This window comes from Dendrobates tinctorius, unplaced genomic scaffold, assembly GCF_039654945.1.
Source record: "Dendrobates tinctorius isolate UK_male_01 unplaced genomic scaffold, ASM3965494v1 ptg000449l, whole genome shotgun sequence".
In the NCBI taxonomy this organism is placed as follows: Eukaryota; Metazoa; Chordata; class Amphibia; order Anura; family Dendrobatidae; genus Dendrobates; species Dendrobates tinctorius.
Genome location: NW_027362111.1, coordinates 706,974 through 775,691, shown reverse-complemented (window position 1 = coordinate 775,691; position 68,718 = coordinate 706,974). Strand labels below are relative to the sequence as shown.

The 68,718-nt window shown below is 54.7% G+C and overlaps 1 protein-coding gene across 1 annotated transcript; it reads right to left on the bottom strand.

The window, feature by feature from the left end:
- Window positions 1–7,975: 7,975 nt before the first annotated feature.
- On the bottom strand, window positions 7,976–48,700 carry EMC3 (ER membrane protein complex subunit 3). The gene is made up of 9 exons (XM_073564321.1): window positions 48,545–48,700; window positions 38,446–38,614; window positions 38,285–38,342; window positions 36,810–36,903; window positions 25,410–25,514; window positions 24,517–24,598; window positions 8,873–8,952; window positions 8,531–8,613; window positions 7,976–8,428 (listed from the first exon to the last, which is right to left on the bottom strand). Exons 2-9 carry the CDS (start codon window positions 38,601–38,603, stop codon window positions 8,300–8,302), a joined length of 789 nt encoding a protein of 262 aa, XP_073420422.1. The 5' UTR covers window positions 38,604–38,614; window positions 48,545–48,700; the 3' UTR covers window positions 7,976–8,299.
- Between the last annotated feature and the right edge of the window lie 20,018 nt (window positions 48,701–68,718).

Below are 68,718 nucleotides of genomic sequence, written 5' to 3'. Positions count from 1 at the left end.
GAACGATTGTAAGGAGGTAGACCATATGTTAATCCCAAACTACGCCGTCAGACTCGCCCCACCACTCGAAGCCCACTTTATGACCCACAGGTGCATACCAAAAAAAAAACAAAACTGTCTGATCTTCAAGTTGGGGATCTCCCCGGAGGCTCCAGTGTCTCCCGACCTGTTTTGTCTCCCAGCTGCCCTCTAGGAAGTGTTTGACTTTCAGATCTTCAACATCTCCGAGTGGGAATTCTAACAAAGTCCTCTGTTGTGAATTCACTTTCTGGTCTGCCTCTGGTTGCTGGTGAGGGTGGTGGAGCTGATTGTATTGACAGTGGAGTCGTGAGCTCTCATTCCGGGCTCCCTCTGGTGGTTGCAGGAGGTAATGAAGCTGATCTAATTAACAGACCTGCCACCTGATGAGGACGACGATTGGATATCTGGAGTCTCTGACTGGATTTAAGACAGCCGTCTCCCTCTACACCTGCTGGTGATTTTTCCTGCCTCCTGAGGTCTTAGCTTGAGAATGCAGGGACTGAACTGGAAACTAAGTGTTCTTTGCTATTGTTCACATTTGATTTGTTTTTTTCTATTCAGTTTTGTGTGGTCAGCCAGCCCCGGTTGGGGCTGTGCTGAATTTCCATTCTCATGTTACTGTTTGTGCCAGTTTGCTTTTTGTCCCTCATTAGATTGGCATATTCTGAAAACAGAGGAAAAAGAAGACAAAGTGCTGATATAGTGGGTGAAGTCTAGTGACTTCAGGGTTTTTTTTGCCATCAGAAGTGTTGGACATTTTTGCAGGGTTATTGGCGTGATTGCAGACAGTATCTTTCCTTTCCTGTCCTTTCTAGTTAGTGTGGACCCCATCGTTTGCTCAGCCTATTTTTCTACCTGTGTTTGTGTTTTCATCTTGTCTGACCGACAATATATGTTTGGGGGCTGCCTATTCCTTTGGGGTCTGCTCTGGGGCAGTTTAGATTTCCCCTTTTCTTGCTTTAGGCTTATTTAGTTCTCCGGCTGTGTTGAGGCGTCTAGAATCATCGTAGGTACGCTCCACGGCTACTGCTAGTTGTGTGGATAGGATCAGGGGTCTGCAATCTGCTTAGTTACCAACCTCTCTGGTTTTCTGTGGCTTAGCTTGGTCTTGTTTTCCTCCTTGGTGACCCAATCACAACAGACCTCCATGGACAGCCAGTCGGGGATTGGAATAGGTGGAATGTTTAAGAAAGCAAACAGACCCTCCAGATCTTCCTTTCTCCATAAATAGTACAGGCGACCCTCCAGTCTTACAATCAGGTGAAAAGGGTGCCCCCATCTGTATGAGGCACCTGTTTCTTTAATCTTCAAAAGGAGGGTATGGAGCTGCCTCCTCATGAAAAGTGTGCGGCTGGACACATCAGGGAATAAGCGGATCTCAGTGTCCTCCACAGAGATTGAACCATGAGACCATGCAGCACGAATGATGGCTTCTTTATCCGTAAAATAGTGTAGCCTGCATAAGACATCAAGTGGGTTAGCGTTGTCGAATGGGCCTGGGTGAGATACTCTGTGTATCCTGTCAATCTTATAAACAGATCCTGGAGATTTCTGTGTGACCATATTGAAAATGTCCATTGACTTCTGTAGGAGGGCATCTGAGGAGATGGACTCAGGAATGCCCTTAAGACTGATATTTCGTCTCTCCCTATTCTCTTGATCATCAGCTTGCATAGTAAGCGACAGAATATGGGCCTGAGACCTCCCCACTTCCCTCTCCAAGGCTGCCACTCTGCTTTCATGAGGACACAGCCTCATCATTAGCCACAGCTCTCTCAGAGAATCTAAGCCCTCTTTTATAGAACTCAGGGCCTGCTCCTGGGAAGCCTCAAGCCTCTGTATCAGAGCATCTAGGTCTTGTTTAGATGGTAGGGTTTGCATTAAGTCTCTGATGCACTGTAACTCACTCTGAGTAGTAAGTGTAGAGGGGAGGGGAGGCGGCTGCATCATGTCCACATGACTCCTGTTTGCTGACTCACCTCTCTCCCCAGTATCTCCAGTATGCTGCATCTCTGTTCCTGTCTCACAAGGGGAACCTTGTATGTCCACTTCTCCAAGAGAGAGTGATGCACGCATGGAATCTTGTGCACTCAGTGTCTGTGGTGGGGAGTCACGAGGCGGCGTCCTCTGCTGCGGTCCCGGAGCCATTATGGAGGAATCCTTAGCATGCTTCCCTGAGCTCCCAAAGAGCCTGGTAAGATCAGATTCAGTGCTTCCTCACTCAGACCCCATTCCCAATGATGGACTGTGGTTCAGTCTTCAACACACTGGAGCAGACACCTGTGGTGAGGACAATAATTGCTTCCGCATATACACTCATGATCAAACACAGGTTAATAAGACGGTGTACCAAGATGGTATTGAAGGCTGTAAATCATCTACGGGTAAAATAATAAGGAAAGAAAGGGGTAAATGTACATCTGGTATAAGTGGAAAACCAATGAATAATACTTGGTGCGCCCATAAGCCTATGTCAGGACTTTCAGAAAATATGGGAAGCAAGGTGTGCCACAGTCCGCGCTGCTGAGTCCACAAAATCACCTGGGATGCAAGATGTTGTAACAAAGTACTTCTTTATTCCTTCCTACGCGTTTCGGCGCCCTTCCTGGCACCTTCCTCAGGGATATCCCTGGAAGGTGCCAGGAAGGGAGCCGAAACGCGTAGGAAGGAATAAAGAAGTACTTTGTTACAACATCTTGCATCCCAGGTGATTTTGTGGACTCAGCAGCGCGGACTGTGGCACACCTTGCTTCCCATATTTTCTGGCAGTTTTTCCACGTTGGAGTGGTCGGTGGAAGTCCTGCAGCAGCTGATACTGTGTTATGTCTTCAAGCCAGTTGTGGGTCACACAACTGAAATAGGTGAGTGGAACTGCATTACACCACTCACATTGTAGTGTCACTAGTGATAGGGCACTATTGCGCCTCTTGTTCCCCCACCCTTTTTGTATTGATATGTCAGGACTTTGGAGTTTATACCAATGTATACAGACCCCGGGTCACGTTTGTGTTCTCCCTGACGGAGTATTCTTGGTTTGCGGACATCGTGCCTACAGGTGGGTGAGCCCGGACATAAGAGGGGTCTGCACTCTTGCTAAACTGACACCAGCCACTTTCATAGTTCCTCATAGTAAAATAGACACTGCAGCAGTCCCAATTCACACCTCGTATAGAAGGGCTGCAGACAATAAGCCACATGGTAGGCCGCATCTAGTAGAAATGGGGATAACAAATAAAATATTCAGTAGTATGCTAATATACCCCTTCATAACACAACTGTGGGATAAATTAGTGGAAGCTACCGACTACCTGGACGATCAGATTTTCCAGATTCTTGAAGTTCTAAATGAGACTAATACAATACAGAGACAATTAATCGTAGTTACTAACCAGCATACTATAGTACTAGATTACCTGACCGCAAAAGAAGGAGGAATGTGTCAGATAATGGTCCCACCTGTTGTAATTATATCGACCCAGCTGGCAATCTCCAGATCAGGGCCGGTATAGACAAAGTAGGTGAACTCCGGTCACACCACTCCACCGAAACTGCCCTTACTAAGGTCACCAATGACCTCTTAACCGCCAAGAGCAAGCGACACTACTCTGTCCTCCTCCTCCTGGACCTGTCGGCTGCCTTTGACACAGTGGACCATTCCCTACTATTACAGACCCTCTCATGCCTTGGCATCACAGACTTGGCCTTGTCCTGGATCTCATCATACCTAACAGACCGGACATTCAGCGTCTCCCACTCACACACCACCTCCTCACCTCACCCCCTATCTGTTGGAGTCCCACAAGGTTCAGTCCTAAGACCCCTGCTCTTCTCCATTTACACCTTTGGCCTGGGACAGCTTATAGAATCTCATGGCTTTCAGTATCATCTCCACGCTGATGACACACAGATCTACATCTCTGGACCAGATATCACCTCCCTGCTAACCAGAATCCCTCAATGTATGTCCACTATTTCATCCTTCTTCTCTACCAGATTTCTGAAACTTAACATGGACAAAACAGAATTCATCATCTTTCCCCCATCTCACGTGACCCCCCCAACGAACCTATCCATTACAGTAAATGGCTGCCCACTCTCCCCAGTCCCACAAGCTCGCTGCCTCGGGGTAATCCTTGATGCTGATCTCTCCTTCAAACCACATATCCAAGCCCTTTCCACTTCAACTCAAAAATATTTCACGAATCCGTTCATTCCTCAACCAAGAATCTGCAAAAACCCTAGTCCATGCCCTCATTATCTCTCGCCTTGACTACTGCAACCTCCTGCTCAGTGGCCTCCCCTCGAACACTCTCGCACCCCTCCAATCTATTCTAAACTCCGCTGCCCGACAAATACACCTGTCCCCCCGCTATTCCCTAGCTTCTCCCCTCTGTCAATCCCTTCACTGGCTCCCCATTGCCCAGAGACTCCAGTACAAAACCCTAACCATGACATACAAAGCCATCCACAACCTGTCTCCTCCATACATCTGTGACCTCGTCTCCCGGTACTTTCCTGCACGCAACCTCCGATCCTCACAAGATCTCCTTCTCTACTCCCCTCTTATCTCCTCTTCCCACAATCGCATACAAGATTTCTCTCGCGCATCACCCCTACTCTGGAACTCTCTACCACAACATATCAGACTCTCACCTACCATCGAAACCTTCAAAAAGAGCCTGAAGACCCACCTCTTCCGACAAGCCTACAACCTGCAGTAACCACCGATCGACCAAACCACTGCACGACCAGCTCTACCCTCGCCTACTGTATCCTCACCCATCCCTTGTAGATTGTGAGCCCTCGCGGGCAGGGTCCTCCTGTACCAGTTATGACTTGTATTGTTCAACATTATTGTACTTGTTTTTATTATGTATACCCCTCCCTACATGTAAAGCGCCATGGAATAAATGGCGCTATAACAATAAGTAATAATAATAACTCAGAGACCAATGGTTAAAGCAGCACAGAGCAAAGAGAGACTCCTGGTGGGGTAACACATTCTCTTTCCTAAATCCAGCAAATTGGTTTAATAGCTTAGCAGGATGGATTTTTGGCATTATACAGACTTGTATGCAAAGTTTGTTGTTTTGCTTATTGTTTTATGTAGCCGTAAAAGCGCTAATATATGTATTACTTAAGCTACTGGATAATGTATGTGTGGAAAAAAAATCTAAGGCTGAACCTTCTGTAGTTTATCATAGACCCCAGGTGGCCATTGCTGATGGGGAAAGTGAGTGTCCACACTGAGGGTGGATGGGCGAAGCAGGGAGGAAGCCCCCTTATGGGTACTAGACCCATGAGACAGTAGCTCCTTTGTGGACATCAGCTGACCCTGTGGCAAAGGTTATACCATTTACAAAAGGGGGAAATTGATATAGAAGGGTTAATGGTTTGCTTTTATATCCCTTTAAATGCCTTTAAGACTTCAATTGCCTTTTGCCTTATTATTGCTAGAATTATTCTTATGTAGACTAGTAGTCTCTGTCTTCAAGGAAACTATACTTGTTATCATATTTGTTCTCAACAACATGTTCTGGGTTCATTGTAAACAAGGTACGACCCTGAGGTGATGGTGGGGGCCACATGAGCTCCATAGAGTCACATATTGTTGTAAATGGTATAAAAACATTCCTTGTATTTCATTACGTCAGATAAAGTGATTTGACCACGGCTTGTGTGTTGAAGTCTCTTTGTCTCCAAGCGCTTGCAACAGAAAGGGCGAAAAACCTCACAATTCGGACTCACTGGTGATCTGGACAGCTGACGCTTGGTCAGAACGAAAACAGCTACGACACAGACCAGGAGTGTGACAGGGCATTGGATCTGGCTTCTTTTTTCTGGACATCTTGGGTGTCTTTGTGAACGACAGGCAGAGCTTCTAAGTCCTGGGTCTACAGAGCTGCAGAGTCCTGCTTCTTCACACAGCCATGGTCAGGCCACATCCCCCTCTGGTTTTTTGATGAGGAGCAACAAGTAGGAATTATTTCACTCTTGCAGGGGGAACCTCAGTTCCGGGCTTTTTCTCTTCCACAGGATTCTATGCCTGCAGTCTGTGGAAGAGTTTTTCAGGGCCCTAGCTCTTATCTATGATGTTCCTGACCGAGTCTCTTTGGCTGAATCCAGGCTGCATCATATTCAGAAAGAAAATTGTTCAGTAGAGACTTAGAGCTCTGAGTTCCACAGATGGGCAACCGATACCAAATGAAAGGACCCGGCTCTCAGAAGCCAATTCCTTCAAGGCCTCACTGAAAGGTTATCAAAGGACGCATTAGCAGTGTATGAAACTCCTGTGTCTTAGGAGGCTGCCATGTCCTTGGCTATTCGGGTAGATAGACACCTGGGCGACAGATGGGTTTAACCACCTGATTCTGAGCCCTCATTCCGGGACAAGATCCCAGTGTTGGAAAACCGGTCCGGGGGTGAACCTATTCTTGCATAGTTAAAGGAATCCATGCAGTTGGGGGGTGCATTCACATTGCATGTTTCCCCCGGCATGTGCAAGGAAAAGGGTGTATGTTTTTTTGTGTGGGAAGAAGGGACATTTTATTGGGGCCTGGCCTGTAATTCCAAAGCAAAAAGAGACTCAACCATTGGGAGCCTTCAGCTTGATAATCTAGGGGTATGTTAGTCTTTAACCTGTGATTCTCATTTTGTCCTGACAGCAGAGATGGTGCTAGAGAGCAGGTCTGAAAAAAAAATCAGTGTTTGCAGACCATGGAGCTGGAGTCAGTATGGTGGATGCTGAGTTTGCTAGAACTCATGGGCTTGTCTAATCTACCTCGGCTGAACCTATTCCTATTTGACTCAGCACCACTTGCACCGACAACACTGATGACAGATTGTTCATAGCCTAGGACTGAGGGTGGGGTCTTTTCATTATGAAGTAATCCCTTGTAATGTCCTGAAGGGTCGCCACACGCCAATGGTTCTGGGGTTATCCTGGTTGCTGAAGCATAATCCGAATGTGGACTGGCAATCCTGAGAAATTGTAAAGTGGGTGGATTACTGTCATGGTACCGGACTAAACGTTCCCCCTTTCTGCTGTTTCTACAGGGACCTTACCGGCATTTTAGTCTGACTTGAAGGGCCCTGCCCCAATTTTGTAGAAGGGGGTAGACATCTTAGCCTTGTACACTGACCTGGATGGTGAGGTGGTCGAGGCTCAGGGGGACACCCCTGCCTCCTGCCCTTCAGGAAGGTTATTTCTGCCACCTATACTGCGTACCTGGTGACTACCTGCGAGTACCTTGTCCTTATGTCCATGTTCAGTATCCATTGCAGACATTTCAACTACATGAGAAAAGCTGAAAGTGCGGCCGCTGCAAATACGTAACCGCTTCACATTGGTGAGGAAGAAGTAAGCCACGAGTCCTCGAGATGTCACAAATCTCATTAACTTCTCTGGCACCAAGAAATTCTTCAGTTTTTGTGACAAAAAAAGCAACAAACGAGCAGCAAATGCTTAACTTGTGCATGGACCCTTAGGCCATGTTCACACCTGGTGTCTTCCTAAGCTGCTTTTTACAGGATTGGTGAAAGCTCAGAGATCCTAGAAGTCTCTGGAGCACTGGTTATTCCAGTCTAAATTTGAGAACTGTAGAGTTTCTGAAGTCGGCAGCACATCACATTGCAGTGTTTTTGCAACTTTTTTTTTTACGCATATAAAGTAATGAGAGTTATAAAAAAAAAAAACCTACAAAAAATGCCACGTAGTTTTTGGTGAATAAAACTAACTTTATCCAAAGCGTCATGTAATCTACAACCCAAAAAAGTTTTAAATGCTGAAAAATGGTTTTGAACGCAGCATTTGTACTGTCCAGAGAGCAGGTTTAGGAAGCCGTGGAAAAAAAAACTGCAACTGAAACACTGTGTGTGAACAAAGCCTTAGCGGCACTACGAGACATTATCCCACATTAGCGCTCCCCCCACATAACGAGAGCGGACGACTGCGAACTATAAAAGATTTATTAGAGATAAATAACACAACACAAACTGAGAATAAAAGGGATAGAGACCACCAGGGCAGAGTCCCCGAATCACCCTGACCAGGGACCGCCATCGGCAGGAATCAATGACCTAACAACTAGCAATGATGGGGTATTAGCAGAACGTGCCTGACATTACAGCCCCAGGGTCTCCATGCTGTAACAGGAGCAAGGGGGCCACAGCCTGGACCATGCACAAGTGGTCAGCTGAGGTATGTGGTGAGGGAAACTGAAGAGACTACAGCCACCATCCTTCTCTGCCACACGTTCTGCTGTCAGTGCTCACCAACTCAGAACATGGAGGTTTGCAGTTCTCTCTTAAACATCCCCTCAAAGTTCAGGTCTGTCCCCATCAGTTCTTCCTCCAGGTCGTCCAGTGCCCACTGGTGGTCCGTGAGCTCCAGCGCTTCCCACTCCGTCTGAGAACAGATAGAAAGAGACAGGTGTCTGCACACCGTAGTGGAGAATCAGGAGGCACCTAACCATCCCCCGGTCTCAGGCGCCAAGATGGCCGCACTCACCTTAAATGCCTTGTTAGTGTCAGCTGGCATAGCCATCGCCGCGCCGGTCATCTGCTCCTGCATGACACGCGACTGGTCCGCAGCTGGGACATGAAACACTGGTTACTATACCTCCCATCATCCCCATATTCCAGAGACAGCGCCTCTGCCTAAAGAGGGGGCCCATGAAACAAAGGGTAGAGTGGTCCCCACCTCCCATCATCCCCATTCACACTACTGAGCTGCTCAGCCATCGTTAAAAGACCCCTCACCGGGCAGAGGAACAACAGGGTCAGGCAGGCTGTGTAGTGATCTGCGTATCACAGACCCAGGCAGTGAGGGGCGCTGTTGATCACTTCTTACCATTGTCCTGGCCCAGGATCAGTGAGTAGATGCTCCTCAAGCCAAACACATTGAGAAAGTACCAGGAAGCAGAGCTGACCCTGCGGAGAGAGGAGCAGAGGGATCAGCAGCACGCACACACACCGTGGCAGATCTGCTGTGCAGAGGGATGTGGCACCCATGACTACGGGACGTGGAGTATCGATGACTGCTGGACATCCATGTCTACAGGTTGCCTATGACTGCTTGATGTGGGGTACTGATGTCTGCTGACCACCTATGACTACTGGAAGCGGAGTAACAATGACTGCTGGACACCCATGGCTACTGGATGTGGGGTACAGAAGACTGCTGGACACCCATGACTACTGGACACCTATGACTGCTGGACACTGAGTACCAATGAGTGCTGGACACTCATGGCTACTGGATGTGGGGTACAGAAGACTGCTGGACACCCATGGCTACTGGATGTGGGGTACAGAAGACTGCTGGACACCCATGACTACTGGACACCCATGACTACAGGACACTGAGTACCAATGAGTGCTGGACACTCATGACTACTGGATGTGGGGTACGGAAGACAGCTGGACACCCATGACTACTGGACGCCTGTGACGGCTGGACACCCATGACTACTGGACGTGGAGTATCGATGACTGCTGGACACCCATGACTACTGGACGCGGGTACCAATGACTGCTGGACACCCATGACTACTGGACGTGGAATATCGATGACTGCTGGACACCCATGACTACTGGACGCGGGTACCAATGACTGCTGGACACCCATGGCTACTGGACGCGGGTACCGATAACTGCTGGACACCCATGACTACAGGACACTGAGTACCAATGACTGCTGGACACCCATGACTACTGGACGCGGGTACCGATAACTGCTGGACACCCATGACTACAGGACACTGAGTACCAATGACTGCTGGACACCCATGGCTACAGGATGTGGGGTACAGAAGACTGCTGGACACCCATGACTACTGGACGCCTATGACGGCTGGACACCCATGACTACTGGACAACCATGATTACTGGATGTGGGGTACAGAAGACTGCTGGACACCTATGACTGCTGGACACCTATGACTACTGGAAGCGAAGTACCAATGACTGCTGGACACCCATGGCTACTGGATGTGGGGTACAGAAGACTGCTGGACACCCATGACTACTGGCCACCTATGACTGCTGGACACCTATGACTACTGAAAGCGGAGTAACAATGACTGCTGGACACCCATGGCTACTGGACGCGGGTACCGATAACTGCTGGACACGCATGGCTACTGGATGTGGGGTACAGAAGACTGCTGGACACCCATGACTACTGGCCACCTATGACGGCTGGACACCCATGACTACTGGACAACCATGATTACTGGATGTGGGGTACAGAAGACTGCTGGACACCTATGACTGCTGGACACCTATGACTACTGGAAGCGGAGTAACAATGACTGCTGGACACCCATGGCTACTGGACGCAGGTACCGATGACTGTTGGACATCCATGACTACTGGATGTGGGTTACTGATGCCTGCTGGATACCCATGACTGCTGGACTTGAGTACCGATGACTGCTGGACACACGATTACTGGCCACCTATGACTGCTGGACGTGCATGGCTGCTGGATGCAGGGCACAACTCCCCCCCACACACACATAACAGTGTATATCCCTCTTGACTGCATCCATTACAGGGCGATTCACAAAGGAGACAGACACAATCATATCCTCGGTATTCAGAAGACATCATAAAGAGTTCAAAATAATGAAGAGGAACAGCATCTCATCCGGGTGAAAAACATATAGACGTTTATTTCACCATGACAAAAAATGTGACGTTTCGACCATCACATGGTCTTTTTCAAGCACCCGGATGAGATGCTGTTCCTCTTCATTATTTTGGATTTTGTGATGTCCAACTGGGTCTTTGGACTTTGAACGTGCCTCTCCTGGATCCAGAAGTTGCTGTCGGCCATTCTTTCTTCTATGATCATAAAGAGTTCAGTGATGTTCCGATGCTGTCCAGGCACATACACATCATGCCAAGTAGCCTCACCAAACCTTGTCCAATGAGCAATGCACTAGCAGGACGCAGCAGGCTCCCACCGATAAAGGCTGGAGCAGCACAGGGCTTGCTTAGGACATAAGTCACATAAGCACCTGTGTGCTTTCTTCCTCTAGGCAGCCAACACCTTCATCATCACTATTTTAGTGATAGGGTGGCTGTTCTCATCAGTGGAGGGCACCTGCGCTGCTCCAGCCTTTATCGGTGGGAGCCTGCTGCATCCTGCTAGTGCAGTGCTCATTGGACAAGGTTTGGTGAGGCTACTTTTCATGGTGTGTTTTTGCTAAAAGAAAATTTCAGGATTTTTAAGTCCTTTTTTCCTGTCTAAGGAAAAACACCGTATGCACAACTCCAGAAGGTGCTCAAGTAGGGCACCACACCATACGTGAATAATAAAGAAAGCTTGGCACTCAACTTCTAGAATTATTTGGGCGTTTCTTAATGCAGCCAAAAAATAATATAGACGTTTCGGCCTCACTGTCCTTCATCAGTAACCATAAATGAAAAAATATATACAAAATAGGATTTGTATTGATATGATATTTTCATTGTCAACTACAACAAAAACATAAATGAAGTGTATAGAAGATTGGGCAATCTAGAATGACATAGAATAATATCTAGACACATAGGGTCATGTCAGAATTGAACAACCAGATCCGCTTAATATGGCGCGAAACTACCATGAAAGGACACAAAATATTATAAACAAATGGGGGTAAAAGACCTGGTAGAAAAAATGAGGAGACAGACCAGACATCACGTTCAGTGCGATAATAGGAGTGGCACCATAGTCTATAAAGGTGAAGAAGCGGAGGCAAGAACACCAGGCTACATATAAATGAATAGATGAAAAAAGGTGGCCGACCACTTTAATGTGCCTGGTCATGCACTGGCGCTGGGCATGGAGCCGGAATCACATAGCACCTGCTAAAGGAAATATCTGGCCATAACAATCGGTGGACCCTGAGGATTGGCACAGACAGGGTCCTGGAAAACGAGAAACACCTTACCGTGGCTTCCAGGTACACATAACGTGGCCATTTTATGCGCTAAACTTTCTTAATTTTTCATATTTCTAATGCAGTAATGCAATTCATTTTTGATATTTGCATGTTATGGCGCTAGTGTGCTTCCGTTTTGGCTTGAATAGATATTATTCTATGTCATTCTAGATTGCCCAATCCTGTATATACTTCATGTATGTTTTTGCTGTAATTTGTATTGATTGACAATGAAAATATCATATTTTGTATACATTTTTTCATTTACAGTTACTGATGAAGGCCAGTGAGGCCGAAACATCTATATTATTTTTTGGCTGCATTCAAAAATCCCCCCAAAAAAACTTCTAGAAGTTGAGTGCCAAGTTTTCTTTATGATCCTTTTTTCCTGTCTGTCCAGGCACATACCAGCATAGCATCGGATATGGACCCTACTGTGCCAGTGATGCCTGTGGTTGGGGGGCAGATCCAGAGAGTCACTGATGTCACCGCACAGGAGGAGGTCGTAGGGTGGAGATCTAGTGATTGTGGTGTCTGGTGACAACGCATTAGTGACACAGGAGTCCACATCTGGCACTCGGGACAGCACTGGACGATCACCAGGACTGATGCTGAGTCACCATGGAGATGGAACGTGGATACATCATGCGTCACATCTCTCGCTCATAAACGCCGGTGATGACCAATATTGGACAGCCTGTCTGACTGCATCCCAAATTTCCCTCTACGTGTGGTGATGTCACATCTCCCCTCTATGAACTGAAGTTGGGGGACAGCAAATGATGAATTGAGGGAGGCTTCTGCTATTGTGCAATGTTGCTTTCTTTCTTCATTTGATGTAGTGCAGAAGAAAAAAGCGATCAGCTATAGATAACTTATTTTCTGGAGAGATGTGTCCTGGCTGAAAGAAGTGATGGCTGTCTGTGCTGGATGAAGAAAAAAGCGAAGATGGAGGACTTCAGCGAACACAGACTTAGCAGTGACTACGTGTTTATCTGTACACTGACAATACACTGTGTACTACATACAGTTGTGCTCAAAGTTTACACACCCCGGCAGAATTTTTGCTTTCTTGGCCTTTTTTCAGAGAATATGAATGATAACACCAAAACTTTTTCTCCACTCATGGTTAGTGGTTGGGTGAAGCCATTTATTGTCAAACTACTGTGTTTTCTCTTTTTAACCCCTTAGTAACAGACCCAATTTGCTACTTAATGACCGGGCCAATTTTTACAATTCTGACCACTGTCACTTGATGAGGTTATAACTCTAAAATGCTTTAAAGGGTCCCGCTGATTCGGAGAGTGTTTTAATGTGACATATTGTACTTCATGTTAGTGATAAAATTTCTTCGATATGACTTGCGTTTATTTATGAAAAATGAAAAAAATGGAAATATGGCAAATTTTAAAAATTTTGCAATTTTCAAGCTTTTAGTTTTTATGCCCTTAACTCAGAGATATGGCACAAAAAATACTTAAATAGCATTTCCCACATGTCTACTTTACATCAGCACAATTTTGGGAACAAAATTTTTTTGTTAGGAAGTTATACTGTAAGGGTTAAAAGTTGACCAGCGATTTCTTATTTTTACAACAAAATGTACACAACCATTTTTAGGGACCACCTCACAGTTAAAGTCACTTTGAGGGGCCTATATGATGGAAAATACCCAAAAGTGACACCATTCTAAAAACTGCACCCCTCAAGGTGCTCAAAACCACATTCAAGAAGTTTATTAACCCTTTACAGGAACTGAAGTAATGTGGAAGGAGAAAACATGGATTTTTGTGATAACTCCCCGTAAAATCTTTTTCTCCGAGACGCTCATTGGGGGACACAGGTACTGTGGGTGTATGCTACTGCCGCCTGGAGGCTGATACTAAGTGAAAAAAAAGAGGTTAGCTCCTCCTCCGCCATATACACCCTCGCCCCGACTGCGGGCGGAAACCAGTTTGGTGCAAAAGCAGTAGGAGACCAAACAAAAATTAGACATCAACATTAATGCAGGTAACAACCTGTCTAGAAAATAATCACCCTAATCTCATACAGAGAGCATATTAAACAGAAGCCACTTGGCTATCACGGTGGGTGCTGTGTCCCCCAATGAGCGTCTCGGAGAAAAGGATTTTACGGTGAGTTATCACAAAAATCCATGTTTCTCCTTCGCCTCATTGGGGGACACAGGTACTGTGGGACGTCCTAAAGCAGTCCCTGGGTGGGAAGTTGACTCACCGATCCAAGCTACATGCACCTCCTGTCTAAAGGTGCGCCACCGCTGATTGGAGAATACTTCTACCCAGGCTCGCATACGCCGAAGCCCGAGTATGGATATTGTAATGTTTAGTAAACGCGTGCAGGCTGGACCAGGTTGCTGCCTTGCAAACCTTTTCCGCCGACGCCTGGTGCTGAAGCGCCCAAGAGGCGCCCCCTGCCCGAGTAGAGTGTGCTCTGATCCCTGCTGGAATCGACGCACTTCTTACGCAGTAGGACTCCTGAATAGTCAAACGAATCCATCTGGCTATGGTCCTCATCTTCATGCGAAAAAAGGACAAAAAACCCTCGTTGCGGGAGAGGATACGTGGAGGGATACTCGCACGTGCTCGCCCGATGTTGGTATGGGGAGATCGGACTCTTTCAATAGGGTCCGTCGCACCTGTCTTATCTTCATGAGAAAAAAAAAAAAAAAAAATCAGTCAGGAAACAGGGGCGAGGGTGTATACGGCGGAGGAGGAGCGAACCTCTTTTTTTCCACTTAGCGTCAGCCTCCAGGCGGCAGTAGCATACACCCACAGTACCTGTGTTCCCCAATGAGGCGATGGAGAAATGAACATTTAATTTTTTTTCACAAACATTTTACTTCAGAACCATTTTTTTTATTTTCACAAGTGTAAAAAGCGAAAATGAACCACTAAATTTGTTGTGCAATTTCTCCTGAATACGACGATACCTCATATGTGGGGGTTAACCACTGTTTGTGCGCACAGCAGGGCAAGGAAGGGAAGGAGCGCCATTTGACTTTTTCAATTTAGAACTGGCTGGAATCGAGAGCAGACGCCATGTCGCGTTTGGAGAGCCGCTGATGTTCCTAACAGTGGAAGCCCCCCCACAAGTGACCCCATTTTGGAAACTAGTCCCCCCCCAAGGAACTTATCTATATGTGCGGTGAGCACTTGAACCCCCAATTGCTTCACAGATGTTTATAACATAGAGCCGTGAAAATAAAAATCTTTTTCCACAAAAATGATCTTTTCGCCCCTAAATTTTTATATTCCCCAAGGGTAACAGAAGAAATTAGACCCCACAAGTTGTTGCGCAATTTGTCCTGAGTACGCTTATATCCCTTATCCCATATGTGGAGGTAAACCACTGTTTGGGTGAACAGCAGAGCTCGGAAGGGAAGGAGCGCTGCTTGACTTTTTCAATGCAGAATTGGCTGGATTTGAGAACGGACACCATGTGGCGTTTGGAGAGCTCCTGATGTGCCTAAACAGTGGAACCCCCCCAATTCTAACTTCAACCCTAATCCCAGCCATAACCCTAACCACACACCTAACCCTAATCCCAACCCTAAACCCAAACCTAACCCTAACTTTAGCCCCAACCCTAATGGGAAAATGGAAATAAATACATCTTTTTTTTAATTTTATTTTTCCCTAACTAAGGGGGTCATAAAGGGGGGGGTTAATTATACTTTTTTATTTTGATCACTGTGATAGGGTCCCCCAGATCCCCTCCTCCCTATCTCCTCTGAAGTGAGATCACATCAGAGGAGAGAGAGAAAATTTTTTTGCAATACCGAGGTCGGTAAAAACCGACCTGAATTATGTTCTCTTCCGATGCTGGGGACGCAATAACCTTAAACTTCAGTGCCGTTAAAAAGGGGCGTTGTGGTTTAAGTACAATTACCAGCCGCCGTTAATAGGCGTATCAGCAGTCGTTAATGGGTTAAATCATAACCCAAAACATCCAAATGACCCTGATCAAAAGTTCACATACCCTGGTGATTTTGGCCTGATAACATGCACAGAAGTTGACACAAATGGGTTTGACTGGCTACTAAAGGTAACATCCTCACCTGTGACCTGTTTGCTTGTAATCCGTGTGTGTGCATAAAAGCTGAGTGAGTTTCTGGGATCCAGACAGACTCCTGCTCCTTTCATCCAGCCACTGACGTTTCTGGATTGTGAGTCATAGGGAAATCAAAAGAACTGGCAACAGATCTACGGGAAAAGGTAGTTGAACTGTATAAAACAGGAAAGGGATACAAAAAGATATCCAAGGAATTGATAATCCCAGTCAGCAGCGTTCAAACTGTGACTAACAAATTGAAACTCGGGCTCTCTAAAAAAAAATAAAAACCACGCTCAGATAGACCAACAAAAATTTTGTTCACAACTGCCAAGAAACCTCTCGTGGGTTTGCGCTTTATTAGTTCTTTGTATGGTTTTGTGCTGGCCGTTTCAGCCGCCTCTCAGTAGAGGTAATGCATAGCCTCTTTTTGACCGTTCATTTGTTTTTCTAAACTACGGTCTCTTATTTTCCTCGATGTACGAGGGGCATCGTTCCGTGTGCTGCGGATGGCGCTCTGCTAATGCAGCAGATTTGCTGGTCGATTTTCTATATGTTTTGGTGATGATTCTGCCTTCATTTATGTGGATTGCTACATCCAGAAATGGTAGAGTCTCCTCCGAACACCGAGGTAAGTTTCGGGCTGATTGTATCAGCATTCAGGTAGGATACAAGCTGTTACATTGCGTTTCTGTGCCGCCGCTACAACGAACACATCATCCACGCGATACGCACAGGGAGATTTGGAACGTGGATTGAAAGTACTAGACGTATATTTTCAAATTCTGCAAGAGAAAGATCAGCTGTGGTGGCAGCAGTGACGGGCGCCCATCACTTCATTATGTGTCCAAATAAATAATAAAGCATCTAATGAAATGGATATTACCCTGATTGTGTCCTGACTCCACCATGGATGTGATGCCTGTGCTTTGCGGGATGCGTGTACTGTAGGCTTTCTACATATATTGGGGTTGGACTCCATTTTTCTTGCCGGTCTATATGATCCAAAATTATTAGAAAATCACCCATGTGTTTAATATCTGCTGGAATCTCGCACAATTTGTAATAGTGATAGAGCGGTTCAGTGAGAGACCCCATTCCGGACCCTGTGGGGCGGCTCGGAGGCGCCAGTAAGGGCTTCTGTACTTTGGGACGCGGTTTCACGGGACACTCAGACAGGGGTTTTCCATGTCCAGCTTGTGTTCTCAACAATGATCTTAGCGGACGTGCACACTTATGTGTGGTGTTAACGTGCCGTAGGTGTCAGTGTCAGATAATCGTCTGTGATTCTCAGCATAGCCGGCCTTGGTTCCGACACTATGTTGTTGCCTTTAGGGATACGCGTCCACGATCCATGGAATCATAGAATCGTAGAGTTGGAAGGGACCTCCTGGGCCATCTGGTCCAACCCCCTGCTCAAAGCAGGATTTGCTAAATCATCCCAGACAGATGTCTGTCCAGCCTGTGTGAAGACTTCCATTGAAGGAGAACTCACCACTTCTCGTGGCAGCCTGTTCCACTCATTGATCACTCTGTCAAAAAGTTTTTTCTAATATCTAATCTGTGTCTCCTCCCATTCAGTTTCATCCCATTGCTTCTAGTCTTTCCTTGTGAAAATGAGAATAAAGTTGATCCTTCTACAATGTGACAGCCCTTTAGATATTTGTAGACAGCTATTAAGTCTCCTCTCAGTCTTCTCTTTTGCAAACTAAACAATCCCAAATCCTGCAACCTTTCCTCATAAGACAGGGTTTGCAGACCGGTCACCATTCTGGTCGCTCTTTTCTGAACTTGCTCCAGTTTGTTGATGTCTTTTTTAAAATGTGGTGCCCAAAACTGGACACAATATTCCAGATGAGGTCTGACCAAAGAGGAGTAGAGGGAAATAATGACTTCACGTGATCTAGACTCTATGCTTCTGTTAATACATCCTAGAATTGCATTTGCCTTTTTTTCTGCTGCATCACACTGTTGACTCATATTCAGTCTGTGATCTATTAGTATACCCAAGTCTTTTTCACATATGCTGTTGCTTAGCCCTATTCCTCCCATTCTATATATGCTTTTTTCATTTTTATTGCCCAGATGTAGTACTTTGTATTTCTCCCTGTTAAAAACCATTCTGTTAGTTGCTGCCCACTTCTCCAGTTTATTTATATCTTTTTGAATCTTCTCTCTCTCTTCTCTAGTATTAGCTATCCCTCCTAGCTTTGTGTCATCAGCAAATTTAATCAGTTTACCCTCAATTCCTTCATCTAAATCGTTGATAAAGATGTTGAACAATACAGGGCCCAGGACAGAGCCCTGTGGTACCCCACTTGAGACATTCTTCCAACTGGATGTGCAGCCATTTACGACCACTCTTTGGGTCCGATCACTAAGCCAGTTATGAATCCACCTAACAGTTGCCTTGTCCATTCCATACTTAGTCATTTTTTCAATAAGGATTGTATGAGAGACTTTGTCAAATGCTTTGCTGAAGTCAAGATATACTATATCTACAGCATTTCCTTGATCCACCCAATCAGTGATTCCGTTATAGAAGGAAATTAAGTTAGTCTGACATGACATTAGTTACAAACCCATGCTGACTCTGTTTAATCACTTCATTCTTATCCAGGTCCTGACATACATGTTGTTTAATAATTTGTTCAAAGATCTTTCCTGGTATAGAAGTCAGACTCACCGGCCTATAGTTGCCTGGGTCCACCTTCTTCCCCTTTTTGAAGATAGGAACAACATTTGCTCTTCTCCAGTCTTCTGGGACTTCTGTTCTCCAAGAATTTTCAAAGATTATGGAGAGGGGTTCAAAAATTTCTTCTACTATCTCCTTCAGTACTCTGGGGTGTAATTCATCTGGACCTGGAGACTTGAATTCATTTAGGTTAGCTAAGTGTTTCCTCACTATCTTTCTGTTTATAGATATCCTGGATTCTTCTATTCCCTTAATAGGACAGTGAAGAACAGTTGATGTTACATTTCCTTTCTGAGATAAAACAGATGCAAAATAGGAATTTAAACGTTCGGCCTTCTCAACATCTTGTCTTACCATTTCATCATTTTCATCCTGTAAAAATCCTATAGCATCTTTGACTTTTCTTTTACTTTTGACATATCCCCAAAATCCTTTATTATTGCTTTTGACATCTCTTGCAAGCCTCAATTCATTGTCCACTTTAGATAATCTGATTTGTGCCCTGCAGGTTCTGCAGACAGCGTTATATTCTTCTTTAGATATGCCTCCCTCTTTCCATTTTATTAAACATTTTTTTCTTCCTTTTTAGCATGTGCTTAAGTTCTGTGTTCATCCATCCTGGTTTCCTTAAATGCTTCCTATTCTTCCCTCTTTTCGGAATTAACAACTGTGCTTTGAGAATTTCATTTTTCAAGATTTCCCATCCTTTCTGGACATTTTTGTCTTTAAGGATATCCAGCCATTGGATCCCTCCAATTCTCTTTCTGAATCCCTTAAAATCTGCCTTTCTGAAATCTAACCTTGACGTCTGAGTCTTCACAGGTCTTCCGCCTCTAGTTATCCAAAATTCTAAAATAGCATGGTCGCTACCTCCTAGGGTCCCAGCCACTTTTACCTCCTCAACCATTTCCTCCCTGTTTATAAGGATTAGATCCAAGGTAGCAGAAAGGCCACGGTTCTGACACCGCTCACCTGTGCTGCCTTCTACAAGCACCGTGGATATACAGAAATCCTGCGCTCACTGTGCTTCTATCTGCCGCTGTGTAATCGCCCCGCGGTGCGGGAGTACGAGCTGCAGCATGTCATCTCACCCGGAGCCATGCACTACATGCGGATTTACCTGCTGCATCATCAGAACGCAGCGACCATGCGCTGCACCCAAAGCGCTGCTAGTCCTGATGGTGGGCACCTGGCCTGTCCGCTCTGCCCAGGACCAATCCACACTTTCATTTTTTCTAAACTTAAATTAGGAGCAATGTTATGTAGTAAAGATTTAACGTGTGGACGATTCTGTGATCATATAGATCTAGAACGTTGCCCGGATTTACTGGAGGCATAAATGTGGATTGTATCCTGCCAGTAAACGGGGCTGATGGAATGATATCTAGGATGGTGGATCACTGCTGCACGATGGCGGCGGTGGTGGCCGGATTTCTGGGTATGGCCCTGGTTTATGATATTTCATGATGAGGATTGGATTGTATGATGAGGTGCGGCAAAGAAGACCCAAGACAACATACTCGGAAGGGAGGTAAGAAAATGTCGAAAACAATCCACAGGGAGGAGATTGGAACAAAACTAAATCCTCTACACTGCTTGCAACCGCCAGAATGGGCATCAGACCCAACTATGAGGGTGGTGCACACAGGAGTAACGGTTCTGTATCTCGTGGCAGGAAACCCGCACAGAGAATCGACGCCGCAGATTATTTGCTGCAGTCACAAACACTGAACGTGTGCAGGACACGTCACGCCTCTCCACTGGCATCAGGATTGTTTCAGGGTTATCTAGAAAATCGGTCAGGAAAAACCGCACCAGATCTGCACCGTGTGCACACAGTGTGGTTCTGGGGAGGAATCCAGGCTGTGTCCCGTTCCTGCCCACGTCATACACAGTTTGGATTGTGGTTCTGAGCCTCACAGACCAGGCCGATGAGTGCACAGGGCAGAGACCCCGGATTTGTGTCCTGGGATACATTGCTGAGCTGCGGGTGGAAGACGTGGGAAAATCACTATGGTACACGTGATGTTCACCGCCAGGAAACGGCTAAAAATTAGATCTCAGAGAGAGACCCCCATCCACGGGGAAGACCTGAAACGTGAAGTCTCTCATCTTGGCTGAAAAAGGGGCTCATTCCAAGAGGAACAGACATGAATACTTCGACAAACTTTATACTTGGGAGGCCTGAGCTATTAATTCTTGTAGTTTAATGACTACAGATAATCTACAGCCATGACCTGCACGCCGCTCATCCGGGCCCGATAAAAGGAGTGCGCGCTGCTCATCCGGGCCCGATAAAGGAGTGCGCGCTGCTCAGCCGGGCCCGATAAAGGAGGGCGCGCTGCTCAGCCGGGCCCAATAAAGGAGGGCGCGCCGCTCAGCCGGGCCCGATAAAGGAGGGCGCGCTGCTCAGCCGGGCCCAATAAAGGAGGGCGCGCTGCTCAGCCGGGCCCGATAAAAGAGCGCGCGCTGCTCAGCCGGGCCCGATAAAGGAGGGCGCGCTGCTCAGCCGGGCCCGATAAAGGAGTGCGCGCCACTCAGCCGGGCCCAATAAAGGAGCGCGCGCCGCTCAGCCGGGCCCAATAAAGGAGGGCGCGCTGCTCAGCCGGGCCCGTTAAAGGAGCGCGCGCCGCTTAACCAGGCCCAATAAAGGAGCGCGCGCCGCTCAGCCGGGCCTGATAAAGGAGCGCACGCTGCTCAGCCGGGCCCAATAAAGGAGCGCACGCCGCTCAGCCGAGCCAGACACAGAGAGGGTTAGGACTTAACCCCTTAATGACCGGAGCTTTTTTTGGTTTTACTTTATCATTTTTCACTCCCCTTCTTTACAGAGCCATAACTATTTTATTTTTCCGTCAATATGGCCGTGTGAGATCTCATCAAAGCGGGGGTTCTGACCTTGGACGTACAAGGGGTTAATATTCCTATCTGGACTATAACTTGGGTTCTGGTCGAGTACGACTGGTGCTAGAAAAGGAGGGATGGTTGTTGGGAAGGAGAATTGAAAAGAGTACTAAATAGAAAAAACAGACACAGCAGCACAAGCTTGAGCAGATTTTGGGTGCAATAGTCCTGAGTAATGCGGCTGTCCAACGCAAAAATACAAATAGGAAAAAAATCAGGCAGCCTCCAGTTACAGGAAAAAAGTGGACTTTACTCCAGCGCCAAGTGGTGCGCTGTTTCGCCCTCACAGCACGGTCATTGTCCAGCACAGTGTTACCATAGAATAGTGCACTTTTTATACAGATCTCTTCATTTTACCAATATACAAAAATTAGCATATATTAAAAATAAATCATAATCAAAGTGTATGAAAATTACATTGCAGTAAATATGAGAACCATCATAGTGTTTATATATATATATAAGGGGCATGTTAGAGAGCAAAACATTATATCCCACCGCAACTCATTGATCCAGCTCGATTAACAATGATTAAAAGGTGTGAGACACTTACACTGCATAAACATTAGAAATCACCAGGAGCCCTCAGACCCAGGTTGTGGTTCCACCATAACAGCGTTCTCAGAGCACAACTGAGCATGTCAGGAACCAGATGATCCCGATCGGCCACTCGACAGTGATGGCCGATCGGGATCATCTACGTCATGCATCTCCCCTCTACGTGCGGTGACGTCACGCATCTCCCCTCTCCGTGCGGCGACGTCACGCATCTCCCCTCTCCGTGCGACGACGTCACGCATCTCCCCTCTCCGTGCGGCGACGTCACGCATCTCCCCTCTACGTGCGGCGACGTCACGCATCTCCCCTCTCCGTGCGGCGACGTCACGCATCTCCCCTCTCCGTGCGGCGACGTCACGCATCTCCCCTCTCCGTGCGGCGACGTCACGCATCTCCCCTCTCCGTGCGGCGACGTCACGCATCTCCCCTCTACGTGCGGCGACGTCACGCATCTCCCCTCTACGTGCGGCGACGTCACGCATCTCCCCTCTACGTGCGGCGGCGTCACGCATCTCCCCTCTACGTGCGGCGGCGTCACGCATCTCCCCTCTACGTGCGGCGGCGTCACGCATCTCCCCTCTACGTGCGGCGGCGTCACGCATCTCCCCTCTACGTGCGGCGGCGTCACGCATCTCCCCTCTACGTGCGGCGGCGTCACGCATCTCCCCTCTACGTGCGGCGGCGTCACGCATCTCCCCTCTACGTGCGGCGACGTCACGCATCTCCCCTCTACGTGCGGCGACGTCACGCATCTCCCCTCTACGTGCGGCGACGTCACGCATCTCCCCTCTACGTGCGGCGACGTCACGCATCTCCCCTCTACGTGCGGCGACGTCACGCATCTCCCCTCTACGTGCGGCGACGTCACGCATCTCCCCTCTACGTGCGGCGACGTCACGCATCTCCCCTCTACGTGCGGCGACGTCACGCATCTCCCCTCTACGTGCGGCGACGTCACGCATCTCCCCTCTACGTGCGGCGACGTCACGCATCTCCCCTCTACGTGCGGCGACGTCACGCATCTCCCCTCTACGTGCGGCGACGTCACGCATCTCCCCTCTACGTGCGGCGACGTCACGCATCTCCCCTCTACGTGCGGCGACGTCACGCATCTCCCCTCTACGTGCGGCGACGTCACGCATCTCCCCTCTACGTGCGGCGGCGTCACGCATCTCCCCTCTACGTGCGGCGACGTCACGCATCTCCCCTCTACGTGCGGCGACGTCACGCATCTCCCCTCTACGTGCGGCGGCGTCACGCATCTCCCCTCTACGTGCGGCGGCGTCACGCATCTCCCCTCTACGTGCGGCGACGTCACGCATCTCCCCTCTACGTGCGGCGGCGTCACGCATCTCCCCTCTACGTGTGGCGGCGTCACGCATCTCCCCTCTCCGTGTGGTGACGTCACGCATCTCCCCTCTACGTGTGGTGACGTCACGCATCTCCCCTCTACGTGTGGTGACGTCACGCATCTCCCCTCTCCGTGTGGTGGCGTCACGCATCTCCCCTCTACGTGTGGTGGCGTCACGCATCTCCCCTCTCCGTGCGGCGACGTCACGCATCTCCCCTCTACGTGCGGCGACGTCACGCATCTCCCCTCTACGTGCGGCGGCGTCACGCATCTCCCCTCTACGTGTGGCGGCGTCACGCATCTCCCCTCTCCGTGTGGTGGCGTCACGCATCTCCCCTCTACGTGTGGTGACGTCACGCATCTCCCCTCTACGTGTGGTGACGTCACGCATCTCCCCTCTCCGTGTGGTGACGTCACGCATCTCCCCTCTCCGTGTGGCGGCGTCACGCATCTCCCCTCTCCGTGCGGCGACGTCACGCATCTCCCCTCTACGTGCGGCGACGTCACGCATCTCCCCTCTACGTGCGGCGACGTCACGCATCTCCCCTCTCCGTGTGGTGACGTCACGCATCTCCCCTCTACGTGTGGTGACGTCACGCATCTCCCCTCTACGTGTGGTGACGTCACGCATCTCCCCTCTACGTGTGGTGGCGTCACGCATCTCCCCCAACATGTGGTGATGTCACACACTGGTGTTCCTACGGTCTGTGCCGTCCATGACGCAGATACAATTCTGTGTAATTAACCCTTCCCCACGGCTTTCTACTTCTATCCACACGCTCGGATGTCTTCCCTCCGGCAACGTCGCTCCTGCCTACCATCTTAGATAATTTTATCATTCTCCATATTTAGGAAACACATTGACTTCTTTATGTACTAGGTGCTGAGAGATGTGGATAGGACTTTCACGTGGCGCTCAAGTGGGTACATTGTGACTGTAGAAGCATGTAATAACGGCGCTCCTCCAGTCATTCGGGGTTTCTTACCAGGATGCGTCCAGTGACAGTAGCTCGATCCCCTGCTGTAACATAGGCTTGAAGCGCAGGGTGAGGGGGAAGGGGACTTTAGCTAAAACAACAAAGAACAGGCCAATCAGAAGAGGATCACATGATGCCAACAGAAAGCCACAAACCAATCATGAATTGAGTTCATCATTCTCATCATCCTCCATTTCATCATCCTCCATCCCCTAATCACCATTCTAAATTTCCTAATCTTCCTCCTCATCATACGCCCCAACATCATTCTCCTCCTTCCCATCATAATCGTCCTCCTCCAACCCTTGATCATCTTCCTTCCTGTACTTATCCTTCCTAATTATCTCTATATCATTCTTTTCCTCCCCATCGTCCTTCTCTAGATCCTCCTCCAAATCACATCCCCCTCATCTTCCCCTCTTCCATCATGATTCTCTCACGCCTTGTAATCTTCCTCCGCCTTCTACTCACCATCTTCCCCACTTCATCTTCCTGCTCCTCCTTATCACAGTCATCCTCCTCTTCCCCAACATCCTTCTCCCCATTAATCTCTTCCTCATCACCCTATAGATCCTCATCTCCACTTCACCTTCCTCTTCCACGTCATCCTCCCCTCCAACCCCACACTCCTCCACTTCTTACTCGTTCCCATCCTCCTCCCCCTCCACTTTATGCTCCATCCTTCCTGGATCCATCCTTCTGGATCTCCTCATCCTGAACTTATCTGCCTCAAGGATCATTTTCTTCCCCATCTTCCTCCTCCTCCTCATCATCCTGCTTCCCCATTTTCTTGCTCCTCTACTTCATCCTCCCTTCCTCCTTAATCCCCATACTCCTGCTCATCCACCTCATCATGTTTATCCTCCTCCAATTGATCCTCCTCGTCCCCCTCTATCACTCACTTGTCACAAATCCAGAGAAGGTCATATTAATCCATCCTCCAATGAGGATCATGGGCAGCACATTAGTCACATTCCCCTTCATCATATCCGTCAGCATTGTGGGATCTGAGGGGGTAAAGTAAAAATCAATCATCCATCAATTTCTTGTGACTAGACGGAGTGCCCCATACCCTTGATAAGACACACAGCTTCAAATCACATACTAAATACAGTGACTTGGCAGAGTGCCCCCGTACCAGTGTTATACAGTCATGGCTGAAAGTTTTGGCACCCTTGAAATTGTTTCAGAGGATGAAAACAATACAATTATTACAATTCCACATGATTTTTCTCTTTTTTGTGTGTTGTTCCAATACACACAAAGGAAATTATGTCCGATTTGCCTTTATTTTACCTAAAACCCCCAAAATGGGCTGGACAAAATTGTTGACACCTTTCCAGAATTGTGGGTAAAGTTTGTTTCCAGCATGTGATGCTCATTCAAACTCACCTGTGGCAAGTAACAGGTGTGAGAAATATGAAAATCACACCCAAAACCAGATAAAAAGCGGAGAAGTTGCCTCAATCTTTGTATTGTGCGTGCCACACTAAGCATAGAGAACAGAAAGGGGAGAGCAGAACCAAAATTGTTGAACAATAACAATCTCAAGGTTACAAGTCCATCTCCAGAGATCTTGATGTTGCTTTGTTCACAGTGCTCAACATAATCAAGAGGTTTACAACCTATGGCACTGCAGCTAATCTCCCTGGACGTGGACAGCAGATAAAAATTGCTGAAAGGTAATGCAGGATAGTCGGGTTCCAAAGACGCGATCCTGCAGGTTTAGGGTTCATCAGTGTCAGTGCAAGCGTCTGTCCACATGTGAAAAACGTTATGGCAGGAGACCCCATAGGACCCCACTCCTGACACAGATATAAAAAAAGCTAGACTGCAGTTTGTCAAAATGTAGGTGAGTAACCAAAATCCTTCTGGGACAGATGAGACCAAGATAGAGCTTTTTGGTAAAGCACATCCTGGTAGCACAAGACCCACTAATTATATAGTATGAATGATACCTTGAAAGAACAAACACAGACTTATCCGTGGATTAAACAGGCCATGATGTTTATTGTGAGTTACATAAGATTTTACTCACATATGATAACTAACCTTAAAAAATGAGAAGTTGTGGCCTGGCTGCTCTGGGATACCCTCTCAAAGAGCTCCTGCTCTTACGAAGAAACATATCCTGTTTTACAAGACTCTAGAAATTTAACAGATTCTATCAGGACCCCACTAATTCAGTGGGGGACGACTCTGGGATCTTAATTCCAAGGATCAATGGCTCCACAGACACTTGAGGAGCTGAACAAGCTTGACCCACAGAGAAAGGGAAGACACCATCTTATACCCCCCTAAGCTGTCCTTTCCTTCAGTGCAGAGGAGGCGGCAGGATCCTCACCGTGGAGCTGGTGAGTCCCATAACCACAGAGGGAATTGAAATCACCAACATCCTGTTCAGCCTCTGACCTGCCCCCTCCCATCAGTCGGAACATTCCCTCTCCTCTGCACCGCCTGAAGCACAAACGCGCCAGCAGTTACCGACACGACACAGCGGCTCTTCCCTGCGCGCTGCCTGTTCTCCTCCACTCTGCCCCCTCCGGAGCGAACAGAGCAGCAAGCTGCGGCAGAACGCGATCTGGTCCCAGACTGCGGCGCAGACCACCCAGCCGCATCACTCCTTACGGCTGCCGCTGACACAGCGCTCACCTGTGCTGCCACTCCCAGCTCCGGCCGCTCTGGTCAACTCACGGCGCCATCTTGGGCGGACACAATCTGGCGTGGGAGAGGGGTGCGCAGCTCAGATGTAAGAGTGCCCTGCCTCAGCCGTGCGTGTGATTTCATGCTCCCTGATTTCCTCTCGGAGAGGGGACGCCCAGTGGGAAGAGGGGAGAAAGTGGACTGAGGGAAGGGTGAAAAACCAAAGGAGACATACAAGAGAGAGGGGAAGAGGGAGGAAAATAAGGAAGCAGAAAAAAGCTTACAAGATAAGGGGAAGGGGAGCAGTGAATAAAAAAAAGACAAATAAGGATCCAAGATGGCCGTAAACCCTGCCAGACATATCTGACCGAGATCCTGACCAGCCAGACAATCCAAGGCATCCAGGCTCAATAGTACCCTCCGGCCACACAGTAAAACATCTTTAGCTGACGCATTTTGGAGGGACCCGAGCACCAGCCTGTATCCCACAGCATTAGCTACCTTAGAAGGGGGCAACTACCAGAACTTTCCTGTCACCCACCCCCTGTATACCCCTCCCCAGGGGACAAGGAAAGGTTTTAATTACACCCATGAAACAGGAAACCTAAAACTTTGCTCCAGAGGCTGCTCGGTCCTAGAGTCTTATACTACAAGTGTTCATTTGGAGCTTTGGTGCCATCTCCTGCTCATAACTGAAATGGTGCACTGAGGACTTCCGGGAGCGGACATCCAGCATGACCGCCTTTTATACCGGCTCCTGCTTATACAGCCCACTCTGCACAATGTCACCCCTATCACCAAAGAATCTGACTGTGGGGGGATTTTGCCCCTGATACTGCTGACTTGCAGAAGCTGCTGCCTTTTCTCTTTCCGGAAGCCCTGTGTGTAAATCACACAACATAAGAGGGGAGCGACCGGTCGACCGCACTAAAGTATTGGTGTGGTTTTCTCGGGGGACACTTTTTGCAGGCTATAAGGACATTAAGATCAAAGACAAACGCACTACCTGCTGGCCACACGGATCTTCTCCAACCTATTATCTGGGGACATATGCAGCAAATAAGCATCCCATCTTACCGACCCGCGTCCCACCACCCAAGACCATGATATTATAACTGGACTTCGACAGTCTTCCTACTTCTCGTTTCACTGTGGCCTGTAACTTGTTAATCCGCTAACCTTCTCTGTCGACCATTCATCTACTATCTCCTATTAGTGGGAGTTGTAATGGATAAACACCTGATAAAAACGCAGGCAGAGAAATCCACCCGTTTGTAGGTGCCTTTACCACTCAACACACAATCGCCATCTACAATGCACAAAAGTAAACCCACCTCGAAACCACCTAAACAACCTGCTAAAGGGTTTGTGCCACCAACTCGCTTCCTCACCACGCGGGATCTCGCTTGTGTTAATTATGGATGCAACACTCTACACAGGCAACTTTGGTGGCCAAAGAAATTTCCTAGCAATACCACATTTAACAGTTTGACGTTCTCCATCACTACAGCCATTGCTGAAATTACCACCAATTCTCAAAAAATTGCAGAACAAGAAAACAGAGTCCAGTCCAATGAAACTGAGGCTACAGAACTGAGGACCTCTCTCCAACAAAGTCAAGTCACAGAGCGAGAAATGTGTGATAAGCTGGAGGACTTGGAAAACAAGAGATCACCGCCGCAATCGGCATTTTGTGGACATCTTGGAATCAGTGTGTGGTGACGCCTTATGGAATACCTTATCAAAGATCTCCATGCTGCCCTTCAGTTAGATCCTGGTAAAGACCCGATGATAGAATGGGCGCATAGACTTGGTCTCCCAAGGCCTACCCGAGACAGCAAAAGTACTAGACCTCGCCAGGTTATAACAAAATATCTCAACTGGGCCATGAAAGAAAAGGTCTTAAGAGCATATCGACGACAACGAGAACGGACTATCCATGATTCTAAGATTCTAATTTTCCAGGATTTCTCTGCGACCGTAGCTCAAGAACGCAAGGCATTTGTGCCCACCAGTGGTCTATTAATTGAGGAAAACATTAGGTTTCATCTACTGTACCCAGCTAAGCTCAATGAAACTGAGCCTACAGAACTGAGGACCGTTCTCCAACAAAGTCAAGCTACAGAGCGAGAAATGCTTACTAAGCTATAAGCTGGAGAACTTGGAAAACAGAGATCACCACAGAAATCTGCATTTTGTGGGCATCACGGAGCTAGTGAGCGGTGAACGCCTTATGGAATACCTTACCAAAGATCTTCCTGCTGCCCTTCACTTAGACCTTGGTAAAGACCTACCTGTTGTCTATTGATTGAGGAAAACATTAGATTTCATCTACTGTATCCAGCTAAACTGGAAGTTCAAGATGGAGATTGTGTAACTATTTACAAAGCCCTAGAGGTGGCGGAAGGAAGATTCCGTCGTGCTGGAGATGTCGCAGTGGGATGAGCTATAGAACTTGTTATACACGTTATCTTTTATTGTAGGGAGACTGCTTCCACAATGACAAGTTCTCTTTGGTGATGGAATGGCTCGCTGGTATGTTCTCGGCAGGCCGTTAGCACGGATTTGTAAAGTTGAAAATATTGTTCTCTGTTGTTTCCTACCGTTTTTACCCATTCTGCTTTTCACCTTTAATATTTGTTCATACCTACGGCTCGCTAGGACCAAAAGGATGAACACACCTTGCTGCTGTATACTGCTCGGACCTTGCCCTGGGACTCAGGAGGCGTATTCCTCAGACACCAGACTCCAACACTACCTACACCTCATCACACTTGCGTTTTTTGTCATGGAACGTGGCGGGCCTTAACACCCCTCTCAAACGTAAAAAAGCTATAATCCACCTGAGGCGATTGTGACCAGATGTGGTCTTTCTTCAGGTGACATACTGGAGGGCTGACAGGCCTGGTAATTTAATAGCACCTGGACAGACGATTGTTATACCGCCTCGCACACTTCATCATCACGCGGAGTAGCCATTCTCATTAAGAAGGGACTGCCATGTTCCATTCAGGAATCCACTAGTGCAGCCAGAGAAGATATCCAATACTGAAGGTGGAAATAACCAGCAAAATATATTTCTTGGTCAATCTATATGCTCCCAACCATGACCAATATTGCTTCTTCACATTGATTCTGCAGATTCTTTTGGGACTTGGGCCCAACCATCTAATAGTAGGAGAGGACTTTAATTTAGTACAGTGTCCTACCTTAGATCACTCCTCATCCTCCCCACAGACCTCAGAAGCCACCGCCTCTCTCCTACACTTCATGGGAAATGATGGACTCTGCAGCTAGAGAGTACACCCGCCACTCGCTTACACATCGGTCCTTCCCCCAATTCATTACTTTCTTACAATGGTTTATCCAACATCACAATTCCCGCATGTATCCAATACTGATCTCAGACCATGCTTCTATTTCACTAATCCTGACTTTAATGGTTCCAGACCCTCGGACACGACATTGGAGGCTTCCGTCCTACCTGGCAGAGTCAAATGATTTCAAAGAATTTCTTATATTACACCGGAATGACTTCCGAGATGACAGCATCACCCATACTGATAACATGGGCCTCTTCTAAGGCCATTATGAGAGGCCCTATCATGAGTTGTGTGTCATGGAGGAGGAAAGCATACAGAAAGATTCCACAACAAGCATATTCTACGGCCATCCATCACACCAGCAGGTCCAATTAACCCAAAATGTTATTGCTGAGGAAATACGACAGGCAAATTACTAGCTACCCTAGCGAAAGACAAGCATCCCTACAAGCCAATCAGTACATTGAAGGACAGAAGCCCCCTGAAGGAACGCTGCATTGAAAAGGTTAGGCCATAGTTATCTCTAAACCTAAGAGACGCGTTACTGCCACAATCATACCGCCAAATCTCACTCCTCAGCGAAGACCTTAGCAAACAGTCTACAAATGTTGGGTCCTGGCCTTCATGTTGGTCTGCAGTGCGCAGGCACCGGGAAAGGTCAGAGAGGCCCGGCGCCTGCGCACTGCAGTACTTTACTCTGCCCTCAACAGGACAGAGAAGTACGCCTGCCCAGGAGCGCGATGCCGGAAGCGAGGAAGCAAGCAGGAGGGCGGCGTCAGATGGGAGGTGCCAGACCAGAACCTGCGACACCCATTGGATCGGACCGCCCCCAGGGTGAGTATAATAAAAACTTATTTTTCTTTTCTTTCAGGTCGGACCGGGGGCTTACCTACAGCATTATACAGTGCTGTAGGTAAGCCCTGAAAGGCGGTGGCTGCATCTTATAGAGGCCAAAACAGCGGACAGGTTCACTTTAAAGTTATTCTGCAGGTATGGATTCACGACCAGGCTCCTGCCTTCATGATCTTTTTAGACAAGCTGTCGTTTCTGCCTTGGGTGGATTGGGCTGAGGCATGCTTACATAAAGAGGGAAGGGTGCAGTCATTTTTTGGAAACTTTGTTTCATCTCTATGCTTTCACATTCAGGATGACATTAGAACTTATGTAAAAAAAAAATTCTATTCAAACAAGGATTAAAAAGTATATATGTATTTTTATCAGAATCACTGGACCATGCACGAAAGCCACCTGGCACAAGCTGGGCGATTATCCTACACGTCAAGGCTCAGAGGCTCGGCCCCAGAAAAACACCACAGACACTTTTCTATGAAATTCTGCAACCCCAGTTAAAAAATGTCCAACCTGGTGTCTGACAAATTAGCACCATCACTCCTATGTAATCCTGTTGTGAAGCCATCAAGATCTAATTGCCTGAATGAAAACCCCCAGTAGAGTTATAAGCTTTCCACGGCCCTATCAATCAGTTAGTGGTTGGGGACAAACATTAGAGACCGGCAATCTCTTTCTTCACCCCCCATAGCAAATCTTATGTCTTAGATTTCACAATCCATTCTCTCGTACAATTACTAACTTTTGGAGTAGACCACGTCTAGAGTACCTTTTTTAGTTCTTCCCCCAGACGATTCCAACAGACTTCTTTATCATCCAGAAACGTTCACTGCCGAGGATCAAATAATAAATTGCTGGAGTATCTTCTTGCTGCTTTCTTCTGGGCCCAGAAAATATAGGAACGGTCTAAAATCCATAGAACTAGAGGACCTGAACCAACATTTACACAAAAGCTAACAATTCGGCCTCCTATATAGGCTACATCTTTGACTCCCAGCGGCCAATCCTCTTGGTGGTGCAGTCTTTTAGGCCTAACCTAGTAGTGGACCGATTCTGAACCATTAGGATCAGATTTTTGCATCACCCATATTCAATTTTACCAAGAATTTTTTTTTTTTTTTTTAGCAGGTGAAGCATCCCTGTGCAGTAAGAGGGGCCTTTACTGGAGGTCTTATTGACAGCCATTTTCTAATGGTTGGCATCCTCTTTAGTCTAATGCCACATCCGTCACCCATCTGATCTGTTTTACATCTTCTCACCTAAACAAGAAATGCTGACTCCTTTATTCCAAAAATCACTGAACAAACTGGATCCTGCCGGTGTATTGGCTGCCACCAATTCACTGACTCAGAAAGCTGTGAAAAAGACCAAAGTAAGAGCCGATCTAAAGCGCGTGGTCTCAAAATTACCCGTGCACACAAAGCCCAACACAAGCCGAAGCCTCCCCAAAAGCCCTATGGACACTGGACGTCTCACCTGGACACCAAGGAGTTGGCTTATAGCCTAGATCAGCTGTTAGCTGCAAACAAAATGCTCGGGAGGGCTCCACTATGTGATCTAAGACCAAGCTTACTCCAGCAAACGACTGACATCCGTGACAATGACAACTGTTTCAGTAACATATCATTAAAGGATAGGATTCCTACCTTGTTCTGTGTATCATCTACTCGTTCACCTACGTCCTCCGTATGGCAGAATAATCTGCCATGTTGTAGCTGATAATGAACGCTTAATGTAGAGGGACCGATCCCATATCAGACTCCATCATTGTTGTGGACACGAGATGCCTTCTTTCTCCACGACGCTCCGGCCAGTGGTGGCTAGATGAAGAAAACGCCATGGCATACGCTCTACCTGCTACATAAGATACTTGTAACCAGATCGTGAACTTCAAGCTACAAACTACCAGCCATCTCCGGAGCTTGGCTGTCCGCACACACTGATGACAATGTGCTGATAGCAAAGGCCATACCTCTATGATCCAGTGTCACGGTATCATCTGTTCTTCTACATGCGTTCCCCTATAGTAATTCCCTAAACTACGGCAAGGATGTGCAGTTTTCTCCTCTGCCCTTGAACCGTTCAGCCATCTTTATAGACTTAGCTAACCTCACAACCATCTGGTCTGACCCCATCCACCAGTAAGTGGTCCTGGTGACACAACGCTTCTCATCTGCAGGTCCCCTCTGAACATAAAAGCCCATGGAGGCATTAATTACAGTAATACTTAGCCCTACAGTGAAGGCCTATTCAAGCCCTCCGGGATACCCGGTGATGCCAGAGATCACATCGGATGACTGCTCCTTTTCCATAAGAGTTAGGAGACCAAATGAGGTGGATTTACCCGAAGCTTGGGATTCATCCACTGCATCCTTTACGGAGAATTCCTCGGGGTAAGAGGTGGTGAACGGCCTGGAAGAGCCTACGTCTTGAGGACTATTCCTTGGCGATATTCTCAGTCCCAAGTGGAGGAGTGTTGGGAGGGTTGGAGATTCTGCCCACTCTAAGCTGTTTTGCAATTTTGTCGACTAGGTCTTCAGAAGTTGCTACGGATTTTAAGATATCTGATCAGTAACAGCAACTCTCTTTACAGTTTGGAACCATAAAACCTTCTTTAAAACCCTTAAACTAGTCAGGCTTTTTCCTGCTCCAGAAAGCGTTTGAGCCACAGACGCACTCTCACAGCTTCACTGCTTTCAGAAAGGGTTCCCTGAAGTTACCTAGCTTATAAAACAGCCGTAGGATGCATGCCCCCGCAGAACAAGCACACACGTCTATACCTCCAGCCGCTCAACCACTGGCAGGACGACGCAGTAAAGGTGACAGATGCCCTTTCTGATATTCTGTCCAGGATTTTTTGTCTCTGTGCCGTTTTCTTTTGTGACATCGGATTCAGCCATAAGCCGACATGTTCAGCTCCACCTCATGGACAGTGGACCACCAGCTTCTGTCTGAAGGACTCCTAGTCACAGGCCATAGCGCCAAAGCTCACGTCTGCCTCTAATACTATGTCCGTACGCTGGAAGCTTCCACTGCGAATCTCTGGATACAACTGTGGGAATATGGAGGAGGACTGTAGCCGGGTCCTACAGATCAGGCGTTCCTGCTCCTCTTGTCTCATTCAGTCTTTTCCCTTATCACCTCTGACAACTTTCTTCTGTGGAGGGCACTAAAGTTAATATTTATACAAATTCATTTTTCCAAATCTTCTCTTATTGCTGTAGTCAGATGGAAACCCTTGGGGATAACTCACAGGTAATGGCCTCCTTATGGCCAGACTCCGCTATGACCGGGCCTGTATCCCACACTGGCTAACCATTAGTTAGACCACTAGTCACAGCGGTAATGCTACAATCAGCTCTCCATTGCAATAACACTTATCTATCTAAATCCCTCATTTCCATGAAGCTATTCCTATTGGGGGTAGACAGGTTAACATGAATGTTCTCACTCTCTACGGCAGCATTTGGCAGACACTGCAGCAGCCGGGTGTCTTCGGTCCTCTGAGCCCCCTGGGGAGTGAGCACAGGCGTCCACAATCTTCGGATGGCATAGCCACCACCTCATCTTCTTCAGCCGCTGGACTTCTGACCCTGATCGCTGATGCATCTCTTCTACCCGCTCTCTCTCCAGATAAACCGGTTGTGGAAGCTAGATGACCCTGCTCTCATAATGGCTTGCTGATGTTGGAGGTCTTGCGATGTTTCCTTTGATCTTCTGTTGGCTGGAGACTTCTTCCTGGAGCTGTTCTTTGCACAGAGATGGCGGTGAGTATACGCTCCTACTTTCCCTCTACCTCTTCAGGTTTACATGGCTGGATTGCCCCCAAACACATTTCAAGAAGCCCCCAGAAATGGATGGAAACAAAGTGCTGGAGAGTTCTGAAGTGGCAGCAATGAGTCTGGATCTAAATCCCACTGATCACCTGTGAAGAGATCTTACAATCGGTGTTGGGAGAAGGCAAAATATGAGATGGGGAGCAGATTGTAAGAAGAGTCCAAGATCCCGGCTGAGAGGAGTAAGAAGCTTGTGGATGGTTATAGGAAGCAACTGATTGCAGTTATTTATTCCAAAAGAATGTGACCAAATATTAAGAAGCGTGCCAACAATTTTGTCTGGCCCATTTTTGGGGTGTGTGAAATTATGTCCCATTTGCCTTTCTTCCCTTTTTTTTGTGTTGTTCCAATATACACAAAGGAAATAAACCTGTGTATAAGAAAACATGGGAATTATAATAATGCTCTTGGATAAATTCATTTTCTGGAACAATTTCAGGGGTGTTAACACTTTCAGTCACGACTCTATACCAACTCACCTCAAATACTATGTATAACCTAACAGGGAAAGGAATATCCCAAAGACAAAGGACCAAAGAAATAGAGGACCACAAAAAATTAACTAAACAATGCCTTTACTAATACAAGTGGTCATTAGTAGTACAACGTATTAAAAACAAGTGCCTGTGCTCGGATAACCAAGTTATAAAACATTGATGAAATAAATAAGTCATACTAATATATAAATATGATGGACCGGTAGAGGTATAAAAATGAATCAACCAATATATTATATGAATAATAAATTTAGAATGAATAAAATAAAAATAAATTCAATAATTCATCAATTAGGGGTGAGAAAAAGAGATTGGTTGTACACATAAGTGCAATATGTGAAAAAAAAGTCCCATTAGTATGGACAAAGTAATTCTGTAACGCGCGTCGAGGAGCCGGGAACCTGACGGTCCTCAAAAGGTATATACCGCGGACACTGATCCCATTTTTGCACCGTGTCACTGATTATAGTTATCAGCTCATTACATTCCACTATGACACTTTAAATTGTTTTTTCCATACTAATGGGACTTTTTTTTCACATATTGCACTTATGTGTACAGCCACTATTACTCTCACCCCTAATTCATGAATTATTGAATCTATTTTTATTTTATTAATTCTAAATTTATTTGGGATCTATATACCTGGATCCTATAATATATTGGTTGATTCATTTTTATACCTCTCCGGGTCCGTCATATTTATATATTAGTATGACTTATTTCATCAATGTTTTATAACTTGGTTATCCGAGCACAGGCACTTGTTTTTAATACTTTGCACTACTAATTGCCGCTTGTGTAAAGAAAGGCATTGCTTATTTGATTTTCTTTGGTCCCATGTCTTTGGCATATTCCTTTCTGACTTTCTAATTGAGTGGTTTCCGCTTCTTTCTTTCAGCGCACCTGATAATTAATATGTCTATATGATATTGATATTTTTATCCAATTCTGGGAATTACTGATCACTGTGGGATCCTCAGGTGTGTGCTGTATTTACTGATAAGTAACCTAACAGGGCGGAGCACCCTCATACCATGAATACAAGCCATGAAGCCATCGTTGGCGTTCTCTTTCCACAGCGAGGGGCAGTAATACAGAGATACAAGATGTGGCCATGTGGGGTCCACCAGGTAACACGTGAACATGCTCACCTGTCATGGGCGATGGGGGGACAACTTTCCTCTTCGTCTTTTTGAAGAATCCATCTTCTGCATTGTTGAAGAAAAACTTTCTCATAAGAAATGACTGAAAAGATAGAAGACCGTTATGTGTGTGAAGTCACCGAGTTGGGGTCTAAAGGGGAAGCTGTGGGGGGCAGCAGAGGAAGCTAAGGGGAGAAGCCAAGGAAAAGTCGAGCGTGCGAAAGCCAAGGAGAAGCCGAGGAGGATAAGCCGAGGGGGGAAGGAGCCGAAGAGAAGCTAAGGGGAAGAAGCGGAGCGGGGAAGCCGAGGAGGGGGAAGTCAAGGAGAAAAGGAAGGGGAGGAAGCCGAGGAGGGGGAAGTCAAGGAGAAAAGGAAGGGGGGGAAGCCGAGAAGGGGGAAGTCAAGGAGAAAAGAAAGGGGGGGTGCCGAGGAAAAGCCGAAGGGGGGCCGAGAAAGATCCGAGGGGGGGGGGGGGACAGGAAGCCGAGGGGAGAAGCGAGGGGAGCTAAGGAGAGGCCAAGTGGTGGGGGGATGGGAAGCCGAGGGGGGGAACCGAGAAGCCAAGGAGAGGCCGAGTGATGGGTGGACAGCCGAGAAAAAGCCGAGGGTCAGGGGATGGCCGAGGAGAAGCAGAGAGGGGGAAAGCCAAGGAGAAGTCGAGGAGGCTAAGCCGAGGGGGGAGGAGCCGTAGAGAAGCTAAGGGGAAGAAGCGGAGCGGGGGAAGCCGAGGAGGGGGAATTCAAGGAGAAAAGGATGGGGGGGTGCCGAGGAAAAGCTGATGGGGGCAAGGAAAAGCTGAGCTGGGGAGAGGGAGGCCGAGGAAAAGCAGAAGGGGGGCCGAGAAAAAGCCGTGAAGGGGAGGGGGGGGACAGGAGGCCGAGGGGAGAAGCGAGGGGAGCTAAGGAGAGGCCAAGTGGTGGGGGGATGGGAAGCCGAGGGGGGAACCGAGAAGCCAAGGAGAGGCCGAGGGATGGGGGGATAGCCGAGAAAAAGCCGTGGGTCAGAGGATGGCCGAGGAGAAGCAGAGAGGGGGGAAAGCCAAGGAGAAGCCGAGGAGGATAAGCCGAGGGGAGAGGAGCCGAAGAGAAGCTAAGGGGAAGAAGCGGAGTGGGGGAAGCCGAGGAGGGGGAAGTCAAGGAGAAAATGGGGGGTGGGTGCCGAGGAAAAACCGAGGGGGAGAGGGAGGCCGAGGAAAAGCCGAGGGGGGGGGGCTGAGGAAAAGCCGAGGGGGGTGACAGAAAGCCGAGGGGAGAAGCGAGGGGAGCTAAGAAGAGGCCAAGTAGTGGTGGTGGGGGGGGCCGAGAAGCCAAGGAGAGGCCGAGGGAAGGGAGGGAGCCGAGGAAAAGCAGAGGGTCGGGGGATGGCCGAGGAGAAGCAGAGAGGGGAGCCGAGAAGCTGAGAGGTGGGAAACCGAGGGAGGTTGTTTCGGGGTGGAGGGGGAGAGAAGCGGAGGCGACGCTAAGGAGGCACACAGCGTCATTTACCTGCTTAGTGAGGTATTTCCCATTTTCTCTGAGAATTCTGCTGCGAATCAGCACCTGACTATAAAAAGCAAAAAGTCACCTGCTGCCAAAATACCTGCTGTCATAGCATTTGTGTATCAGTGATGTCACCATCAGGGGGCGGGGCTAACAACCTCTCCTACCTATCTGACACCTGCTCCTGTGTCAACTTCTTGTCGCTCTGCAGCAGGATGGACACATAGTGACGAATCATCCCAACGAAGAAAGTGATGAAGACGATGGGGAGCACGACCCACAGGCGGATATGGGAGTCCAGCAACAGCTCCGGCTCCACCATCATCACACGGAGGCCTGACATTGAGGAAGAGAGGGGACACGTCACATACAGACCGGAGGGGGGTAATGATATTATATACAGACCGAAGGGAGGTGGGAGTAATGATATTATATACTGACAGTGCGACGGGGGGGTAGAATCCTAGAATGTTAGCGTTGGAAGGGACCTCCTGGGTCATCTGGTACAACCTCCTACTCAAAGCAGGATTCACGAAATCCCAGTCAGATGTCTGTCCAGCCTCTATGTGAAGACATCCATTGAAAAAGAACTCCCCACCACTCATGGCAGCCTGTTCCACTCATCGATCACCCTCACTGTCAAATAGTTTTTTCTAATATCTAATCTGTGTCTCCTCCCATTCAGTTTCATCCCATTGCTTCTAGTCTTTCCTTGTGTAAATGAGAATAAAGTTGATCCTTCTACAATGTGACAGCCCTTGAGATATTTGTAGACAGCTATTAAGTCTCCTCTCAGTCTTCTCTTCTGCAAGCTAAACATTCCCAAGTCCTGCAACCTTTCCTCATAAGACAGGGTTTGCAGACCGGTCACCATTCTGGTTGCTCTTTTCTGAACTTGCTCCAGTTTTTGATGTCTTTTGTATAATGTGGTGCCCAAAACTGGACACAATATTCCAGATGAGATCTGACCAAAGAGGAGTAGAGGACAATAATGACTTCACATGATCTAGACTGTATGCTTCTGTTAATACATCCCAGAATTGTATTTGCTTTTTTTGCTGCTGCATCACACTGTTGACTCATATTCAGTCTGTGATCTATTAGTATACCCAAGTCTTTTTCACATGTGCTGTTGCTTAGCGCTATTCCTCCCATTCTGTATATGTGTGATGCTAGTCACTTCTCACTGCCAAGCCGTGAGTCAGAGTGGTCAAGGAATCCAAGGTCAGACACCAGGAGGAGGAGACAAAAGTGTAGTCAGGAAACATTTCAAGGTCAGAGTACCAGGAGGATAACGGAGCTGAAGGGGTTAAACAGATGGGTGGTCAGAATGAAGTCCAAGGTCAGGCAACAGATCAAGCTTACAGAACACAAGGCACAGGAAGGCACAAACCTCACAACATGAATGTACGTACGTCTGGCAGTGGTCTGGGGGAAGCTGCTCAGTTAAGTAGGAATGGCAATTACCCAGGATAGTGAACACTTGGAGACAGCCAACGCCTCCCAGTCAAATATTGGCTAGTCGAGCTTTCAATCAACACACTGACAGCTCAGCACGCCCCTATACCAGATTGGATGGCCATGCTGTCAAAGTACTGACAACTTCTGCACGACCCTGTACCGGATTGGACGGCCGAGCTGTCAGTAACTGCATCCCAGACACCCTGAGGGGTGGAACCATGACAGTACCCGTTCTTCTAGGGGGGTCCCTGAACCCCCAGGCTTCCCAAGAAATTTTAGATGGAAGGCCCTGACTAACCGATTGACCGTCACATCTCGAGCAGGGACCTAGGATCTCTCCTCGGGTCCGTATCCCCTCCAGTGGATAAAGGTACTGGAGGGAATTACAGACCCTCCAAGAATCCACAACCCTCTGAACCTCATACTCCAGGCCACCGTCTACTGAAATCGGTGGCGGGGATGAGGGAGACAATGCAGGAGGGACATATTCCTTTAATAGGGATTTATGGAATACGTTAGGGATGCAAAGGGATGGAGGAAGTTTTAACCTAAATGCCATAGGATTGACCACCTCTGGGATCTCATATGGACCAATAAACTTTGGACCCAACTTCGCCGATGGCACTTTAAGTTTAATACTCCTAGATGACAACCAAACCTTATCCTCAATCTTAAAAGCAGGAACCTTCTATCGGCCTTATCGTTTTTGGCGAATCTAGGCAGTCCCAATATTGTTTTGAACCTCCCTCCAGACATCCCCAAGTCTCTGCACGGCGACATTCACCACTGGGCATTCAGAACTGATCCTAGAACATTTGCCAAAATGGGGATGAAAACCATAATTACAGAAGAATGGTGAGGTTCCGGTAGATTGATTTACTACTCGACTGTTAAAAGCAAACTCAGCGAGAGGTAAAAACGAAGACCAGTCCTCCTGTCGCGCTGACACAAAGCATTTAAATTTGGTCCAAAGACTGATTTGTCCTCTCAGTCTGACCTTTGGTTTCAGGGTGATAAGCAGATGAAAATGAGAAGTCAATCCCTATTTTATTGCAAAAAGCTCTCCAAAACCTAGAGACAAACTGCACCCTCCTATCAGACACAATATTCAGAGGGATCCCATGTAGGCTTACAATATGAGAAATAACCTGGAGAGGGTCTCTGCGTTAGGTAATCCTGACAAAGGAACAAAGTGAGCTTGTTTGCTGAATCGATCAACTACCACCCAGATAGCAATCTTCCCATCAGACAGAGGCAAATCTGCAATTAAATCCATGGACAATTGAGTCCACGGTCTGTCTGGAATAGGCAATGGAGCCAATTCCCCAGCCGGCCGGCTATGACGGATTTTGGCGTGTGCGCAGACTTCACAAGCAGATACAAAATCTTTAATATCATTAAGCATGGACGGCCACCAAAAAAGTCTAGCGATGGCTTTCCTTGTAGCAGTAACCCCAGGATGGTCACTTAAAACGGAATCATGAATTTCCTGTAACACCCGCAATCTTAGGTACACAGGGTGAAATAATAAGGACCCTAGAGAAGTAGAAGGAGCCAATGACTGGGCTTTACGAATCTCCTCTTCCAACTCCAAGGTTACCAAAGACAGGACAATACCCTGAGGAATAATGGAGGATGGGGGTTCTGGACGAGAGATGGAATCTAGACTACGAGAGAAAGCATCAGCTTTCACATTCTTAGCCCCCGGCCTGAATGTAATAGAAAAATTAAATTGAGAGAAAAACAAGGACCATCCGGCCTGTCTAGGAGTTAACCTTTCAGCCGATTCATTGTAAGCTAAATTCTTGTGATCCATGACCATCGTAACTGGATGAACCGCCCCCTCCAAAAAATGAAACACAGAAAAACAGACGTAGAAACACTCTGTTGTATAAAAGTAACAGGAAACAACAAGGGCTAGTAAACACATAACAAAACAGGGTATTTGGCAGATACGTTCTTTGCAAAAAATGTATACTAAGCCGCTCTACAACACGTCAAGGTATACCCACATCAGAGTAGTCCCTAACCGATGTATTTACAAACCTGACCATGTGTATGGTACCTATATGAGCTGGATTCAGAAAGGTACCGTATTTTTCGCTCTATAAGACACACCTGATTATAAGAAACACCCCCAAATGTGGTGAAGAGAAAGACAAAAAAAAATTTTTTAATGTTAAATGGAGGTGTGTCTGATAATACCAGTGTCCGTCTTTCAAATCATATACCATATATGTCCCACATCCTGGTATCTATATAACCCCCATCCTGGCACATTGCACCCTTGTGCTGGCACATAGCTCCCCCCATCCCATCCTAGATATGGCCCCCCCCGGTCACTATATGCCCCCCTGCTGGCACACATTGTCCCCCCGTCCCTATATCCCCCCTGCTGGCACACATTGTCCCCCCATCCCTATATCCCCCCTGCTGGCACACACTGTCCCCCTCGTCCCTATATCCCCCCCTGCTGGCACACATGGCCCCCCCGTCCCTATATCCCCCCTGCTGGCGCACACACTGTCCCCCTCGTCCCTATATCCCCCCCTGCTGGCACAGACTGTCCCCCTCGTCCCTATATCCCCCCCTGCTGGCACACATGGCCCCCCGTCCCTATATCCCCCTGCTGGCACACACTGTCCCCCTCGTCCCTATATCCCCCTCCTGGCACACATTGCCCCCCCGTCCCTATATCCCCCTGCTGGCACACATGGCCCCCCGTCCCTATATCCCCCTGCTGGCACACACTGTCCCCCTCGTCCCTATATCCCCCTGCTGGCACTTTTCCCCCCCCCGTCCCTATATCCCCCTGCTGGCACACACTGTCCCCCTCGTCCCTATATCCCCCTGCTGGCACACATGGCCCCCCGTCCCTATATCCCCCTGCTGGCACACACTGTCCCCCTCGTCCCTATATCTCCCTGCTGGAACACATGGCCCCCCCCGTCCCTATATCCCCCTGCTGGCACACACTGTCCCCCTCGTCCCTATATCCCCCCTGCTGGCGCACACTGTCCCCCTCGTCCCTATATCCCCCCTGCTGGCACACATGCCCCCCCCCGTCCCTATATCCCCCTGCTGGCACACACTGTCCCCCCATCCCTATATTCCCCCCTGCTGGCACACATGCCCCCCCGTCTCTATATTCCCCCCTGCTGGCACATTGTCCCCCCTGTCCCTATATCCCCCCTGCTGGCGCACACACTGTCCCCCTCGTCCCTATATCCCCCCCTGCTGGCACACATGGGCCCCCCGTCTCTATATTCCCCCCTGCTGGCACACATTGTCCCCCCGTCCCTATATTCCCCCCTGCCGGCACACATGGCCCCTCCATCCCTATATTCCCCCCTGCTGGCACACATTGTCCCCCCCCCCGTCCCTATATTCCCCCCTGCTGGCACACATTGTCCCCCCCCCGTCCCTATATTCCCCCCTGCTGGCACGCATTGTCCCCCCCCCGTCCCTATATTCCCCCCTGCTGGCACGCATTGTCCCCCCCGTCCCTATATTCCCCCCTGCTGGCACACATTGTCCCCCCATTCCTATACTCCACCCTGCTGGCACGCATTGTCCCCCCCGTCCCTATATTCCCCCCTGCTGGCACGCATTGTCCCCCCCATCCCTATATTCCCCCTGCTGGCACGTATTGTCCCCCCCGTCCCTATATTCCCCCCTGCTGGCACGCATTGTCCCCCCCCCGTCCCTATATTCCCCCCTGCTGGCACGCATTGTCCCCCCCCCGTCCCTATATTCCCCCCTGCTGGCACGCATTGTCCCCCCCCCGTCCCTATATTCCCCCCTGCTGGCACGCATTGTCCCCCCCGTCCCTATATTCCCCCCTGCTGGCACGCATTGTCCCCCCCCCGTCCCTATATTCCCCCCTGCTGGCACGCATTGTCCCCCCCGTCCCTATATTCCCCCCTGCTGGCACGCATTGTCCCCCCCGTCCCTATATTCCCCCCTGCTGGCACGCATTGTCCCCCCCATCCCTATATTCCCCCTGCTGGCAAGCATTGTCCCCCCTGGCCCTATATTCCCCCCTGCTGGCACACATTGTCCCCCTGTTCCTATATTCCCCCCTGCTGGCACACATTGTCCCCCTGCTGGCACACATTGTCCCCCTGTTCCTATATTCCCCCCTGCTGGCACACACTGTCCCCCCCGGCCCTATACTCCCCCCTGCTGGCACATATTGTCCCCCTGTTCCTATATTCCCCCCTGCTGGCACACACTGTCCCCCCCCCCCCCCGTCTCTATATTCCCCCCTGCTGGAATGCACATGATAAAATAACAAACAGTTAACACGCCTTCCGATGATTGCTTCTGCTCCCAGCTCCCCTGTGGCTCTTCCTTAGTCTGTGCTGACATCCCCCTCCTGCGAGGGCGCGCGGCAGCACCTGCTCATTCTGGCAGTTCATTGTAGCTTCAGGACCTTCTGTCACGTGACCAATAGGACCTGCGGTCACGTGACTCGCAGTGCACTCTGAGTCACGTAACCGCAGGTCCTATTGGTCACATGATGGAAGGTCCTAAAGTTACCATGAATATAGTATATACACAACGCCCCCCTCAGTATACACAGCTTCCCCCCTCAGTATACACAGCGCCTCCCCTCAGTATACACAGCGCCGCCCCTCAGTATACACAGAGCCCCCCCCAGTATACACAGCTTCCCCTCAGTATACACAGCGCCTCCCCTCAGTATACACAGAGCCCCCCCTCAGTATACACAGCGCTCCCCCTCAGTATACACAGCGCTCCCCCTCAGTATACACAGCGCTCCCCCTCAGTATACACAGCGCTCCCCCTCAGTATACACAGCGCTCCCCCTCACTATACACAGCGCTCCCCCTCACTATACACAGCGCTCCCCCTCACTATACACAGCGCTCCCCCTCACTATACACAGCGCTCCCCCCCTCAGGAGACACAGCGCTCCCCCTCACTAAACACAGCGCCCCCCCTCACTATACACAGCTCCCCCCCTCACTATACACAGCGCCCCCCCTCACTATACACAGCGCCCCCCCCTCAGTATACACAGCGCCCCCCCTCAGTATACACAGCGCCCCCCTCAGTATACACAGCGCCCCCCCTCAGTATACAGCCTCCCCTCTCAGTATATACAGACCCCCCTCAGTATAGAGCGCCCCCCCCTCAGTATACACAGCTCCCCCCCCTCAGTATACACAGCGCCCCCCCTCCCTATACACAGCTCCCCCCCCTCAGTATACACAGCTCCCCCCCTCAGTATACACAGCTCCCCCCCCTCAGTATACACAGCTCCCCCCCCTCAGTATACACAGCTCCCCCCCCTCAGTATACACAGCTCCCCCCCCTCAGTATACACAGCTCCCGCCCCCTCAGTATACACAGCGCCCTCCCCCTCAGTATACACAGCGCCCTCCCCCTCAGTATACACAGCGCCCTCCCCCTCAGTATACACAGCGCCCTCCCCCTCAGTATACACAGCGCCCCCCCTCAGTATACACAGCGCCCCCCCTCAGTATACACAGTGCCCCCCTTCAGTATACACAGCGCTCCCCCTCCTCAGTTTACACAGCGCCCCCCCTCCTCAGTTTACACAGCGCCCCCCCTCAGTATACAGCCTCCCCTCTCAGTATATACAGGCCCCCCCAGTATACAGAGCGCCCCCTCCCTCAGTATACAGAGCGCCCCCCCTCAGTATACAGAGCGCCCCCCCTCAGTATACACAGCTCCCCCCCCTCCCTCAGTATACACAGCTCCCCCCCCTCCCTCAGTATACACAGCTCCCCCCCTCAGTATACACAGCTCCCGCCCCCTCAGTATACACAGCGCCCTCCCCCTCAGCATACACAGCGCCCCCCAGTATACACAGCGCCCCCCCCAGTATACACAGCGCCCCCCCCAGTATACACAGCGCCCCCCCAGTATACACAGCGCCCCCCCAGTATACACAGCGCCCCCCCTCAGTATACACAGCGCCCCCCCCTCAGTATACACAGCGCCCCCCCCTCAGTATACACAGCGCCCCCCCCTCAGTATACACAGCGCCCCCCCCTCAGTATACACAGCGCCCCCCCCTCAGTATACAGCCTACCCCCTCAGTATACATAGCGCCCCCTAAGGTATACACAGCGCTCTCCCTCAGTATACACAGCTCCCCCCCTCAATATACACAGCCCCCCTCAGTATACACAGCGCCCCCCCTCAGTATACACAGCGCCCCCCCTCAGTATACACAGCGCCCCCCCTCAGTATACACAGCGCCCCCCCCTCGGTATACACAGCTCCCCCTCCCTCGGTATACACAAAGCCCCACTCGGTATACATAGCGCCCCCCCCTCGGTATACACAGCGCCCCCCCCCCTCGGTATACACAGCGCCCCCCCTCGGAATACACAGCGCCCCCCCTAGTATACACAGCGCCCCCCCCCCCTCGGTACACACAGTGCCCGCTCAGTATACACAGCTCCCCCCCCTCGGTATACACAAAGCCCCCCTCGGTATACACAGCGCCCCCCCAGTATACACAGCGCCCCCACTCAGTATACACAGCGCCCCCCCCTCAGTATACAGCGCCCCCCCCTCAGTATACAGCCCCCCTCAGTATACACAGAGCCCCCCCTCAGTATACACAGCGCCCCCCCTCAGTATACACAGCTCTCCCCCTCAGTATACACAGCGCCCCCCTCAGTATACACAGCGCCCCCCCTCAGTATACAGCCTCCACCCCTCAGTATACAGCCTCCCCCCCCTCAGTATACAGCCTCCCCCCCCTCAGTATACACAGCGCCCCCACTCCTCAGTATACACAGCGCTCCCCCCTCAGTATACACAGCGCCCCCCCTCAGTATACACAGCCCCCCTCAGTATACACAGCGCCCCTCCCTCAGTATACAGCCCCCCCCAGTATACACAGCCCCCACAGTATAAACAGCCCCCCCTCAGTATACACAGCACCCCTCCCTCAGTATACAGCCCCCCTCAGTATACACAGCTCCCCCATCAGTATACACAGCCCCCCCAGTATACACAGCGCCCCCCCCTCAGTATACACAGCGCCCCCCCTCAGTATACACAGCGCCCCCCCCTCAGTATACACAGCGCCCCCCCCTCAGTATACACAGCGCCCCCCAGTATACACAGCGCCCCCCCTCAGTATACACAGCGCCCCCCCCTCAGTATACACAGCGCCCCCCCTCAGTATACACAGCGCCCCCCCCTCAGTATACACAGCGCCCCCCCCTCAGTATACACAGCGCCCCCCAGTATACACAGCGCCCCCCCTCAGTATACACAGCGCCCCCCCCTCAGTATACACAGCCCCCCCCTCAGTATACACAGCGCCCCCCCCTCAGTATACACAGCGCCCCCCCCTCAGTATACACAGCGCCCCTCCCTCAGTATACAGCCCCCCCTCAGTATACACAGCGCCCCCCTCAGTATACACAGCCCCCCCAGTATACACAGCGCCCCCCCCTCAGTATACACAGCGCCCCCCCCTCAGTATACACAGCGCCCCCCCCTCAGTATACACAGCGCCCCCCCCTCAGTATACACAGCCCCCCCAGTATACACAGCCCCCCCCTCACTATACACAGCCCCCCCTCAGTATACACAGCCCCCCCCTCAGTATACACAGCGCCCCCCTCAGTATACACAGCGCCCCCCCCTCAGTATACACAGCGCCCCCTCAGTATACACAGCCCCCCTCAGTATACACAGCCCCCCCCTCAGTATACAGCGCCCCCCCTCAGTATACACAGCGCCCCCCCCTCAGTATACACAGCGCCCCCTCAGTATACACAGCCCCCCTCAGTATACACAGCCCCCCCCTCAGTATACAGCGCCCCCCCTCAGTATACACAGCGCCCCCCCCTCAGTATACACAGCCCCCCCCTCAGTATACACAGCCCCCCTCAGTATACACAGCCCCCCCCTCAGTATACACAGCCCCCCCTCAGTATACAGCGCCCCCCCCTCAGTATACACAGCCCCCCCCTCAGTATACACAGCCCCCCTCAGTATACACAGCCCCCCCCTCAGTATACACAGCCCCCCCTCAGTATACAGCGCCCCCCCTCAGTATACACAGCGCCCCCCTCAGTATACAGCCCCCCCCTCAGTATACACAGCGCCCCCCTCAGTATACACAGCGCCCCCCCTCAGTATACACAGCGCCCCCCTCAGTATACACAGCCCCCCCCTCAGTATACACAGCCCCCCCCTCAGTATACACAGCCCCCCCTCAGTATACACAGCCCCCCCCTCAGTATACACAGCGCCCCCCCTCAGTATACACAGCGCCCCCCTCAGTATACAGCGCCCCCCCTCAGTATACACAGCGCCCCCCTCAGTATACACAGCGCCCCCCTCAGTATACACAGCCCCCCCCTCAGTATACACAGCGCCCCCCTCAGTATACAGCGCCCCCCCTCAGTATACACAGCGCCCCCCCTCAGTATACACAGCGCCCCCCTCAGTATACACAGAGCTCCCCCTCAGTATACACAGCCCCCCCTCAGTATACACAGCGCCCCCCTCAGTATACACAGCGCCCCCCTCAGTATACAGCGCCCCCCTCAGTATACACAGCCCCCCTCAGTATACAGCGCCCCCCCCTCAGTATACACAGCCCCCCCTCAGTATACACAGCGCCCCCCCCTCAGTATACAGCGCCCCCCCCCTCAGTATACACAGCGCTCCCCTCAGTATACACAGAGCCCCCCCTCAGTATACAGCGCCCCCCCTCAGTATACAGCGCCCCCCCTCAGTATACAGCGCCCCCCCTCAGTATACAGCTCCCTGTGACGTCACCTCTCTCTCGCTCCGGCTCAGCCCGTTCCCCGCTCGGTTCTCGCTTCCGCCGTCACCAGCGCAGTTCAGAGTCCGAGGCTCCTTTGTGATTGGCTGCTCGGATCACGTCCTGGTTGGTGATTGGTTCCTAGATTTGTCTATTATTTCCAAGCTTAGAATGTTTCTTATTCTGCCCGTTATGTCTGACCAATCACACTGCGAAACAGGCGGAAAAGGGCGGGGCTCAGCCTGCAGGTTTCTTCCGTCTGTTGCCATAGTGACAGCATCCGGAGCAGCCGCCTTAGATGCCTCAGGTGGCGTTTGCACCTCACTGTGGGGCGAAGGGTCTCCGTCCACCTGTGTCAGAGAAAGGCGGCTCCTGCCACAGCCTGAATGGCAATAATAAGTACACCCAGAGCAGGACACGACGATGCCGGGCCCCCAGACAGCAGCGAATAGAGGGGCCGGACCCCCAGAGCAGGACACGATGAGGCCGGACCCCCAGACAGCAGCGAATAGAGGGGCCGGACCCCCAGAGCAGGACACGACGAGGCCGGGCCCCCAGACAGCAGCGAATAGAGGGGCCGGACCCCCAGAGCAGGACACGACGAGGCCGGGCCCCCAGACAGCAGCGAATAGAGGGGCCGGACCCCCAGAGCAGGACACGACGAGGCCGGGCCCCCAGACAGCAGCGAATAGAGGGGCCGGACCCCCAGAGTAGGACACGACGAGGCCGGGCCCCCAGACAGCAGCGAATAGAGGGGCCGGACCCCCAGAGCAGGACACGACGAGGCCGGGCCCCCAGACAGCAGCGAATAGAGGGGCCGGACCCCCAGAGTAGGACACGACGAGGCCGGGCCCCCAGACAGCAGCGAATAGAGGGGCCGGACCCCCAGAGCAGGACACGACGAGGCCGGGCCCCCAGACAGCAGCGAATAGAGGGGTCGGACCCCCAGAGTAGGACACGACGAGGCCGGGCCCCCAGACAGCAGCGAATAGAGGGGCCGGACCCCCAGAGCAGGACACGACGAGGCCGGGCCCCCAGACAGCAGCGAATAGAGGGGCCGGACCCCCAGAGCAGGACACGACGAGGCCGGGCCCCCAGACAGCAGCAAATAGAGGGGCCGGACCCCCAGAGTAGGACACGACGAGGCCGGACCCCCAGACAGCAGCGAATAGAGGGGCCGGACCCCCAGAGCAGGACACGACGAGGCCGGGCCCCCAGACAGCAGCGAATAGAGGGGCCGGACCCCCAGAGCAGGACACGACGAGGCCGGGCCCCCAGACAGCAGCGAATAGAGGGGTCGGACCCCCAGAGTAGGACACGACGAGGCCGGACCCCCAGACAGCAGCGAATAGAGGGGCCGGACCCCCAGAGTAGGACACGACGAGGCCGGGCCCCCAGACAGCAGCGAATAGAGGGGCCGGACCCCCAGAGCAGGACACGACGAGGCCGGGCCCCCAGACAGCAGCGAATAGAGGGGCCGGACCCCCAGAGCAGGACACGACGAGGCCGGGCCCCCAGACAGCAGCGAATAGAGGGGTCGGACCCCCAGAGTAGGACACGACGAGGCCGGACCCCCAGACAGCAGCGAATAGAGGGGCCGGACCCCCAGAGCAGGACACGACGAGGCCGGGCCCCCAGACAGCAGCGAATAGAGGGGCCGGACCCCCAGAGTAGGACACGACGATGCCGGGCCCCCAGACAGCAGCGAATAGAGGGGCCGGACCCCCAGAGTAGGACACGACGAGGCCGGGCCCCCAGACAGCAGCGAATAGAGGGGCCGGACCCCCAGAGCAGGACACGATGAGGCCGGACCCCCAGACAGCAGCGAATAGAGGGGCCGGACCCCCAGAGTAGGACACGACGAGGCCGGACCCCCAGACAGCAGCGAATAGAGGGGCCGGACCCCCAGAGCAGGACACGACGAGGCCGGGCCCCCAGACAGCAGCGAATAGAGGGGCCGGACCCCCAGAGCAGGACACGACGAGGCCGGGCCCCCAGACAGCAGCGAATAGAGGGGCCGGACCCCCAGAGCAGGACACGACGATGCCGGGCCCCCAGACAGCAGCGAATAGAGGGGTCGGACCCCCAGAGTAGGACACGACGAGGCCGGACCCCCAGACAGCAGCGAATAGAGGGGCCGGACCCCCAGAGCAGGACACGACGAGGCCGGGCCCCCAGACAGCAGCGAATAGAGGGGCCGGACCCCCAGAGTAGGACACGACGAGGCCGGGCCCCCAGACAGCAGCGAATAGAGGGGCCGGACCCCCAGAGCAGGACACGATGAGGCCGGACCCCCAGACAGCAGCGAATAGAGGGGCCGGACCCCCAGAGCAGGACACGATGAGGCCGGACCCCCAGACAGCAGCGAATAGAGGGGCCGGACCCCCAGAGTAGGACACGACGAGGCCAGGCCCCCAGACAGCAGCGAATAGAGGGGCCGGACCCCCAGAGCAGGACACGATGAGGCCGGACCCCCAGACAGCAGCGAATAGAGGGGCCGGACCCCCAGAGTAGGACACGACGAGGCCGGACCCCCAGACAGCAGCGAATAGAGGGGCCGGACCCCCAGAGTAGGACACGACGAGGCCGGGCCCCCAGACAGCAGCGAATAGAGGGGCCGGACCCCCAGAGTAGGACACGACGAGGCCGGACCCCCAGACAGCAGCGAATAGAGGGGCCGGACCCCCAGAGCAGGACACGACGAGGCCGGGCCCCCAGACAGCAGCGAATAGAGGGGCCGGACCCCCAGAGCAGGACACGACGAGGCCGGGCCCCCAGACAGCAGCAAATACAGGGGCCGGACCCCCAGAGTAGGACACGACGAGGCCGGACCCCCAGACAGCAGCGAATAGAGGGGCCGGACCCCCAGAGCAGGACACGACGAGGCCGGGCCCCCAGACAGCAGCGAATAGAGGGGCCGGACCCCCAGAGCAGGACACGACGAGGCCGGGCCCCCAGACAGCAGCGAATAGAGGGGCCGGACCCCCAGAGCAGGACACGACGAGGCCGGGCCCCCAGACAGCAGCGAATAGAGGGGCCGGACCCCCAGAGCAGGACACGACGAGGCCGGGCCCCCAGACAGCAGCAAATAGAGGGGCCGGACCCCCAGAGTAGGACACGACGAGGCCGGACCCCCAGACAGCAGCGAATAGAGGGGCCGGACCCCCAGAGCAGGACACGACGAGGCCGGGCCCCCAGACAGCAGCGAATAGAGGGGCCGGACCCCCAGAGCAGGACACGACGAGGCCGGGCCCCCAGACAGCAGCGAATAGAGGGGCCGGACCCCCAGAGCAGGACACGACGAGGCCGGGCCCCCAGACAGCAGCGAATAGAGGGGTCGGACCCCCAGAGTAGGACACGACGAGGCCGGACCCCCAGACAGCAGCGAATAGAGGGGCCGGACCCCCAGAGTAGGACACGACGAGGCCGGGCCCCCAGACAGCAGCGAATAGAGGGGCCGGACCCCCAGAGCAGGACACGACGAGGCCGGGCCCCCAGACAGCAGCGAATAGAGGGGCCGGACCCCCAGAGCAGGACACGACGAGGCCGGGCCCCCAGACAGCAGCGAATAGAGGGGTCGGACCCCCAGAGTAGGACACGACGAGGCCGGACCCCCAGACAGCAGCGAATAGAGGGGCCGGACCCCCAGAGCAGGACACGACGAGGCCGGGCCCCCAGACAGCAGCGAATAGAGGGGCCGGACCCCCAGAGTAGGACACGACGATGCCGGGCCCCCAGACAGCAGCGAATAGAGGGGCCGGACCCCCAGAGTAGGACACGACGAGGCCGGGCCCCCAGACAGCAGCGAATAGAGGGGCCGGACCCCCAGAGCAGGACACGATGAGGCCGGACCCCCAGACAGCAGCGAATAGAGGGGCCGGACCCCCAGAGTAGGACACGATGAGGCCGGACCCCCAGACAGCAGCGAATAGAGGGGCCGGACCCCCAGAGCAGGACACGACGAGGCCGGGCCCCCAGACAGCAGCGAATAGAGGGGCCGGACCCCCAGAGCAGGACACGACGAGGCCGGGCCCCCAGACAGCAGCGAATAGAGGGGCCGGACCCCCAGAGCAGGACACGACGATGCCGGGCCCCCAGACAGCAGCGAATAGAGGGGTCGGACCCCCAGAGTAGGACACGACGAGGCCGGACCCCCAGACAGCAGCGAATAGAGGGGCCGGACCCCCAGAGCAGGACACGACGAGGCCGGGCCCCCAGACAGCAGCGAATAGAGGGGCCGGACCCCCAGAGTAGGACACGACGAGGCCGGGCCCCCAGACAGCAGCGAATAGAGGGGCCGGACCCCCAGAGCAGGACACGATGAGGCCGGACCCCCAGACAGCAGCGAATAGAGGGGCCGGACCCCCAGAGCAGGACACGATGAGGCCGGACCCCCAGACAGCAGCGAATAGAGGGGCCGGACCCCCAGAGTAGGACACGACGAGGCCAGGCCCCCAGACAGCAGCGAATAGAGGGGCCGGACCCCCAGAGCAGGACACGATGAGGCCGGACCCCCAGACAGCAGCGAATAGAGGGGCCGGACCCCCAGAGTAGGACACGACGAGGCCGGACCCCCAGACAGCAGCGAATAGAGGGGCCGGACCCCCAGAGTAGGACACGACGAGGCCGGGCCCCCAGACAGCAGCGAATAGAGGGGCCGGACCCCCAGAGTAGGACACGACGAGGCCGGACCCCCAGACAGCAGCGAATAGAGGGGCCGGACCCCCAGAGCAGGACACGACGAGGCCGGGCCCCCAGACAGCAGCGAATAGAGGGGCCGGACCCCCAGAGCAGGACACGACGAGGCCGGGCCCCCAGACAGCAGCAAATACAGGGGCCGGACCCCCAGAGTAGGACACGACGAGGCCGGACCCCCAGACAGCAGCGAATAGAGGGGCCGGACCCCCAGAGCAGGACACGACGAGGCCGGGCCCCCAGACAGCAGCGAATAGAGGGGCCGGACCCCCAGAGCAGGACACGACGAGGCCGGGCCCCCAGACAGCAGCGAATAGAGGGGCCGGACCCCCAGAGCAGGACACGACGAGGCCGGGCCCCCAGACAGCAGCGAATAGAGGGGCCGGACCCCCAGAGCAGGACACGACGATGCCGGGCCCCCAGACAGCAGCAAATAGAGGGGCCGGACCCCCAGAGTAGGACACGACGAGGCCGGACCCCCAGACAGCAGCGAATAGAGGGGCCGGACCCCCAGAGCAGGACACGACGAGGCCGGGCCCCCAGACAGCAGCGAATAGAGGGGCCGGACCCCCAGAGCAGGACACGACGAGGCCGGGCCCCCAGACAGCAGCGAATAGAGGGGCCGGACCCCCAGAGCAGGACACGACGAGGCCGGGCCCCCAGACAGCAGCGAATAGAGGGGTCGGACCCCCAGAGTAGGACACGACGAGGCCGGACCCCCAGACAGCAGCGAATAGAGGGGCCGGACCCCCAGAGTAGGACACGACGAGGCCGGGCCCCCAGACAGCAGCGAATAGAGGGGCCGGACCCCCAGAGCAGGACACGACGAGGCCGGGCCCCCAGACAGCAGCGAATAGAGGGGCCGGACCCCCAGAGCAGGACACGACGAGGCCGGGCCCCCAGACAGCAGCGAATAGAGGGGTCGGACCCCCAGAGTAGGACACGACGAGGCCGGACCCCCAGACAGCAGCGAATAGAGGGGCCGGACCCCCAGAGCAGGACACGACGAGGCCGGGCCCCCAGACAGCAGCGAATAGAGGGGCCGGACCCCCAGAGTAGGACACGACGATGCCGGGCCCCCAGACAGCAGCGAATAGAGGGGCCGGACCCCCAGAGTAGGACACGACGAGGCCGGGCCCCCAGACAGCAGCGAATAGAGGGGCCGGACCCCCAGAGCAGGACACGATGAGGCCGGACCCCCAGACAGCAGCGAATAGAGGGGCCGGACCCCCAGAGTAGGACACGATGAGGCCGAACCCCCAGACAGCAGCGAATAGAGGGGCCGGACCCCCAGAGCAGGACACGACGAGGCCGGGCCCCCAGACAGCAGCGAATAGAGGGGCCGGACCCCCAGAGCAGGACACGACGAGGCCGGGCCCCCAGACAGCAGCGAATAGAGGGGCCGGACCCCCAGAGCAGGACACGACGATGCCGGGCCCCCAGACAGCAGCGAATAGAGGGGTCGGACCCCCAGAGTAGGACACGACGAGGCCGGACCCCCAGACAGCAGCGAATAGAGGGGCCGGACCCCCAGAGCAGGACACGACGAGGCCGGGCCCCCAGACAGCAGCGAATAGAGGGGCCGGACCCCCAGAGTAGGACACGACGAGGCCGGGCCCCCAGACAGCAGCGAATAGAGGGGCCGGACCCCCAGAGCAGGACACGATGAGGCCGGACCCCCAGACAGCAGCGAATAGAGGGGCCGGACCCCCAGAGCAGGACACGATGAGGCCGGACCCCCAGACAGCAGCGAATAGAGGGGCCGGACCCCCAGAGTAGGACACGACGAGGCCAGGCCCCCAGACAGCAGCGAATAGAGGGGCCGGACCCCCAGAGCAGGACACGATGAGGCCGGACCCCCAGACAGCAGCGAATAGAGGGGCCGGACCCCCAGAGTAGGACACGACGAGGCCGGACCCCCAGACAGCAGCGAATAGAGGGGCCGGACCCCCAGAGTAGGACACGACGAGGCCGGGCCCCCAGACAGCAGCGAATAGAGGGGCCGGACCCCCAGAGTAGGACACGACGAACCCGGACCCCCAGACAGCAGCGAATAGAGGGGCCGGACCCCCAGAGCAGGACACGACGAGGCCGGGCCCCCAGACAGCAGCGAATAGAGGGGCCGGACCCCCAGAGCAGGACACGACGAGGCCGGGCCCCCAGACAGCAGCAAATACAGGGGCCGGACCCCCAGAGTAGGACACGACGAGGCCGGACCCCCAGACAGCAGCGAATAGAGGGGCCGGACCCCCAGAGCAGGACACGACGAGGCCGGGCCCCCAGACAGCAGCGAATAGAGGGGCCGGACCCCCAGAGCAGGACACGACGAGGCCGGGCCCCCAGACAGCAGCGAATAGAGGGGTCGGACCCCCAGAGTAGGACACGACGAGGCCGGACCCCCAGACAGCAGCGAATAGAGGGGCCGGACCCCCAGAGCAGGACACGACGAGGCCGGACCCCCAGACAGCAGCGAATAGAGGGGCCGGACCCCCAGAGCAGGACACGACGAGGCCGGACCCCCAGACAGCAGCGAATAGAGGGGCCGGACCCCCAGAGCAGGACACGACGAGGCCGGGCCCCCAGACAGCAGCGAATAGAGGGGCCGGACCCCCAGAGTAGGACACGACGAGGCCGGACCCCAGACAGCAGCGAATAGAGGGGCCGGACCCCCAGAGCAGGACACGACGAGGCCGGGCCCCCAGACAGCAGCGAATAGAGGGGCCGGACCCCCAGAGCAGGACACGACGAGGCCGGGCCCCCAGACAGCAGCGAATAGAGGGGCCGGACCCCCAGAGCAGGACACGACGAGGCTGGGCCCCCAGACAGCAGCGAATAGAGGGGCCGGACCCCCAGAGCAGGACACGACGAGGCCGGGCGCCCAGACAGCAGCGAATAGAGGGGCCGGACCCCCAGAGCAGGACTCGACGAGGCCGGACCCCCAGACAGCAGCGAATAGAGGGGCCGGACCCCCAGAGCAGGACACGACGAGGCCGGGCCCCCAGACAGCAGCAAATACAGGGGCCGGATCCCCAGAGCAGGACACGACGAGGCCGGGCCCCCAGACAGCAGCGAATAGAGGGGCCGGACCCCCAGAGCAGGACACGACGAGGCCGGGCCCCCAGACAGCAGCAAATACAGGGGCCGGACCCCCAGAGCAGGACACGACGAGGCCGGGCACCCAGACAGCAGCGAATAGAGGGGCCGGACCCCCAGAGCAGGACACGACGAGGCCGGGCCCCCAGACAGCAGCAAATACAGGGGCCGGATCCCCAGAGCAGGACACGACGAGGCCAGGCCCCCAGACAGCAGCGAATAGAGGGGCCGGACCCCCAGAGTAGGACACGACGAGGCCGGGCCCCCAGACAGCAGCGAATAAAGGGGCCGGACCCCCATAGCAGGACACGACGAGGCCGGGCCCCCAGACAGCAGCGAATAGAGGGGCCGGACCCCCAGAGTACGACACGACGAGGCCGGGCCCCCAGACAGCAGCGAATAGAGGGGCCGGACCCCCAGAGTAGGACACGACGAGGCCGGGCCCCCAGACAGCAGCGAAAAGAGGGGCCGGACCCCCAGAGTAGGAGATGACGAGGCCGGGCCCCCAGACAGCAGCAAATAGAGGGGCCGGACCCCCAGAGTAGGACACGACGAGGCCGGGCTCGCAGACAGCAGCGAATAGAGGGGCCGGACCCCCAGAGCAGGGCACAATGAGGCCAGGCTCCCAGACAGCAGCGAATAGAGGGGCCGGACCCCCAGAGTAGGAGATGACGAGGCCGGTCCCCCAGACAGCAGCGAATAGAGGGGCCGGATCCCCAGAGTAGGACACGACGAGGCCGGTCCCCCAGACAGCAGCGAATAGAGGGGCCGGACCCCCAGAGTAGGACACGACGAGGCCGGACCCCCAGACAGCAGCGAATAGAGGGGCCGGACCCCCAGAGCAGGACACGACGAGGCCGGGCCCCCAGACAGCAGCGAATAGAGGGGCCGGACCCCCAGAGCAGGACACGACGAGGCCGGGCCCCCAGACAGCAGCAAATACAGGGGCCGGACCCCCAGAGTAGGACACGACGAGGCCGGGCCCCCAGACAGCAGCGAATAGAGGGGCCGGACCCCCAGAGCAGGACACGATGAGGCCGGACCCCCAGACAGCAGCGAATAGAGGGGCCGGACCCCCAGAGCAGGGCACAATGAGGCCAGGCTCCCAGACAGCAGCGAATAGAGGGGCCGGACCCCCAGAGTAGGAGATGACGAGGCCGGGCCCCCAGACAGCAGCGAATAGAGGGGCCGGACCCCCAGAGCAGGACACGATGAGGCCGGACCCCCAGACAGCAGCGAATAGAGGGGCCGGACCCCCAGAGCAGGACACGACGAGGCCGGGCCCCCAGACAGCAGCAAATACAGGGGCCGGACCCCCAGAGTAGGACACGACGAGGCCGGGCCCCCAGACAGCAGCGAATAGAGGGGCCGGACCCCCAGAGCAGGACACGATGAGGCCGGACCCCCAGACAGCAGCGAATAGAGGGGCCGGACCCCCAGAGTAGGACACGATGAGGCCGGACCCCCAGACAGCAGCGAATAGAGGGGCCGGACCCCCAGAGCAGGACACGACGAGGCCGGGCCCCCAGACAGCAGCGAATAGAGGGGCCGGACCCCCAGAGCAGGACACGACGAGGCCGGGCCCCCAGACAGCAGCGAATAGAGGGACCGGACCCCCAGAGCAGGACACGACGATGCCGGGCCCCCAGACAGCAGCGAATAGAGGGGTCGGACCCCCAGAGTAGGACACGACGAGGCCGGACCCACAGACAGCAGCGAATAGAGGGGCCGGACCCCCAGAGCAGGACACGACGAGGCCGGGCCCCCAGACAGCAGCGAATAGAGGGGCCGGACCCCCAGAGTAGGACACGACGAGGCCGGGCCCCCAGACAGCAGCGAATAGAGGGGCCGGACCCCCAGAGCAGGACACGATGAGGCCGGACCCCCAGACAGCAGCGAATAGAGGGGCCGGACCCCCAGAGCAGGACACGATGAGGCCGGACCCCCAGACAGCAGCGAATAGAGGGGCCGGACCCCCAGAGTAGGACACGACGAGGCCAGGCCCCCAGACAGCAGCGAATAGAGGGGCCGGACCCCCAGAGCAGGACACGATGAGGCCGGACCCCCAGACAGCAGCGAATAGAGGGGCCGGACCCCCAGAGTAGGACACGACGAGGCCGGACCCCCAGACAGCAGCGAATAGAGGGGCCGGACCCCCAGAGTAGGACACGACGAGGCCGGGCCCCCAGACAGCAGCGAATAGAGGGGCCGGACCCCCAGAGTAGGACACGACGAGGCCGGACCCCCAGACAGCAGCGAATAGAGGGGCCGGACCCCCAGAGCAGGACACGACGAGGCCGGGCCCCCAGACAGCAGCGAATAGAGGGGCCGGACCCCCAGAGCAGGACACGACGAGGCCGGGCCCCCAGACAGCAGCAAATACAGGGGCCGGACCCCCAGAGTAGGACACGACGAGGCCGGACCCCCAGACAGCAGCGAATAGAGGGGCCGGACCCCCAGAGCAGGACACGACGAGGCCGGGCCCCCAGACAGCAGCGAATAGAGGGGCCGGACCCCCAGAGCAGGACACGACGAGGCCGGGCCCCCAGACAGCAGCGAATAGAGGGGTCGGACCCCCAGAGGAGGACACGACGAGGCCGGACCCCCAGACAGCAGCGAATAGAGGGGCCGGACCCCCAGAGCAGGACACGACGAGGCCGGGCCCCCAGACAGCAGCAAATACAGGGGCCGGACCCCCAGAGTAGGACACGACGAGGCCGGACCCCCAGACAGCAGCGAATAGAGGGGCCGGACCCCCAGAGTAGGACACGACGAGGCCGGGCCCCCAGACAGCAGCGAATAGAGGGGCCGGACCCCCAGAGTAGGACACGACGAGGCCGGGCCCCCAGACAGCAGCGAATAGAGGGGCCGGACCCCCAGAGTAGGACACGACGAGGCCGGGCCCCCAGACAGCAGCGAATAGAGGGGCCGGACCCCCAGAGTAGGACACGACGAGGCCGGACACCCAGACAGCAGCGAATAGAGGGGCCGGACCCCCAGAGTAGGACACGACGAGGCCGGGCCCCCAGACAGCAGCGAATAGAGGGGCCGGACCCCCAGAGTAGGACACGACGAGGCCGGACCCCCAGAGCAGGACACGACGAGGCCGGGCCCCCAGACAGCAGCGAATAGAGGGGCCGGACCCCCAGAGCAGGACACGACGAGGCCGGGCCCCCAGACAGCAGCAAATACAGGGGCCGGACCCCCAGAGTAGGACACGACGAGGCCGGACCCCCAGACAGCAGCGAATAGAGGGGCCGGACCCCCAGAGCAGGACACGACGAGGCCGGGCCCCCAGACAGCAGCGAATAGAGGGGCCGGACCCCCAGAGCAGGACACGACGAGGCCGGGCCCCCAGACAGCAGCGAATAGAGGGGTCGGACCCCCAGAGGAGGACACGACGAGGCCGGACCCCCAGACAGCAGCGAATAGAGGGGCCGGACCCCCAGAGCAGGACACGACGAGGCCGGACCCCCAGACAGCAGCGAATAGAGGGGCCGGACCCCCAGAGCAGGACACGACGAGGCCGGACCCCCAGACAGCAGCGAATAGAGGGGCCGGACCCCCAGAGCAGGACACGACGAGGCCGGGCCCCCAGACAGCAGCGAATAGAGGGGCCGGACCCCCAGAGTAGGACACGACGAGGCCGGACCCCAGACAGCAGCGAATAGAGGGGCCGGACCCCCAGAGCAGGACACGACGAGGCCGGGCCCCCAGACAGCAGCGAATAGAGGGGCCAGACCCCCAGAGCAGGACACGACGAGGCCGGGCCCCCAGACAGCAGCGAATAGAGGGGCCGGACCCCCAGAGCAGGACACGACGAGGCCGGGCCCCCAGACAGCAGCGAATAGAGGGGCCGGACCCCCAGAGCAGGACACGACGAGGCCGGGCTCCCAGACAGCAGCGAATAGAGGGGCCGGACCCCCAGAGCAGGACTCGACGAGGCCGGACGCCCAGACAGCAGCGAATAGAGGGGCCGGACCCCCAGAGCAGGACACGACGAGGCCGGGCCCCCAGACAGCAGCAAATACAGGGGCCGGATCCCCAGAGCAGGACACGACGAGGCCGGGCCCCCAGACAGCAGCGAATAGAGGGGCCGGACCCCCAGAGCAGGACACGACGAGGCCGGGCCCCCAGACAGCAGCAAATACAGGGGCCGGACCCCCAGAGCAGGACACGACGAGGCCGGGCACCCAGACAGCAGCGAATAGAGGGGCCGGACCCCCAGAGCAGGACACGACGAGGCCGGGCCCCCAGACAGCAGCAAATACAGGGGCCGGATCCCCAGAGCAGGACACGACGAGGCCAGGCCCCCAGACAGCAGCGAATAGAGGGGCCGGACCCCCAGAGTAGGACACGACGAGGCCGGGCCCCCAGACAGCAGCGAATAAAGGGGCCGGAACCCCATAGCAGGACACGACGAGGCCGGGCCCCCAGACAGCAGCGAATAGAGGGGCCGGACCCCCAGAGTACGACACGACGAGGCCGGGCCCCCAGACAGCAGCGAATAGAGGGGCCGGACTCCCAGAGTAGGACACGACGAGGCCGGGCCCCCAGACAGCAGCGAAAAGAGGGGCCGGACCCCCAGAGTAGGAGATGACGAGGCCGGGCCCCCAGACAGCAGCGAATAGAGGGGCCGGACCCCCAGAGTAGGACACGACGAGGCCGGGCTCGCAGACAGCAGCGAATAGAGGGGCCGGACCCCCAGAGCAGGGCACAATGAGGCCAGGCTCCCAGACAGCAGCGAATAGAGGGGCCGGACCCCCAGAGTAGGAGATGACGAGGCCGGTCCCCCAGACAGCAGCGAATAGAGGGGCCGGATCCCCAGAGTAGGACACGACGAGGCCGGTCCCCCAGACAGCAGCGAATAGAGGGGCCGGACCCCCAGAGTAGGACACGACGAGGCCGGACCCCCAGACAGCAGCGAATAGAGGGGCCGGACCCCCAGAGCAGGACACGACGAGGCCGGGCCCCCAGACAGCAGCGAATAGAGGGGCCGGACCCCCAGAGCAGGACACGACGAGGCCGGGCCCCCAGACAGCAGCAAATACAGGGGCCGGACCCCCAGAGTAGGACACGACGAGGCCGGACCCCCAGACAGCAGCGAATAGAGGGGCCGGACCCCCAGAGCAGGACACGACGAGGCCGGGCCCCCAGACAGCAGCGAATAGAGGGGCCGGACCCCCAGAGCAGGACACGACGAGGCCGGGCCCCCAGACAGCAGCGAATAGAGGGGTCGGACCCCCAGAGTAGGACACGACGAGGCCGGACCCCCAGACAGCAGCGAATAGAGGGGCCGGACCCCCAGAGCAGGACACGACGAGGCCGGACCCCCAGACAGCAGCGAATAGAGGGGCCGGACCCCCAGAGCAGGACACGACGAGGCCGGACCCCCAGACAGCAGCGAATAGAGGGGCCGGACCCCCAGAGCAGGACACGACGAGGCCGGACCCCCAGACAGCAGCGAATAGAGGGGCAGGACCCCCAGAGCAGGACACGACGAGGCCGGACCCCCAGACAGCAGCGAATAGAGGGGCCGGACCCCCAGAGCAGGACACGACGAGGCCGGGCCCCCAGACAGCAGCGAATAGAGGGGCCGGACCCCCAGAGTAGGACACGACGAGGCCGGACCCCCAGACAGCAGCGAATAGAGGGGCCGGACCCCCAGAGCAGGACACGACGAGGCCGGGCCCCCAGACAGCAGCAAATACAGGGGCCGGATCCCCAGAGCAGGACACGACGAGGCCAGGCCCCCAGACAGCAGCGAATAGAGGGGCCGGACCCCCAGAGTAGGACACGACGAGGCCGGGCCCCCAGACAGCAGCGAATAAAGGGGCCGGACCCCCATAGCAGGACACGACGAGGCCGGGCCCCCAGACAGCAGCGAATAGAGGGGCCGGACCCCCAGAGTACGACACGACGAGGCCGGGCCCCCAGACAGCAGCGAATAGAGGGGCCGGACCCCCAGAGTAGGACACGACGAGGCCGGGCCCCCAGACAGCAGCAAAAAGAGGGGCCGGACCCCCAGAGTAGGAGATGACGAGGCCGGGCCCCCAGACAGCAGCGAATAGAGGGGCCGGACCCCCAGAGTAGGACACGACGAGGCCGGGCTCGCAGACAGCAGCGAATAGAGGGGCCGGACCCCCAGAGCAGGGCACAATGAGGCCAGGCTCCCAGACAGCAGCGAATAGAGGGGCCGGACCCCCAGAGTAGGAGATGACGAGGCCGGTCCCCCAGACAGCAGCGAATAGAGGGGCCGGATCCCCAGAGTAGGACACGACGAGGCCGGTCCCCCAGACAGCAGCGAATAGAGGGGCCGGACCCCCAGAGTAGGACACGACGAGGCCTGGACCCCAGACAGCAGCGAATAGAGGGGCCGGACCCCCAGAGTAGGACACGACGAGGCCGGGCTTCCAGACAGCAGCGAATAGAGGGGCCGGACCCCCAGAGTAGGACACGACGAGGCCGGGCTCCCAGACAGCAGAGAATAGAGGGGCCGGACCCCCAGAGTAGGACACGACGAGGCCGGGCTTCCAGACAGCAGCGAATAGAGGGGCCGGACCCCCAGAGTAGGACACGACGAGGCCGGGCTCCCAGACAGCAGCGAATAGAGGGGCCAGACCCCCAGAGTAGGACACGACGAGGCTGGGCCCCCAGACAGCAGCGAATTGAGGGGCCGGACCCCCAGAGTAGGACACGACGAGGCCGGGCTCCCAGACAGCAGCGAATAGAGGGGCCGGACCCCCAGAGTAGGACACGACGAGGCCGGTCCCCCAGACAGCAGCGAATAGAGGGGCCGGACCCCCAGAGTAGGACACGACGAGGCCGGGCCCCCAGACAGCAGCGAATAGAGGGGCCGGACCCCCAGAGTAGGACACGACGAGGCCGGGCTTCCAGACAGCAGCGAATAGAGGGGCCGGACCCCCAGAGTAGGACACGACGAGGCCGGGCTCCCAGACAGCAGAGAATAGAGGGGCCGGACCCCCAGAGCAGGACACGACGAGGCCGGGCCCCCAGACAGCAGCGAATAGAGGGGCCGGACCCCCAGAGCAGGACACGACGAGGCCGGGCCCCCAGACAGCAGCGAATAGAGGGGCCGGACCCCCAGAGTAGGACACGACGAGGCCGGGCCCCCAGACAGCAGCGAATAGAGGGGCCGGACCCCCAGAGTAGGACACGACGAGGCCGGGCCCCCAGACAGCAGCGAATAGAGGGGCCGGACCCCCAGAGTAGGACACGACGAGGCCGGGCCCCCAGACAGCAGCGAATAGAGGGGCCGGACCCCCAGAGTAGGACACGACGAGGCCGGGCCCCCAGACAGCAGCGAATAGAGGGGCCGGACCCCCAGATTAGGACACGACGAGGCCGGGCCCCCAGACAGCAGCGAATAGAGGGGCCGGACCCCCAGAGTAGGACACGACGAGGCCGGGCCCCCAGACAGCAGCGAATAGAGGGGCCGGACCCCCAGAGTAGGACACGACGAGGCCGGGCCCCCAGACAGCAGCGAATAGAGGGGCCGGACCCCCAGAGTAGGACACGACGAGGCCGGGCCCCCAGACAGCAGCGAATAGAGGGGCCGGACCCCCAGAGTAGGACACGACGAGGCCGGGCCCCCAGACAGCAGCGAATAGAGGGGCCGGACCCCCAGAGTAGGACACGACGAGGCTGGGCCCCCAGACAGCGAATAGAGGGGCCGGACCCCCATGGTAGGACACGAAGAGGCCGGGCCCGCAGACAGCAGCGAATAGAGGGGCCGGACCCCCAGAGTAGGACACGACGAGGCCGGGCCCCCAGACAGCAGCGAATAGAGGGGCCGGACCCCCAGAGTAGGACACGACGAGGCCGGGCCCCCAGACAGCAGCGAATAGAGGGGCCGGACCCCCAGAGTAGGACACGACGAGGCCGGGCCCCCAGACAGCAGCGAATAGAGGGGCCGGACCCCCAGAGTAGGACACGACGAGGCCGGGCCCCCAGACAGCAGCGAATAGAGGGGCCGGACCCCCAGAGTAGGACACGACGAGGCCGGGCCCCCAGACAGCAGCGAATAGAGGGGCCGGACCCCCAGAGTAGGACACGACGAGGCCGGGCCCCCAGACAGCAGCGAATAGAGGGGCCGGACCCCCAGAGTAGGACACGACGAGGCCGGGCCCCCAGACAGCAGCGAATAGAGGGGCCGGACCCCCAGAGTAGGACACGACGAGGCCGGGCCCCCAGACAGCAGCGAATAGAGGGGCCGGACCCCCAGAGTAGGACACGACGAGGCTGGGCCCCCAGACAGCGAATAGAGGGGCCGGACCCCCATGGTAGGACACGAAGAGGCCGGGCCCGCAGACAGCAGCGAATAGAGGGGCCGGACCCCCAGAGTAGGACACGACGAGGCCGGGCCCCCAGACAGCAGCAAATAGAGGGGCCGGACCCCCAGAGTAGGACACGACGAGGCCGGGCCCCCAGACAGCAGCGAATAGAGGGGCCGTACCCCCAGAGTAGAACAGGACGAGGCCGGGCACCCAGACAGCAGCGAATAGAGGGGTCGGACCCCCAGAGTAGGACACGACGAGGCTGGGCCCCCAGACAGCAGCGAATAGAGGGGCCGGACCCCCAGAGCAGGACACGACGAAGCCGGGCCCCCAGACAGCAGCGAATAGAGGGGCCGGACCCCCAGAGTATAACACGACGAGGCCGGGCACCCAGACAGCAGCGAATAGAGGGGCCGGACCCCCAGAGTAGGACACGACGAGGCCGGGCCCCCAGACAGCAGCGAATAGAGGGGCCGGACCCCCAGAGTAGGACACGACGAGGCCGGGCCCCCAGACAGCAGCGAATAGAGGGGCCGGACCCCCAGAGTAGGACACGACGAGGCCGGGCCACCAGACAGCAGCAAATAGAGGGGCCGGACCCCCAGAGTAGAACATGACGAGGCTGGGCCCCCAGAAAGCAGCGAATAGAGGGGCCGGACCCCCAGAGTAGGACACGACGAGGCTGGGCCCCCAGACAGCAGCGAATAGAGGGGCCGGACCCCCAGAGTAGGACACGAAGAGGCCGGGCCCGCAGACAGCAGCGAATAGAGGGGCCGGACCCCCAGAGTAGGACACGACGAGGCCGGGCCCCCAGACAGCAGCGAATAGAGGGGCCGGACCCCCAGAGTAGGACACGACGAGGCCGGGCCCCCAGACAGCAGCGAATAGAGGGGCCGGACCCCCAGAGTAGGACACGACGAGGCCGGTCCCCAGACAGCAGCGAATAGAGGGGCCGGACCCCCAGAGTAGAACATGATGAGGCCGGGCACCCAGACAGCAGCGAATAGAGGGGTCGGACCCCCAGAGTAGGACATGACGAGGCCGGGCCCCCAGACAGCAGCGAATAGAGGGGCCGGACCCCCAGAGTAGGACACAACGAGGCCGGGCCCCCAGACAGCAGCGATTAGAGGGGCCGGACCCCCAGAGCAGGACACGACGAGGCCAGGCCCCCAGACAGCAGCGAATAGAGGGGCCGGACCCCCAGAGTAGAACATGACGAGGCCGGGCACCCAGACAGCAGCGAATAGAGGGGCCGGACCCCCAGAGTAGGACACGACGAGGCCGGGCCCCCAGACTGCAGCGAATATAGGGGCCGGACCCCCAGAGTAGGACACGACGAGGCCGGGCCCTCAGACAGCAGCGAATAGAGGGGCCGGACCCCCAGAGTAGGACACGACGAGGCCGGGCCCCCAGACAGCAGCGAATATAGGGGCCGGACCCCCAGAGTAGGACACGACGAGGCTGGGCCCCCAGACAGCAGCGAATAGAGGGGCCGGACCCCCAGAGCAGGACACGACGAGGCCGGTCCCCAAGACAGCAGCGAATAGAGGGGCCGGACCCCCAGATTAGGACACGACGAGGCCGGGCCCCCAGACAGCAGCAAATAGAGGGGTCGGACCCCCAGAGCAGGACACGACGAGGCCGGGCCCCCAGATAGCAGCGAATAGAGGGTCCGGACCCCCAGAGTAGGACATGACGAGGCCGGGCCCCCAGACAGCAGCAAATAGAGGGGCCGGACCCCCAGAGCAGGACACGACGAGGCCGGGCCCCAAGACAGCAGCGAATAGAGGGGCCAGACCCCCAGAGTAGGACACGAAGAGGCTGGGCCCCCAGACAGCAGCGAATAGAGGGGCCGGACCCCCAGACAGCAGCGAATAGAGGGGCCGGACCCCCAGAGCAGGACACGACGAGGCCGGGCCCCCAGACAGCAGCGAATAGAGGGGCCGGACCCCCAGAGTTGGACACGACGAGGCCGGGCCCCCAGACAGTAGCAAATAGAGGGGCCGGACCCCCAGAGTAGGACACGACGAGGCCGGGCTCCCAGACAGCAGCGAATAGAGGGGCCGGACCCCCAGAGCAGGACACGACGAGGCCGGGCCCCCAGACAGCAGCGAATAGAGGGGCCGGATCCCCAGAGCAGGACACGACGAGGCCGGGCCCCCAGACAGCAGCGAATAGAGGGGCCGGACCCCCAGAGTAGGACACGACGAGGCCGGGCCCCCAGACAGCAGCGAATAGAGGGGCCGCACCCCCAGAGTAGGACACGACGAGGCCGGGCCCCCAGACAGCAGCGAATAGAGGGGCCGGACCCCCAGTGCAGGCCACGACGAGGCCAGGCCCCCAGACAGCAGCAAATAGAGGGGCCGGACCCCAGACAGCAGCGAATAGAGGGACCCCCAGAGTAGGACACGATGAGGCCGAGCCTCCAGATGTTAGCGAATATAGGGACCGGACCCCAGAATAGGACATGAAGAGGCCTAACCCCCAGACAGCAGTGAATAGAGGGGCCGGACCCCCAGAGTAGGACACAACGAGGCCAGGCCCCCAGAAGTCAGTGAATAGAGGGACCGAACCCCCAGAGTAGGACACAATGAGGCCAGGCCCCCCAGAAGTCAGTGAATAGAGGGACCAGACCCCCCAGAGTAGGACGCGACGAGGCCAAACCCCCAGATGTCAGCAAATATCTGCATTGTGATTGCTATAAGTGTGTGCTAGAAGTGTGAAGATTAATTTAAGAATTAAAACCAGAAGGATGTATACAGACTGTGCCCTGCTACCTGCCACCATCGCACTCTAACAAGCATCTCTATTCTTCCGACAGGTATGTCCATCCACCCAGCTCTCCTGCTCTCCTGCTCTCTGTCTATGAAGGACACACAGTGCGTCACCCAGCTTTGCACATAGACTTGCCTCTGCACCTAGCATTCACATGGTATGTCCATCCACCCAGCTCTCCTGCTCTCCTGCTGTCTGTCTATGAAGGACACACAGTGCGTCACCCAGCTTTGCACATAGACTTGCCTCTGCACCTAGCATTCACATGGTATGTCCATCCACCCAGCTCTCCTGCTCTCCTGCTGTCTGTCTATGAAGGACACACAGTGCGTCACCCAGCTTTGCACATAGACTTGCCTCTGCACCTAGCATTCACATGGTATGTCCATCCACCCAGCTCTCCTGCTCTCCTGCTGTCTGTCTATGAAGGACACACAGTGCGTCACCCAGCTTTGCACATAGACTTGCCTCTGCACCTAGCATTCACATGGTATGTCCATCCACCCAGCTCTCCTGCTCTCCTGCTGTCTATGAAGGACACACAGTGCGTCACCCAGCTTTGCACATAGACTTGCCTCTGCACCTAGCATTCACATGGTATGTCTTTCAGCTAACCCCAGCTTACCCCAGTGTTATTTATGACCTTGTTTACTCTGGCTTGATCATATACATCTGGTCCACTCTTAATTGTCTGGCCAAGATGAGCAGAGACCACTCCTCTCTGCTTCACACCTGACTGCACTTAGTTGTACATATATTGCAGAGCACAAGTCTGCATAGACTTCAGTCTGCATTGTGATTCCTATAAGTGTGTGCTAGAAGTGTGAAGATTAATTTAAGAATTAAAACCAGAATTGAACCAGAAGGGAACTGAAGGTAACTGGACACAGTCACTGTAAACAATGTTTCTGTTTGTTTTCACTTTCACCCCAATAATCCTTCACTTTCTGCTAATTCCCCTAATCCCTACTCCTAGTAAGGAACTGTTCATCTCTTCTTCAATCCTCCCCATCCACCTCACCTCCGCCTCAAAACTGTTCCTTAACATACAATCCTCTGTCTCCAAACACAGACAGCCCCCTCATGCCCTCTCCTGCTCCCACCTGCTAACACTTTCTCTGCTCCTTCTCACTGCTGGTGATATCTCTCCAAATCCTGGTCCTCCTCACCACATTCCCACAGTCATTTCTACCTCCCATCCACGCTCTATCACAACCTTCCGTAACCTCTCCAACCTTATACCCATTCACCCAGCCCCCGCTTCCCCAGTCCCACTAACAGGAGCTCTGTGGAACGCTCGCTCTGTCTGCAACAAGCTTTCCTACATC

Coding starts and splice junctions, on each gene's coding strand:
- EMC3 (XM_073564321.1), bottom strand. CDS start 38,603: ATGATGGTGGAGCCGGAGCTGTTGCTGGACTCCCATATCCGCCTGTGG. Junction 8,953..24,516: donor CTGTCACTGGACGCATCCTG/GTAAGAAACCCC, acceptor CTCTCTCCGCAG/GGTCAGCTCTGCTTCCTGGT. Junction 8,429..8,530: donor ACACTAACAAGGCATTTAAG/GTGAGTGCGGCC, acceptor ATCTGTTCTCAG/ACGGAGTGGGAAGCGCTGGA.